Source organism: Cryptomeria japonica, chromosome 4, assembly GCF_030272615.1.
Source record: "Cryptomeria japonica chromosome 4, Sugi_1.0, whole genome shotgun sequence".
In the NCBI taxonomy this organism is placed as follows: Eukaryota; Viridiplantae; Streptophyta; class Pinopsida; order Cupressales; family Cupressaceae; genus Cryptomeria; species Cryptomeria japonica.
Window position 1 is genome coordinate 552,885,149 of NC_081408.1, and position 72,089 is coordinate 552,957,237.

Below are 72,089 nucleotides of genomic sequence, written 5' to 3' on the forward strand. Positions count from 1 at the left end.
AATAAGGGAGTGAGAGAGAAGAGAGAGGGAGAGAGACAAGGATAAAGAAGCGAGAGAGAGAAGAGAGGGAGAGAGATAGGTCTAGAGTTTGGGGAAGATAAAGAGAGTGAGATACATAGCTAAAGAATTCTAATGGGATCATGTAGATTATTGAAAATTGACATGTCAATTATTGAAATTTGACTAAGTCTAAAATTTTATATGATCCTCTAATAACTAGAATCTACATTATATGTCCTATAGAGCTATATACTTAAATTTTATATTTCATGTATATGTTCTCCTTCGGGGGTGGATTTAACTTGTACCCAGAATGAAAAATCTACACACTCACAAAACCTTCACATTGGACAATGCAAAACATTTGGCGCGCACCAAATTTGGCACTCACCAAATGCAAAAAATTGACTTTTCACATTTGGCGAGCACCAAATTTGGCATGCGCCAAATGTGAAAATTCAAATTTTGCATTTGGCGCGCGCCAAATGTGAAAATTCAAAATTTTGCATTTGGCGACCGCCGTATTTGGTGCTCGCCGAATGGTTTGCTTGGGAGAATACCAACCCTTTGGGTTGTATTTGCCTTGGGCATCCAACCCATAGGTTTGGACAACCTTTTCATGCCAATGACGCATTTTTATGAAAAAGTAAGAAGTGGCACCTTTTTGGTACCACAACTTGGTGCACTTACCCAATTGTAAGAAGGTTGTAATTGGAAATTAGGATTATGTCATAAACTGAAAATAAACAATAGAGATGTAATTTGTATTATTGTAAGGATATGATTTATGTATCTTGGTATGAAAATGGATTATGATTGAAATAGAAATATATTTGTGTTGTGGTTCAATTGTGTTATTCTATGGAATGTTTAGCATGTAAGTTAGAATGTAAAGGAACCTTAGAAGAGGTATATTTGTAAAAGTAAGATATGAATATGTTGGAAGATGTTAATTAGGTCTAGTGAAGATGAATGATTCATATAGATGCATTAATAGAAAGGAAGTTATGTGTATCATGTAAAGAGTTGTTAGTAAGAAGATGCATTAAGATTATTGCATTATGCATTTGGAATTAATGATACGGAATATGATCATGCTAGTATTAGTTAGAATTGAACTATGATTAATCAGATTAGTAAGGATGGATTATATCTATGCATTAGGATTGCATTATCATAAAAAATAAAAGAGGATGTAGATAGGAAATGTTGGGTTAAGACACATTTGGATTTGGTGCATAAAATGAATGTAGGATTATGGGGTTGACTTGCATTTTAAAAGAAGGAATGTAACATGCTAGTAGAATGGTAAATGGCATACATATCATGATGGATAGATAATCTAGTAGGTTGCATATCTCTTGGTTAAGAAATTTAATATGATGCATTAAATTAAGATGGAGTATGATTATCCTATGTGTAGGATGTCATTATGGTAGTTAATTAGTAATGATGTTGAAGTACCCTAGGGAAAGGTTAATGATGTTATGTTATTTCCTCTTGCATAAGTTAATGAAATGTGTAATGATGTATGTCCATAATGGTTAAATGGTTAATGAATATAGATGGAGACGTTTTGTGTTACATTAGTTGTTATTAGATGTTAATTAAAAAAAAATCTATATTTGCATGTTAGAAGTTTAGTTTCTCTAGGGTATTTTGGCGGGCATTACAATAGTATGCTCACTACTTCCCATGGTAAAATTTGTGTTGTGATTGATGTTAGTTTAGGTTTTTTATTTTCCATATGTTAGAGGGTATTTATTTTTTCCTACACATACATGTTATTAATCTTTCTTAGGTTATTAGGAGTGGTTAATCTATGGACACATGGCAAATTACTTCAACTACATGTGTCACTCCCACCCACACATGGGTAGTTGAGCTACACAACCTCTTTTGGCTTGTTATTCCACCTCACATAACCACTATTTTTTCATTTCATAAGTGGGTTATGTGGTAGTTGGGTTTCTCAACCTATTTCCGCTTTATGTGCCACCTCTTATAACTCCTTTTTTATTTTCATGTAAGGAGGTTATGCCACATGTTTTGGCATTTATCAAGAAGGTAAAACCTCCCACTTTTAGGGGGAGTGGGAGTTAATGAGCCTCTTGGATGCATATGCTATTATTTTTCTATATAATAAGCACTATACTCTCACCTTCACTAGTTCAGTGATAGCTCGATGAGAGTCTTCTCAAAATTATCTTCTTTGTCTCTATTTTTCTCTCATATTAGATTTATCTTCATTCAGTTATTTTGATCTTCAATCATCTATTGCTTGAAGTTGCATGTGATAGACGACTGACACCAAATCCTGGCTCAATTCTCACTTCTTGTAGAATCTAACAATTGATCACATTGATCTTGGAGCTATTGGAACGATACATGCAATGCTTCAATTTCTACCTAAGATTAGCCATTTATATCCTAGAGAACATCATATGTAGTAGCCCTTCAAAGTATTTCTACCTCTAGGTGATCCATCTAAGCTTTGATAGAAAATGTTAATGTAGGCCATTGTAAACAAAACTAATAAAGGGAATTGATGTCACCCTTTGTATTATTTAGTGTTCTAATATGAGATTCCATGGTGGAATGGGTAGTGACACACTTTTTCCATTTTTTCTTTCTAGAATTCAGCCAAGATTTTATGTCACTTTTTTTTCCTCTACCATTTTTTTTCCTCTATGATCCCATCCACCAATGTTTTTAATTATACCACTAGTGGTTGAGAAGAGTCCCCTTGTAAATGATGAAAGGTACTTTGAATATCCTTCACAATATTCTCTATTTGGTCTGAAGTGTCCACATGTTGCTTCAAATCTCATGTCATGTCACTTGATGTAGTATGTCCCCCAATTCAAACTTGTGTAAGGGTAAATGCTACCTATGTCCACCTAAGAGCCTACCAATGGTAGTTGGAGCAACTATGGTGAGACAACTAGTTGAATTTGTTCATGTCGAGCCAAGAAATATTTGATGGGCTACATTGGTGATGTTAGGGAGGACAAAGGTGTATCCAAGTAAAAAGGAAGAGTAGATGTACTTAGTTTTGTATGGACTAACTACAAAGAAGTAGTTTCATATTTGCTTCTTCCTTCCAAAGTTGCTAGTATGCTTTAATAATAGCTTACCTTATCTTTATCTACATACTTTTGGTTATGTTTGACTTCTTCATCATCAATTTATCCAACCTCTACTTTGATTAGACTTATTTTGTTTGAATCACTATGATATTTTCCTTTTGTGAATGGGTGGAAATGCAGACTATATCCCCAATGGTAAGGTCTCTTATCTTCTCTTCTTCTTTTGACACTTTTTCTCTTCTTGCCTTTAATGTAGTAACTAGGGAGTCATAAAGGCAGTCCATTAGATCCTGCAAGTTTATGTTGGAAGATACCATGTAATTTGGAATTTTTATATTCCATGAACATCAATCAACTTTCTCAAATCCTTCCTTCACTTCTTCATATCAAGATCATACTAGCATAGTATAACTAATACTAAACACTCCATTTTGAAGAGCCAGTAAAAAATAGAACACAATATCATTACTTGCAAACCACAAAACCATCTAATAATTGAACTAAGACATAGCACTGACACTGTAAACATGTCCTCCAAGATATAACACCATAAAAATCAATGCAAATAGATGTGAAGCATTTCTTGGACCACTTCCGACAGAGAACTAGACTATCACCCAACAACAATTACTAACCATATCAGTTGTAACACCAAGGACCTAAAAAGATAGGAGTGTAATGTCCATAGAGCATGAACATTATATCCAAGTATTTAAGACTACTTCTAAACATGCAAAGGAATGTGAAGCATTCTTCTAGACATACATCAATACATACTTCTTTTACCAACTTGCTCCATCAAGCTTCCAGGGACCAAACTATCCTAGCAACAATGCCTTCTCATTTTGTATATCATCTTAATTATATATTCATGCATCTAATCCTCAATACAGTCAACTCAGTGTAGACATCAGACACCAAGGAGGTGGACATTCATAGACAATCTACAACCAATATTCATTTGTTTCTCTCATCAACCTCTTCGTACTGGTTAAGAAAATCATGGAAACATCATACAAATTGTATCCAATGTAGCCTCATCATTGTGCAGCCTCAAATATCTACTTAGCCAAACATACAGATAGTCATATCAATCATAACATTAGTTCCAACACACTTCCTCAATAATTGCAATAATATTCTACTCAACCAGCCAGCAATAACCGTAATAATAAATGACAACATACATTGTTAGACATCATGTTGACGTCAATGACAACACATATTACCAATAATCTACCCCTTTGACATTCATGGAAACACTACATAATTTGTGATGTTCTCTCCCCCTTTCATCAATATCTCTTCCATAGTACCTATCCCCCTTTGACATCAAGGAAAAAGGGTGCATAAATTCACTTGAGTCTAATTTTGATCCTTCTGCACTACTTCTCTTTCAATGATATCTATCCAACCATCTGCTCCCCTTGAGAGCAATAACTAGCATCAATGTAGGGCAAGGGACGTGCCTTTAAATTCTCCCCCTAGATAGATGCATCTTAATTGGAAGGAGGGTAATAACCCCTAGCCTCTATCTAGTATATTCAAAAGTGTCATTTGAGAGAGCTTTAATGAGTCTATGATCTAATCCTTAGTAGGTACATATTCCAATCTATCTTCCTTTCTGAAACTTTTTCCCTTTATAAATGATTTCGGATAGAAATGTTCTTGGTCCTTGAGTGCATCACAAAATTCTTTGAAATGTTTATAGTACTAGTATTATCACACATGATAGGAATAGGTTCATTTCATAAATTACCTTAACATTTTTCAATGTTTGATTCATCCACATCACCTAAGAGCAACAAGTTGTTGCAACAATATTTTTTGTTTTTACAATGGATAGGGAAACTAAATCTTGCTTATTACTAAACTAGGAGACCAACTTGCCTCCCAAGAAAAATGTACTTCTACTAGTACTTCTTTTTTCATTTGCATAGCCAACCCAATCAGCATCAATGTAGGATTTCAGAGATAAATCACTACCCTTTTGTACTATAAACCATAATCCTAAGTTCCCTTCAAGTATCTAAATATCCTTTTTAATAGCTTTAGCATAGGATTTCTTAGGATGAGCTTGATGTTTGGTAATCATACATACTGCATACATAATATTAGGTCTAGAAGTAGTTAAGTATAACAATCTACCAATCATATACCTATATTGAGTCTAATCAACTTCTAAAGATTCATCATCCTTATCAAGTGACAACCAGTAGCCATGAGGGTAGTTAGTAGTTTAGAATTCTCCATACCAAAAATATTCAACATCTCCTTAACATAATTTGGTTTGAGATATAAACATACCATTATCCAATTGAGAAACCTAAAAACCAAGAAATAAAGACAACTCACTAATCATTGACATCTCAAGTTCCTTTTGCATTTCCTTTGCAAACTTCTTGCATACCTTTTTCATCTCCTCCAAAGATAATATCATCAAAATATATTCAATGACTAACAACAATTTATCATTCTTAATTTTGAAATAGAGATTATTATCTGTAGTATCTTTCTTGAAGATTTGTTGCAGTAAATACTTATCCAATCTAGCATATCAAACCCTAGGGGCTTGCTTGATACCATATAATGCCTTTTTCAATCTTCATACTATGTATGGATCTTTTGTCAATTGAAAACCATCAAGTTGTTCTATATAAACTTCTTCTTGTAGTTTTCCATTCAAGAAGGCTAACTTTACATCCATCTGATACACCTTGAAATCAGTGTGAACAACAAAAGCTAAAAACATTATGATTGCCTCCATACTATCCACCAAAGGAAAAGTCTCCTCAAAATAAATTCCTTCAACTTGAGATTATCCCTAACATACCAATCTTGCCTTATTCCTTGTTACTTCTCCTTCTCCATTCAATTTATTCTGAAATACCCACTTGGTTCTAATAAAATTCTTGTATGTAGATCTAGGAACAAGTTCCCATGTCTATTTTTTCTCAATGTGGTAAATTTATTTCATAGAATTTACTCATCCTTCATCCTTGCTTGCATCGGAAAAGGGCTTGGGATCAACTTTTGATGTAAGACAAATATTCACTTGTTCACTTGCCTTGGCAACTCCTTTTCTTGTTTGCATAACCTCATTCTTATCACTAATTATCTATTCTTCAGAGTGATCCATTTGAACATATTTTGTTAGATTTTTAGGAGTCTGGTCAAATTCATTTCCCTCAATTTCTTTTTCTTCCTTTTGTTCCTATATATTGTAGAGGACACTTCCTATTTTGTAATCCATGAGCTCTTCAATGGTTTGGTCCAATTCTTCATCCACTCTGACATTTTAGCTTTCAACTATTTTCCTGAGCCTTTTGTTTTAGCATCTAAAGGCCTTCTTATTAAATATCCCAAGAAGATTCCTTCAATAGATTGTTAGTCAAACTTTCCAAAAGCCTCTTCATCTCTTTTGATATAGCACTTGATCTCAAAGATTCTAATGTAATTAACAATGGTCATCATTCCATACCACAACTCATAGGGGATCTTTGAATAGCCTTTTCTGACTTGCACTTTGTTAAGAATATAAACGGTGGTATGCACAACCTCTCTCCAGTAAACATTTAGTAAGCTAACATCCTTTAACATTGTTATAGTCATTTCTTGAATTGTTTTATTCCTTCTTTTTGCTACCCCATTTTGTTGACAAATCCTAGGGGCAGACAAATGTCTTCTAATACCCTGATCCTTACAAAACTTATTAAACTCATTTGATGTAAATTCACCTCCTCTATCAAACCTCAAACATTTGATCTTCATGTCTATTTCATTCTCAACTAAGGATTTAAAGACCTCAACTTATCTAGTGCTTCAAATTTTTCTCTTAGGAAAGTAACCCATGTCATTCTAGAAACATCAACAAGTATCATAAAGTACCACAGGCGCAACAATTAGAAACACATCTACATGGTAAATTCTGAAGGTAAAATCCTGAATATTGTTTTCTTTAATTTTGTTTCATGTTGGTTTTCAGTTTCCTTTTTTGTGTTACTTGTAGACACCTACAAATGTCTCATTAATCATGTACTAATTATTCCTCTAATTGATTAAATATTTCTTTGATTCTTTAATTAAGTTAATTAATCTTATTCTTCTAAATTCATATTTCTTCATCATCTTACTAATTATCCTATTTCACTTTATATCCTAATCAATTAATCATTTAACCTTTTCTTAATATTAATTAAATATTTATTATTTAATTAATTGTGATTTTAATCCTTTAATTGAATAATCTTTATTATTTAATTAAATTCAATTTCTAAATAATTAAATAGTTTCTTTAAATTATTTAATTAGCTAATTAATTCCTCTAATTCAAATTCAAAACCCAAATCCCCAAATTCTAATTTCATTTAATTTCATTAATTATTCAAATTCAAATTCATGTTCTTCTAATTTCTTCTAATTTCAAATACATGTGCATGATTTCAAAAATCAAATTGAATTCCAAAGTCAAGCTCTAAATATATTCAAAGATTTAACTGAATTTAAAATAAATTCAATATTTGAATCAATTCTCATGCAAAGATTAAATTGAAAATCAAAATCAAAGTTCAAGCACATGGTAATTTAATCAATTCAATTAATTGATTAATTAAATCAATTATCTTTCCAATCTCTATTTCTATCTTCCACTTTGCTTTTTTCCAAAAAACTCTCAATCAGTTAACTATTCAATCTATTTTAATTGATAAATTCAATTAATTGATTAATTGCATCATTTCTTCAATTTCCTCCAATCATTCTTTTTCTATCTTTCAATCAGTTTTTTTCTCAATCAGTTAACTCAATTAACAATTCAATCTATCATGTCCCACCTCCAAATCAGCAGTTTAACTATCAATCAGCATGTGAGCTCACTTGAGTTCCACCTCTTATTCAATCATCTCGAAAAATCTATAAATTCAGGATCAATTCTTCATTTTCAACAATCACGAACTTTGAATCTTTGTGTCAATTGCAGGTTACCAGTGCAATATCTGAGAGCTACCATACCACAAAGAAGAAGAGAACAATGGAAGCCATGATGCTGAATAGGGAGTTTTATATTGTTTAAATTGATTCAATTATGAATCTATTTTATTGGTTTGTGTTTGAATAGTTAAGGAATTCATGATTTTCCTTATTTCCTATTTAGTAATGATGATTTTAAGCATATACATTTTGGTGAACCCGATGTGAACAACAGCTAATCAACCCTTTGTGTTTCTTTTGCATTTTGGAAGGATCGTACAAATTTTCAGAATTTTGCAAGTTTTGTACGGATTTCACAGGCAAACTTAACCATTACGCATTCATTTAGATAGAATAACGCAATCGTATAGACAGATTTATGTATCTATGCAGATAGGGTCACACATTCATGCAAATACCTTAACGCATTCATTTAAGCAGATTTATGCATTCGTAGTTATTATTTTTGCATTTTGTTAATTTTGTTTTTCTGATTTCTTATTCTCTATTCTATCTAAATTCTCCATTCAATTTTACAAATCTAAAGATTTTATCTTTGTATGATGTTTCAAATATAATATCTGATGGCACATAAGGTGAAGTTTAAGACTTCAGGTGCTCGAAGAACAGCTGAATAGAGAAAGCAAGTCAGACATTACTGATGAATTTGAAAGCAAAGAAAAGAATACAAGACTTAGAAGACCAAGAGGCTATTTCCATATTCAACAACCTTGTTCAATCATACATAGTGAAATATGACTTTATTAACATAGACTGGTTGATGAGAGATCTGACTAGGGTCTAATATTCGGTTTCGCAGGTTTCTAGTTTGAGTTTATGATTTTGTTAGGGTTTTTAATTCTCTATTTTTTTGTCACACATTCGTTATGTCTCTTTCATGCATTTGTGTTGACAATATCATGCATTTTTCAGTCAGCATTATGCATTCATCCAGTAAGGTTTACGCATTCGTAGGTTTAATGTACCACATTCATTTGGTAGATAATTTGGATTATTGTTTTCTAGTTTTCTGATGCAGGAGCACTAGAGTAGTTCAAACTGGAAACTTGGATTTGATCTCGGTGAGACATCAATCTCAGTATTGGCCTTGTATTGGTGTGCTCTTATCGGTTGGTTTTGTGGTGTATGGAACGAAGAGGAATCAGGTTGCAGATGGTTTCCATAACTTGCAGATCGTTGAGCGATATTGTTTTGGGCCTTGTCTAATGTTTCCGAAGGACCACGTGATATTTTATGCATTTGAAGATGTTCTTGGTGATTTGGGCTGACATGTTATCGTTTGTATGTTTCATCATGAACCGATTGGGCTTTGGCCAACTTGATCGAGTATTTATTGCTTGCGGATGGTATAAAGGGAAAGTTGAGAGATTCATTTTGGTCAAACAGAGATGGAAGCGGAGATGTAATTTTATAAAGAGATTTTGGTCTAGGGGGGACTGAAGTCTATAGAGAGTGAAGTCTGAATCAGTGCAAAATAGTGCAAACTGTTACCAAAGGCCTATTGTCGAGCAGAAGATCTAGGGATCTAAGATTTGTGTTGCATGGATTTTTTTGTAATCTTTGGCTGCGGTCTAGAATGTGTAGCTACTGAAGGCTTATGTAATTCTTTAAATGATTATAATAATGGATTTATTTGTTACATGTTATATCTTGTCTTCCTTCTACCAGTTAGGGTTGCTTACTAGTTATATCTCATGATCTGTTATCGGTTGTCAGTATCTTGCATGGTGTTTTTGTGTTATAGGCTACAAGGTGGGGATGTCCTTCATTGGATCTCCCTACCTTGACTGCATCATTTTCTGGTTGTTGATTCCCTGTTTGCATCATGTGGAAAAATTACAGAGAAGGCTTGATCATCCTAGACTATTTTGAGACTACTGATAATTCAATTGCAAGATCCTTTAGGGTTAACTTGCTTTTGGATTTTGGGTTTAAAATTGACATGCATGATCTCACACTTCATCTTGTTGCTTAAAATAAATCTTGGATTAAAATTGACGTGCATGATCTCACACATCGCTTCGGTGTTTAAAATAGACATGCACATGTGTATCTCACACCTTAATTTGGGCTTTAAAATTGGTATGAATCTACCTTATGAATAGAATAAATCACACATTATAATATATAAGGGGAAAAGAACTTTTTTTATCTTGGGTCGACCTATTGTTGCATTAAGTACCTTTCCACCCGTCTTCAGGGTCCTAGGAGAAAGGGAAAGGTGATAAAAACACCCACTTTTTCTCTTTAGTAGTGAGGGATATCTTTGAATGGGGATTTCATCATCCCATAGAGGTATTTCGAATTGGGATGCATTGGGGATATCATATCTCCCAGCATACTTTTGAGCGGGCTTTTTGTGCTACTATATAAACATATTGGTCAGGCGACTAGAGTGTTGAGTGAATTCAATGTATGTGGGGGTCTTCCCTCCATCGATAAGCTTAACTAAAGCCTTAAGTGGCTTGCTTTGAGAATATGTCATTGGATCCAGATCTCTCAAAAATTACAATAAGAACCAACTTAGTAGCCCAAATCCCATATTCACTGATTCCAGGAGTGTGGATTGTACCCCATAGATACCCTTCATGTACCTTGCATTATGAGACAAAAATCCCTCAGTGATAAGATCTTTGGACCTTTGGGGTAAGAGAGATTGGCATGCCTGAGAATTGTGTGTCATAGAGTGGAGCCAGTGTTGTCAGACTCTCTAGTCGTTCATCTTGTTTCGGTATTTTGTAAGGGCCTCTTTGAATGGTTTCCAATATCCAACCTAAGATTGTTTTATGTGTTCTTGTATGTATTGTTGTGTTAAACCAGTATTGATACAATATTTTGGTTATCTTAGGCCCTACCTTGCATAGCTCTAAATTCTTAGAGTTTGTCAGAACGCATTTCATCCAGCTATACTTATCTTCAGACACTGTTCTCAGAATTGAAAAAGACTTATCCCACAAATAGAGTTACTTGAAATAGTCTATCTTGAAACATCAAATAGTCCAACGAAGTCCAAAATTTTACATACTTATGACCACAGGTTTTCTTAGAGTCCTTAGGGTTTGCATCATCCTCATTATAGTCCTCATCTACATCCTTACTTTGCATAAGTATTTGCATAGTTATCATCCTCATTATAGTCCTCATTTACATTCTTACTTTGATAAGTCCTTGCATCATCCTCATTATCGTCCTCATTATAGTCCTCATTTACATCCCTACTTTGTATCAATCCTTACATTATAATCCTTGCACAGTCTTCATCGACATCCTCATAAATTTCCCATATACGTCATTGTAATCTTCGCATAAGTCCTTGCGTAAGTTTTACATAGTTCTTAGAAAGTCCTTATTTGTGTCCCATTAGCATCCTCATAGATCTTTTCATAAATATTCATTCTAGTAGCATCATAATCTTCATCTTAGTCCCTATTTAGACTCTATATATGTTTGTCATAGTCCGTCATCATTTGCATAATCATCTTAGAAGGTCATAGCATGTGTCATAATGGGTCTATCTGGTAATGGTTTGCTCCCATTTGAGCAACCTAATCTAGTCTCAAACGATGGTCAATGAGAAATCATTGACGACTTAGATAACTTGGCTTGGCAATTAAAGACAAGTGCACCTCAATATATAGGAGTTGGGTTTGAACTAGATAGAGTATAATATTTCTCGTAGAATTGACAGAGAAATTGTAGCAGAACTCCTTTGACAAGAACTTGAGAGACTTGCATTACAAACACCTCAACAAAGTCCTCAACGAGTTCTACGTCCTAATCCCCAATAGAGAGTTAGGTCTAGTTTTGCATACCTCACTTTTTGGTCTAGGGTCTTGCATTCATACCCAAGGTTTGTCATCGTCTTTCATTAGGTCCTAGTGTCCTCATTTAGCAATCTTAAATTATCATCACAAGGTCACAAAAGGCAAAGAGTAAAATGGATCCAAACAAAGACTAGTCAATTAACCCTATTTGGAACATGGATATCTCAAACAATCAAAACTACCAACAGTCGAATCCTTATGTCATGCCAATAATACAAGAGCTACAACAAAACTTGACACATGAAGAAATTGAGGCTGCTCAACAAGACCCACACATCCTTATGATTCTAAATGCTCTTATAAGCAATGACAGAGATAGGTATCTTTCTTTGTTATTACAAAGTGGTGCCAAGATACCTCAAGGTTTTGATGTCATAACAATCTTACCACAAGGAATTACCTTAGGTCAAAATAGTGGTCAAGTACCAAATGTAACACAAACACAAGCTGTGACTTCAAGTTCCTCCCAAAGTGTATCAACATCATCAACCCAAGCAACTTTGGTGTCAAACACAAATTCTTAAGCAAGCGCATCATCCTCAACTATGAATGTTAGCACATAAACGGAGGCTACCATAACTTCTCAAACTACACCAGACATGTCAAGTACTTCAACATGAAGTCAAACACAAGCCATGCATGTTTCCCATATGACAAATGCAACACAACCCCTCGATATCTCACTCAATAGGTTCCATATATAGCCATCAGAACATAAATCCAAGTTCCGCTAATAAAATGAGTACAACCCAACCAAACATGGGTTCACAATTTGCTTATTTCACAACACCTAGTAGAAGCCATTGTTGGCCATTTGGTGGAATTGATTATGTGTTGCATTGATGTTTTGTCATTGATGCCAACACTAGATGTTTGGATGCTTTACCGGCACCCTTCTGGTCCTGGTAGGTTGAGTGGTTTCTGGTTGATTTGGATCCAACATGATCCGGTAGGCTCTGGTATAGTTTGGTGATGGAATTGGCTTGCTCATGATACTCATGCTCATATTTGGTCAGTTGGATTTGGTTTGGTGATCGGATGCTATCCTACTTTCTTAGAAGCTTGGTTTCTAGTTTCGGTGAGGGTTTCATTGGCAGAGCTTTTGATGAATATCTTTGATGAATTGCATAAGTGGTGTTGGTGTAGCTTCTGGTGGAGTTTCAGGATGTTGTTGGTGATCATGTTCGAGACTTGGCAGATGGAGATGATTGTTGTAGCATGTGGACCTATACTAGCTCCTGGTTGATCTAGGTTATGGATTGGTTTTAATGTAACGTGTGGATTGGACCTCTTGATGTATTTCTGGGATGTCTTATGTGTTAGATATTATTTGTTTGGTCTAAGGCCGACATGGTTTGTAAATATTTAATTGGTTTATTATCTGGTGGCCAACCTAATTGTTTATGGTCAAGGGTTTGTCTATATAGATGTAAGATCTCATTATAAATCATCATGGTTATGTTAGAGGTCATGGTCAAGGAATGTAATGTGCGAATAATGTAATATCATTCAGGAATAGGATTTGGTTGATCATTGAAGATCGAATTGGATTTATGTAAGAGGATTTAGTCCTCCACTATTGAGCTTAACCGGAACTGTACTCAAGCATAGGAGATGTTATCTTTTGCAGTTCAACACTTCTCCAAATTGTAGTTTGGATTTCTATGTAGTTAGTGAGGCTCCTTTTGTGATGAGCAGTGCGCTCTAGTTTATTGGCCTTCCTGCAAGTGCAGGCCCCTCAATTATAATTCGCATACTTATTGCAGAAGTATTATCAAACTGTGGGGAGGCTTCCCACCATGGTTTTTCCCTTTACCGGGTTCTCCACGTACAAATCTTGGTGTCATGTGGATGGTATTTATTCTATGATTATTTTTTATGCTTAATTGGTTTAACTTCTATTCCAGTATTAATGTTTTGGGTTCCGGTATTAAATTCTTAAATTTCTAATAGTTCTAGTAATCTGTGACAACTAATTCACCCCCCCCCCCTCTCAGTTGTCTTCTGATTATTGAACTGTCTAACAGGCACAACGCACAAAATTACAGTTATGGTACATTTCAACAAGCTCCTATTTAAACTACCACAAATCCTTTTGTGGGAAACATACACACACAGAATGCACCATTGACTCAAACGGAAATTCTAACCCAACAAGTATAGAATCTCCAATAAGTGACAACTATGCAAGCTGGTAATGACAAAAAGAGTTATACAATAAAAGACTTATGTTCTTATCCCTTTGATCATAAAATATACATGCTTGCTTTCCCTCCACATTTTGAAACACCAAAATTTGACAGATATCGAGGGAAAGGTGATCCTAGGGATCAAATAAGAGAATTTTTTACAGCATGTATAGAGGTTGCACATGGAGACATCTATTTGATGAGATTGTTCCCGAAGTGTCTCGAAGGTTCTTCTTTGGAATGGTTTTCACACCTTCCACCTAAGATCACATCATGGGGTGAACTGGCCGAACAATTTATTGCAAATTTCTCACTTAATATTGATACCCCAGTTGCATTGATGGATCTATGTGCTACAAAACAAAATCAAAATTAAACCTTCACATCCTTCTTACAATGATGGAGATCTCTCTACTGAAGATGCAAGAGTAATATTCTATAAAATAAGCAAGTTGACATGTTCTCAGAGAATTTAATTCCATAGATTAAATACCCAATACAAGTGTAATGTTTGACCTCATTCAAACAAATCACTGAAAAGGCTTTAAAATGCAAGAAAGGGCTTATAGAGAAAGGTATCATAAAATATGGATCTTCTACAAACAATACAAACAATAATAAACCTAAGTTATAGTTAAGAAACAAGAATGTGACTAATGATGGCATTGTGGACGCCCATATAGTGAACAGGACTCAACCAACTGTATCTTTACAAGGACCAATTCAATCATCCTTTCAAAATAAAAGTCTGTATCCAGAAAACAATACTTTGTCGACAAATGCAAATGTTGCACAAGCTACAAACACAAGATTCCCAAGAATGAATGCTCCAAGAAGGAATCACACACCACTGGGAGAGCCCATTGAATCAACGTTAAAGAAATTAATAAAAACAAATGTGATCACTTTGCCAAAGGTTAGAGTGTATGAGCCAGGCCCTTTCAAACCAAGCTGGTGGAATGATAATGATTTCTATGACTATCATCGCACAAAGGGTCACAAGACTGCAAGTTGCTATAAGTTGAAGAGCCTAATTCAGGATTTGATAGACCAAGCTGATATCACAGTGGACACAAACAAAGCTTCAGAAAAAACAAATCAAACCATATTTAAAGACCCTTTTGTCAAACATGACAAAGGTACAACATCAATATCAAGAACACAGGACAACACTGCTAACTATGCAAAGGTCTCGTATGACTATACCATCCATTCTATTAGCATAGGAGATACAATAAATATTGACCCAAAAGAAGAATTTAATAACGATGAGAAAATACAATGGACCGATAATTGTGATAACCAAGTTTGCATGATATCAGAAGCACCAAGGTATGATAAAGATGAGAATCTTTGTCTTATAGACTAGGGGCAAGAAGAACCACCATTTTCAAGATGGTTTTAAGAAGATGAGGTTATAGAAAAATTCATGGATGTCAAAATTCTACATGATGATTATAAGATGGGATACAAAGTAAACCTTGATAGAACAATATATTTTGAAGGAGTAAAATCCCTCACAAAGCATAATGTAGTGGATACTATCACAATGAATACAAGAGACGGAGATTATGAAGTAATCATGCACAGATCAAAAGTAACCTTACAAGGAGTACCATCAAATCATTCACCAACAGCATGAAATTATAATGTGGTTGAACAATTGAAGAAAACCCCAGCACAAATATCCATTTTTGAGTTGTTGCGCATATCAACAAATCACAAGGCTATCCTAGATAAAGCACTTCAAGACTCAGTGGTAGCCAGAGATATAGACAAAAATACTTTTCAATCCATGGTAGGGAATTTGGTTTCTTCTACCCACATTGCTTTCACAAAATGGGATGTTCCTAATGATAGACCTTTTCACAATGATCCACTACATCTAGAGGCCTATATACATGATAAGAAAAAAGTTAGAAGAGTACTCATAAATGGAGGAGCTCTCTTAACATCTATACACTAAAGTTGGTCAAGGCATTGGGCTATTCTGAACTTCACATTGATCCCACAAAGAGAATAAACATCAAGGCATATGAAGATGAAGAACACCCTTCAAAAGGTGTGGTTACACTACCAGTACAAGTAGGACCTATCACAATAGAAGTTACCTTTCAAGTCTTTGATAGAGAGATGGGATATAACATGCTATTAGGTCACCCATGAATTCATGTCATGCAATTTGTACCTTCGACATTCCACTAATGTGTTAAATTTACATACAATGGTATTGAAATCACCATCCATGGTGATCCGAACCAATTTCAACATTGTGATCACTTAAAGACAAGTGTGGATAACCAAGTACCTATCAATCAAGCATCCTTGCTCACCACACAAATGGACTCATTAAAAATCATACAGACACAGAAAGCTACAACTATGACACCTTCTTTATAGATTAAGGATGTTGGTAGTGGGTAATATTCCATTTTAGGTACATCAAATGTCAGACAATTATCTCTTTCTTCTAGATCTTTTGGGAAACCTCGAACTACTTTGATAAAACAAGATAAAGGAAAAGAGATAGTCAAATACTTAGATTCATGCTCATTCATTATATGGGGAGACTTATAGGAAGAATCCTTGGATGAAGATGTCAATCAATGGTTATATAAATAAGAAGACGACATGGCAATAGCCAGGTTACCCTTAGATCGGTATGGAAATGGTTTCAAAATGCTACAGAAACATGGGTATGATGGTACCATAGGCTTGGGACTACAAAACCAAGGAAGAATAGAACCTATTTTACCTCAGGAGAACCCAAAGAGTCAAGGGTTAGGATATAAACATGTCACAAAGATAACAGAGGCAAGACAATGGACACTTGACATACTGAATAAGCCTAGACTAGCATCACAGTATATACCTCAAAATCAGTTATCAATGCAAGTATTTCCTCCTTCATCTTATAGAAGCGACAAAGTAGCAACATGCCCTAGTATGGAATCAGATGGTGAAGATCTCAAGCACCTTTTACATGAAACTAATGTGGCACTATCCAACAATATGGTACCTGAAAAATCTTCACAAGCAAATGTGGTAACAGAGACTGGGTTAGCATCTACAAATGTGGTAACAGAAATTGGACTAGCACCTACAAATGAGTCTAAAACATGGATTCTACCAATGGATACCATAATTCTATCAAGGGAAACAAACCTAGTTCTACCAAATGAGTCAGATGAAGAAAGGTTGCAACATCTTATACCAAGATTGAGGAAAGTTTCCACCATACAAAGAGGAACCAAAAGTCAAGAACAAATTCCATTATGTATTAATACAGCTGAAATTTCCCTACCACCCATTGAGGAACAAGATGAGATAAGTGACACACCATCATACATTGAAACATATATAGAAAGTGTGACAGATTCTCATGACTATGAATTTATATCTATTCACAACAGTAGCCCATGAATAGCAGACACGGCATATGAAAACCAACCACTCATTGATGATGGCATTGTCTACAAGGATATACCAGTTCACCCAAGATCAGTACAATATGTTTAGAATGACCAGGTGTGCATGATGTTAGAGAATTCTTCAGTAGAGGAAAGCAATGATTTACCCCTTATACATTCACATTTAATTGACTAGGGGCAAGAAGAGTCACCAAGTCTGGACTAGTTTGAAAATAATGAAGCTATCACAAAATTCCTTGGTGTCATAGAAGGGTTTCCCTATGGTGATCATAAGGCATGGTTTTCTATAGACTTGGATAGAAAATCATACCTTGGGGAGGCATGTTCCTCTATGCCAGAAGATGCAGATGAAAGTGATAACAATAGTAAAAGCAAGTTAGACAATCTCCCTATTGAACAAAAAAATTCTACAATGCTTGTAGAAAAAACTGAAGAAATCAATAAAGCAGAAGGAGAGGTTATACACAATATCCACTTAGTTGAGTCATTAAATCATGAGGAAAAGAACAAGTTCATACAGTTCTTCAAACAATGCCTGGTCAATTTTGCTTGGTCATATGCAGATATGCCAGGTCTAGACCCAGAGTTGGTATTGCATCACTTGTCATTGTTACCAGGAATCAAACCATATTGTAGAACACAAGATGCCACTAAAAGGGGGGTGAATCAGTGGTTTCCAAACTTAACCCTTTTTAATCCTAAATGTGTGTACCGGTTAGCAGATCTAACACGCGGTGAATATACCGGTGAGATAGGGAGAAGACTAAAATGCAAGCACACACAAAAGGAACATCACATAACACCAGTTGTACAAAGAAAACCCAACATGGGAAAAACCTCGGTGAGAAATGTTGTTGGAGTCTACTTATCCAATCTAGCTTCACAATAAACATTGTATTACAAAGTTTAGGGAACCAACCCAAGGAGCACCAACCCCTGATTTAGGGCACCAACCCAAGGAGCACCAACCCCTAATTTAGGGCACCAACCCAAGGAAAACCAACCCATGTACCAAGCTCCAACTTAGTGATTACAATGACTGTAAACAATACAATAATAATATTCTGGTTACAAATGAATTTTATAACCTCTCATAACTAATTCACTCTACCAGTTCAACTCTTCTCAACCGGTCTTCCTTTGCTTTGTTTGTTGTCGGTTCTCTGCTCACACATATCCACTATTGCTTATCACCACCGATACTCTTCACTCTATTGGTTATATTTGCTCTGATCTCTACCGGTTCTTTGCCTATCGGTTTGCCTTGTTGGATCTTCACTGACACTCCCACTGCACAGCAACACCTTTTTGTTGCCTTCCTGATGGTTCTAGCACCACTGATTCACTAGACTACAACACACTTTGTATCTTACCAATCACTCTAACCTTACTAATTAAACCTCTACTAAACCCTCTTACATGTTACACCTTTTAAAACTCAATCACTATGATCTTCGATGAACTCTCTGACTGGTTGGCTTTCTGTTGGACTTTCACACTATGCTCTTCAATATCTGACACCTAATCATCTGGAAGCATCATCTTCTATGATCTTTGGTCTACATATTTATAAGTGAGCTTTCCTGCCAAGATGGACATTCAAACTTGGCATGTTAGGGTTGTTAGGTCTCGGAGACAACTGAGAGGGGGGGGTGAATCAGTTGTCTAATAAATTCAAATCAAAAACTTATTAACCAACTTAATACATAATACTGGTAAAGCAGTTTAGTATGTCGGTAGACAGTGTTAACAGTAAATTGCTATACCAGTAAGAATTAATGCATGAAACATAAACACAAAATCATCCACAACACATGACACCAATATTTGTACGTGGAAAACCTGTAAGGGGAAAAACCAAGGTGGGAAACCTTACCCACAATCAGATGATACTACTGTAGATAGTAAGTGTACAAAAAGGGGTCTACACATGCAGAAAGGCCAACAGCCTAGAGCTCACTGCTCAATCACAAATGGGAGTCACACTGACTACAGTTGGATGATTAAATCCAATAAGAATGTACTGCACAAAATCGCATCTTCATATGCTGAATTCAGTACCGGTGTAATGCTAATATGCTTCTACAAAAACCTAACTTCTCCTTCAAATGATGTCTTCATGTATGCCTCTGCTTTATCTCGCATATACCTTCACTCAAATCTTTTTCGCATTCCACACTTGATCTTACAAATAAGATCTTACATTTATACCATACCCTAAGACCAATTTTAGTAGGTCGGCTCTACAAGATATTACAATAAAAACATTTTACAAATAATATAATATCCGATGCAATAACTGATTAATCATGTCGGCTTAATGCATTTACAACAATAATAAATCATCTCCATAGTATGCCATGCTGATCTGGAAAAGATAAACCTGCCGGTGTAACCCTAGATAACCTAGACCTATTTGCTGGTAAAAGCAAATATGCAAATATGAATATACCAATGATTATTTCTTCAAAATAAAGTGTCCACATGATGTCTTCGACATTACCGAGTGTCTTCCATGTCATTCCAGGTACCGATGAACATTATATCCTACTGGTTAATCATATACCAGTAACTTTTGCACAGATTACTACTTGTCAGTGAATGTTGTTGGATCTCCAAAGTAGGTGTATTTAGTAGGTGTTGACATCAATGACAAAACCATACCAAAATACCAACAAGGGTTCCTTCATCAACCACGAGGCATATCAAATTAGATCGGATCTTTCTTGGGGATTGATAACCTACAACAAACCAAATAACATGCCATCTTCTGATCCTTCCTATGCACATTTTCTATACTTAGCAACCTGCAAACTGATCACCGACCCTACATCTATCAATCACAATAAATGAACTCACAGTCCCTTTCTCCAGGTCAGATCACAACTTGATGTCCTACTTCGATCGTTGCATCACTTAGATCTTCAGTCTACATCAATTCACAAAACCCTGCAACTCACCCGTGATTTTGGGGTCTTCATTTAATGTCGACTGAATCTGTAACCACCTTGTTGAAGAACTCTTCACCAACCTCTACATGCTTTCCACTTGGATCCTACATGTCATTTTTGTCAACATCCACCTTAGCTAAGTCCACTATGTCGATTTAGACTTAGTCACTGACTCAACACACAACTAGTATTCCCTTTATACTATCGATCCATCTTACCTTACCGGTGATGCACTTACCGATTAATCCTCAAACCATGCAGTCACCTATTCTATCAATGGGATCACATCACCCTGGTCATAAAATTGCCAATCTACAACAAGCTCATCTTCATCTGATGGGAGCCATTCACTTTTGCATTTCCTTGCATATCGGTATCACTATTTATCGGTTGACACTACTATCTACAATTTTGAACCTTTCCTTCTTCATTAGCCCAGATAGCATCTCAACTGGTTTTGCAAAGTGACAAACTCATCACAACTTACTCTACCTCTTATGTCTCTGTAGTGTTGGTATTTTGGATATGTTGATATGGTTTTTTCGTTGATGTCAACACTTGTCAACACTTGTCAACACTTGTCAACACTTGTCAACCTTATTAGCACTTGGAGATCTTTGGTCATGTTCACCAACAAGTCAGTGACTTATGCACAGTCACCGATATCTGGTTCATCGGAAGGTTATATTGTTCACTGACACTTGGAATGACTTGGAGACTACTTGGTTATGTCGAAAACATTATTTGATCACTTGGTTTTGGCGATTTGGTTATTGATCTATTCAGGTTTGCATATTTGATGTTACCGACAAATAGGTCCAGGTTATGCACCGGCAAGCATATCTATTAGCACGACACCTTATAGAGATGATTTATTATTATTATAAATGCATTGAGTCAACATGATGCATTGCTTATTGATTTATTTTTAATTGATTTTATTGTAATATTCTTAGTGAGCTGACCTATTCGATTGGTCTTAGGTTATGGTATAAATGTAAGATCTCATTTGTGAGATTGATATGCGATTGGAAAAAGGATTGTAATAAGGCATATGCAAAAATAAGCAGAGCTATACATGCAGACATCATTTGAAGATTGAAGGAAGGTATTTGAAGAAGGCATATCAAAGTTAAACTGGTATTGAATCCAGCATATGAAGATGCTATTTTATGTAGTACATTATCATTGGATTTAACCATCCAATTGTAGTCAGTGTGACTCCCATTTTATGATTGAGCAGTGAGCTCCAGGCAGATGGCCTTTCTGAATGTGCAGAATCCATATTATACACACATACTATCTGCAGTAGTATCATTTGATTGTGGGTAAGGCTTCCTACCGTGGTTTTTCCCCTTACAGGGTTTCCACGTACAAATATTTGTGTTATATATTGTGGATGTTATTTTCTTTCTATTTCATGCATTAATCTTTATCAGTACTGCAATTAACTGATAAAACTATCTATCAGCATAAAGTTTGGTTTACCGAAATTAATCATTAAGTTTTGGTTAAGTTAATTTTGATTGAATTTATTGGACAACTAATTCACCCCCCCCCCCCCCTCTTAGTTGTCTCCAGGACCTAACAAGTAGCACATCATACTTTGTCTATCTGATTTGGTGCACATCTCTAGTATCACACACCTGAGGCATCATTATGTTTCACTTTGTTCATTTGGTGTGTGCCTTCAACCACCTGCCTTATATCTCTTGATTGTCTTATCTCAGAGGGTTATGATGCATTCCATGCATATTGTGAGATAAGCTCAGTATTACCACTTACTGGTAGAAGTGGATCTTTGTCACTTGTTGACCACCTTCTAATAAGAACCGGTTGTCAATACATTATGCTCAGTCTGCTTTCTGCATTGCACTAATATAACTTCCTATTAGAGCAAACACAAAATCAACCTGACATATGATTCGGTTGGGCACACTTCTCTGTCATTCTTCTCTTCATCTTGTGACACCATCTTTATTCAGTGGGAGTCTTGTTGTTTCATATCTTGCATACCATTTTTACTGCATATTCTTCATAAGGTCAGCCTTACTTGAATACCAATCCCATGCTTATCGGTTGGAAATACCACACTGCCAACATATTACTCACCAGTTGGCATTTCCATAATGCCAATTGTCTCCAATGTCTACTCATCGGTCAATGTCCCAACTTATGTCTCCAACACAAGCCAACATTAACTTATGTATCGGTGACTCCAATGACCACAATGTTGGTTGACATCCTCTTCTTATTGGTGACAGGATATACCAGTAACATGTTATACTAGTTGACATCAATGACAACACAATGCCAACACATACAAGCAAAAACTTAGAAAGATACATCCACGAATTGCATTACTAGTAAAGGTGGAACTACATAAACTTTTGGATGTGGGCTTCATTAGACCTATTGACTATGTAGAGTGGATACCCAATCTAGTACCTGTGACTAAACCCACTAGGGGTATAAGAATTTGCACATATTTCTGAGATTTAAACAAGGCATGCCCTAAGGATGATTTCCCATTACCTAACATAGACATGATAGTTGATCTAACTATTGGGAATGAAATGCTTTCACTAATGGATGGTTTCTCAAGATAAAACCAGATCAAGATTGAACCAAAAGATCAATACTAGATTGCATTTACCTATCCATAGGGGAACATACTATTGGAATGTCATGTCATTTGGTCTTAAGAAGGCTGAAGCAACATATAAAATGACTATGATGACATTATTTCATGACATGATCCATAATATCATGGAGGATTATGTTGATGACTTACTGGCTAAATCAAAAACAAGAGAAGGTCACTTGGAAGTCCTGCCTAAGATATTTGATTGATTAGAACAATACAATGTCAGATTAAATCCAAAGAAGTGTGTGTTTGGTGTCACAGCTGGCAAACTTCTAGGCTTTATCATTTCTAACAGAAGAATTGAGGTAGATCTGACAAAGGTCAAAGCAATCATTGATATGCAGCCTCCATCAACACTCAAGTGGTTAAGGGGATTACAAGGAATATTAAAGTCAATAAGAAGGTTCATAGCACAACTAGCAGATAAGTTTCACCCATTTCAGCATTTACTCAAGAAAGGAGTCACCTTCAAATGGACAGAGTAGTGCCAAGAATATTTTCAAACTTTAAAGGATTATCTTCTGACTACTCCAGTATTAGTTCCACCCACTCTAGACAAGTCTTTATTACTATATATATCAACAACAAATTCATCTTTGGGAGCCCTTTTGGCACAACATGATGATCAAGGAAAGGAAAGAGCAATCTACTATATAAGTAGAACCCTTATTGGATACAAGTTTAATTACACTCCCATAGAACGAGCATGTCTACCAATGATCTTCGCATCCCAAAAGCTTAGACACTATATGTTGAGTCACAAAGTTAAACTCATAGCACGCTTTGATCCTCTTAATTATATGTTGAGAAGAGAAACATTAACCGGAAGATTAGCCAAGTGGGTCATGATTTTAAGTGAGTTTGACATAGTATACATGGACATAAAGGCAATTAGAGGGAAGATTATAGCAGATCAACTAGCAAAAGCTCCCTTACAAGATAGTGACCCGCTACTAGTGGATTTTCCTGATGAATCTATGTTTACATTAACAGCATCCACCACTTGGAAATTGTACTTTGATGGTTCTTACATAAATCATGGAGCAGGAGTCAAGATTATTTTCATCACCCCTCAAGGGGATTCTATCCCAAAGTCATTTAGAATCAATTTTCCCTGTACAAACAATATAGCTAAATATGAAGCTCTCGTCATAAGACTTCATACCGCTATACAGTGGAGGATAAAAGAACTACAAATGTATGTGTGTGTGTGAAATTTGGAATCTATATCTAAAAATCAAACACTCAATAAATCATTGCATGCATGGTTAGTTGATCAAAATCAATGAATGTAAAACCATAACAAGTCGACCTATTGCCTCCTAAAAGATGTGAGTATATATTTTCTCTCAAATTTATTTGAGCAATACCAATGACTAGACTACACCAAGACAAAGGATTTAATCTATATGAATGCAAGATTAAGCTATATGAAATCTAGATGCAAGCAACAATTATCAAGTTATATGATTCTATCAAGCTAACATGATTAAGCTAAGATGCAATATTCTCAATGATTCTAGAGCAAAACCAACATGATAACAATAAAATCTCTAGCCTTTTTTGATTGAGAGATGAGAGCTTGAATTTATAGAAAATCCAGAGAGAAAGCGATGGTTGAGATTGATTGTTGATGAGCGGTCAAGATTCTCCCAGAAGTAGCACAATCCAGGCGATTTAATGTGATTGGTTGCTTTCTTTAGATTTGAAGGAGATAATATTGAGTTAAAATTGAGATAAAATCAAAAAAATTGATTTATTCCATTTTCCTTTCTTAAAGCGATCTTTCTTTGATTTATTCCTTTTTATTCAATTTTTCTCCTTTTTTGAAATTTCTTTTTCAAATTATCTCAAATTAATTATTGTTTCAAAATAATTCCTTTTTTGTGATTTAAATGGAAAACTAATTTATTAACTAAATATGCTAGGATATTTAATTAAATAAATAGGATAATTGATTAAAGAGATTTTGATGATTTATTTGAAAAGATTAATTTTCCATGTGACATTGATGATATATGAAAATTAATTAGGTGCTCAAGATAGATTTAATTGTCTTTGGTTAGGACCTTGGTGATGTAGTCGAGATTAGGGGCCTGTGATTTAGATGAGCATTTTTAGGGTATTACTTTTGCCCCTCTTTGAATTGATGTGCGAGTAACACATTGATTCAAAGAACAGTTGATGTCGAAGAGATATCGGTTCTGAACTTGATGGATAATAAACAGATGAAGAGCGAGATATTCAACTTGATTTGAAGCAATGAAACTAGATAGATTGGTCAAAGTGATATATATCCCAAACTTTATTGAACTAGGACCGATGAAGAGCAAAGATACTGATCTTGAACTTGATGTATCAAGAAGCGAGTACTGATCTAGAACTTGATTGACCTAGAATCGGTAGTGAAGAGATAATACTGATTCTAAACTTGATTGAACAAGAACCGATTAGCGAAACAGAACGTCCAACTTGATTTGATGTGATGAAACTGAACACCTATTTGGATTGAGTGTGTGATCACTGTTAAAAAGACTCTTTAAAACCTTGATTAGGTTTAGACAAATAACCATCTTGATGAGGTGTGATAAAACAAATTACCATTAAGAGACTGATTCAAATGAAGACAATATCAGCTTGATTTGGTGTGATGAAAATAATATGCCCCTAGAGATTGATTTGATTTGAAGAACCTCAACTTGATATGCTACGATGAAGTTGAGATTCCCCTAGCAATGAGCTCGGATTTTGATGAAGATTTGAATAAAAAATTCTTGACTTTTGATGATTTAATCACTGATAATGATGATTTAATAAGTATGCCCCCTCGGGAGCGAAATTGAAAGCTGGCGAGATACCATATTGACTTTAGGCAATTTGAGTGATAAAAAGATTTAGCAATGATAATTTAAGCACAGAAAATTATTTAAGAATTGATTTGAGATAAATTGAAGGAATTCTGAGTTGATTGGAAAAGATTTGAGCTTAGAGTGATGCAAAGATTGATCTGAAGATGAATGTGCGAAGTGGTCAATGTTGTGAGGATTTGACTAGAAAAGTGATGTCAGATTTCAATTTCAATCCTCAAAATAGACTCAAGATGGCCAATTTAGTTAGGGTTACAAATTTCATGTCAATCAGAGCAAGTTTGAAAATTATGAGACAGATGATTTGACTTTATTGTACTGTGTTGATTGATATAAGATTATTCATGAGATGGTTTTGATATGCGTTATTCTATATGATGTCTTATATGTATGCATTTCCTTTACAGTATGGATGTATGTAACACTGATGATCATGAATTTTTTTATTGTTTTCATATGCAAATGAATGAATTAATGGATAAATATGATGATTCTGATGCAAATGTGAATGCCATGTTATTTTTTTTCTTTTTCAATGTGATAATATGGATGCAAATGAATATGTAATGGATTCGTGGATCTATATGATATGCTCATGTATGCGATTAACATCTCATGTAGTAGTTTTGATGTCAATACACAAGTACTCAATCATGTCAAAGATAATGATATACAATTGACCATATAGCAGAGAAATGATGATCGTGTCAAATTCAAGCTTCATTCAAAGGAAAGAAAAAGTAAAGTTATCATGCTGAAATTTCTTGAAATGCACAAAGCTTAGTATGAATGCAACCTAAGACTTTAGTCACTGGATTTGTTATGATATTTATCATCACTGAGTGTTTTAAAATGTCAAAGATAGACATAAGCACCATGGCACAAAGACCCAAAATGACCTGAATGTCATGTCCTTTTGATTTAGCAAGTGAACATAAGCACCAAGGCATAAAGAGACAGGATGATCTGAATGTTGCTTACGTGCAAACACACCAAACAAAGAAGAGATCCTTTTTTTAGTATGCAATAGGGATTATCTTGTCCGCAATGAACCTTTTATCGTTCATATCCTAGGACAGATTAAGCATGAATTCAGATTGCATAATAAAGAAAGTTACTCAAAACAGACAAGTAAATAGTTCCAACCTCCCTATAGCATACAAATAAACAGAATCGAGGTATGTGTGGAAATTTCACCTTGATGTGAAGGCACTTATCACAGACACCTAGTTTATGAGATGTTTCTAGCTCATTGGAATCATTCCTTCAAGTAGAAAACAAAGAAAAGTATTACGCCCATAGTTGCTCCTCTTAGTCAAGATAGACTTCCTTGAGTTACTCAGAGGGAATAACGAGTGAAACCCAATTTAAAAGACAACATACAAAGAAAATTTCAATCATAGTTCAAACAGTTTTAGTGATTGTTTTCGTTGTTCTTTCTTTGTGTGTTTGATGAGATGTCAGTGGAAAAACCTTGTAGTGGTTAGGAGATAGGTAACTAACTTGGATTGGATGACCCGGTACTACTGACATAAATATGACTTGGTTAAACTGCTTAGGACATATAGATTGATCAGTCGATTACCCTAATACTACGAAGTTGATCGGTTTCAAGCCATGAGGGTTCCAAGAAGAACCAAGGTGTCACAAAAAGTGACTGAAGGATATGTACAAGCTAAAGAAAAGATGTAAGAAAGTGGAAATAACGCAGGAAATGCCAAATTTGCATTGATAGATGGAGCACTTCAGTACAAGAGGCGCTTGTTTACCAGGTTTTCACCTTCTTGGCAAATAAAAATAAAAATTTAAGGACTCTTTAGGATTTTTTTAGGACATTTTAGCTATATAGGTTGTTGGAGCAGAGAATGCTAAGTGTAGACTTTATTCAAGTGGATGGTGTTGATCATTTCATGGAACTGTTCTCCTTCCAGTGTTGAGAGTTGGTAAGCACCAGAGCCAAAGACTGCAGTAACAATGTAGGGACCCAACCAGTTGGATTCAAACTTTCCTTTTTGTTCCTGATGTTATTGATTTTTAGGATTCTCTCACAAAACAAGGTCACCAATCTAAAATTCTCTAAGTCGAAATTTCTTGTTATAGCCTCTAGACATTATCTTCTGGTAAGCTCTTAGATGATCGAACTATTGGCATTATAATAGACAATAAGAGATTGTTGGCATTTCAATTAGGATATTGAGAAGGTTGTTGATAATTATGGATATAACTGATTAAGGATGTTTACTGTCTTAATATTATTATTTTGTCATTGATGTCAAGAAATTGATTTTCTAATTCAGTATGATGTTGCCATATCTTAAGAAGTATGATTTGATGAGTATAAAGATGTCGGTAAAAGACACAGAAAGAATGTGATGAATAAGGGGAGGAATAAGTTATTCAATGGGCAACTAATACCGAGTTAGACAATGATGAGATCATAATGTTTAGATTGTTTTAATATCCTACATATGTTGTTGATTGTAAGGTTAATACTATACTATGTTACCGAGCAAAGAACCTAGTCAGTAAACCCTAAGGTTATCACTATCGGTTAATGAAGGCGGAAGGTTTACCGAGTGAAGTTTAGTATTTACTGAGTTGCAGCTAAGCTATAATAGAATGCATTAAATGATTAAAAGTGTTATTTAATGAATGAAACTAATGAGCTAGAACTGATTAAATGATTGGTATGTCGTGCATGAAGTTTGTTAAAGAATCTATGGCAATAGAAGATCGGCAGGAAGATCTACAGCGCAGATTGAACCGCAATACCTTAGCACAAGTTCCAAGAAATGTATGCAAGTTCCAACGTGAGGTAAAATGTTTTCAGATCGAAAGATACATTGAACCTAGTCAAGTTTGAAGATCTAATGGCTATGATTGATCATGGGATATGTGATCAAGGAGATTAAGCGGTTAGAAAATTGTTTATAAATAAGGAACTGTTGATAAACAATGTATGCAGGCAAGTGTAAGCATAGGGATTCTACATAGTGATTACCGAGCACAGAAGCTTGAAGACCTATTTGATTAACAGAGTATAGAGCCCAGCAAAGGGACAAGATAAGTCCTATGACTAGATTGTATAGAGCAAATAAGAATCTGCTTTAGCATTTTAGATGTGAAGTTGCAGATAGATTTTTATTACTGTTATTTTGTAAAGTGACAGAAAATCTCTTAACCGAGTGGACTTAACAGTCTTATTTGTAAAACCCTCTAGCAAGGTGACATTCCGATTGAGTGTTTGAAATCCTTTAACAAGGTCACTTCTAACAAGGTGAAAATCCTAACAGGTCTGAGGGAACTCCCTTAACCGGGTCACATCTAGCAATGTGTTTGTAATCTTTAACAGGATTTGCTTTTAACCAAGCATACTCTAGAAGAGTATATTTCTTAGTGGGTCTAAAATCCCACAGTGGTTTTTCCCTATTTGGGTTTCCACGTTAAATCTAGTGTTATGCGTGTTATGATGTTTATATGCTTATGAGTTTGCATGTTTAGCAGTTTTGGTTATATTGTTGAAGTATATGTTACCGAGGTTGAATCTGTTGTTTTTATGGAAGATTAAGTTTGTATGATTCACCCCCCCCTCTCATCTTGTTAGCTTGGAATCTATACTTACATTAAGTATCAGAACTATCAATTGGTATCAAAGCATTGGACTCCGGAAGAAAAAGTTTAAAGGTACTTGAGGAAAAGATCCAAAGATGTATAAGAGGGATGCACCGAAGCTGAACAAGTCAAGTTTCTCTACATGGCAGAAAAGGATGAAGCTGCACCTATCAGGAGTTGGAGAATATGATGTATATTATCTGGAGAATGATTTCATTACACCTAGCACCTATCCATTGACAATGGAAGAGATAAAGGAAAAGCAAGAACATATTCAAGCAATGATTGAAATAACATCTGCATTGATCGACTCAGAATTTAATGATCTAGAAGGCTGCAATGATGCCAAGGCAATGTGGGACAAGCTCATATCTGTGTATGGCGGTGATGAACATGTTCAAAGAGCAAAAGTGGATAGTCTAAGAGGACAACTTGAATCTATGAGGATGAATGAAGGTGAGAATATAACCCAGTACAGTACAAGACTAAAGGAGATTATCAATCAAATCAAAGGAGCAGGAGGAACCATTGAAGAAAAGGATGTCACAAGTAAGTTATTAAGAACCCTTATACCTCCTTATGCAATCCGAGTCTCTGCAATCAATGAATTGAGGTCTGTACCCAATATGCCAATTTCTTTGGATGCTACTATTGGTAAGCTACATGCATTTGAGTTAAGTAATTTTGATAACAGTGGGTCTTCGGTAAATAAAGTTGAATCTGCATTTAGTTCTTTTCATCTTGATGAATCTGATGATTACAATGATAGAAAGTATAAGTATTATGAAGGGAATCATAGTAGAACAAGTGAAAGATTTCGTAAGAACATGGAAGAGGTACACAAACTGTATGAGGAAATCAGAAAGCAAGAAGAGTTTGAAGCACTATTAGCCAGAAGGTTACCGAGAGGCAAAGGTAAGTATAAAGGAAAACTACCTTTGAAATGTTTCAATTGTGATAAGATAGGACATATGGCTTCTAATTGTCCTAACAAATATTCTACTGAAAAGAGAGATTACCGAGATGACTGACAGAAAAATAATCAATATAGAGGATACCGAGACTTTAGAAGAAGAGATAGAAAGTCATGCCTAATAGCTGATGAGGAATCCAATGATGATAAATCAGATGAAACTGATCTAGAGGAAGTAGTTTATGTGGCTATCAAAGATGGATCAGATGAAGAAAGGTATGAAGAAAAAGCCCTAATATCTCACATAAATACTAATGATTTGTGGATCATAGATAGTGGATGCTCACATCACATGACAGGTGATAAACACAAGTTTGTTACATTAGAAGATTATGATGGAGGTTATGTAAGATTTGGTAATGATGCACCATGTCCGGTAAAAGGTAAGGGATCCATAACACTTCTTGACAATGCTAAATGTAATAATGTTTATTGGGTTGAAGGTTTGAAATATAATTTGTTAAGTGTAGCACAGCTAAACAACACAGGTTACCGAACAGAATTTCAGAAAGGAATTGTCAAAGTTCATGACAAGCATGGAAAGTTAGCTGCTACTGGGACACGAACAAAAGGTAACACATTTCACCTTGACTCAATTCGGAACAAGTGTCTATATGCAAAGATAGATGATACCTGGTTATGGCATAAAAGGTTTTGTCATGTAAATTTTGATAATCTAATCAAAATAAGTAAGAAGCACCAAGTAAGAGGTCTATCGAGTTTGGACAAACCTGAGAATGCTATGTGCCGAGGATGTTAGATGGGTAAGATGACAAGATCAAGCTTTACAAGTAAGTCCTACACTTCTAAGGGAATTTTAGATCTTGTGCACATTGATCTTTGTGGTCCTATGAAAGTTCAAAGTTATTATGGTGATAAATATTTCATATTATTTGTGGATGATTATTCAAGGATGATGTCAGTTATGTTTTTAAAATAAAAATCAGAAGCTTTTCAAATGTTTAAATGGTACAAGGAAAGAGTTGAAAATGAAACAGGAAGACAACTGAAATGTCTTAGATCAGATAGAGGAGGAGAGTTTACCTCTGATGAATTTAACTTATTTTGCAATGATCATGGTATAAAAAGACAAGTCTCTGCACCGAGAACTCCACAGCAAAATGGGATAGCTGAGAGAAGAAACGGATCTATTGTGGATTGTGCCAAAACCCTGATGATTGAAAAGAAAGTGCCACAAACATTTTGGAGAGAAGCAATAAGCACAGCAGTTTACACCCTGAACCGATTACAACTGAAGAAAGGAACTTTAAAGACACCATATGAAATCTAGTATGACAAGAAACCTAAAGTAAGTTACTTCAAAATCTTTGGAAGTAGATGTTATGTACACAAAGATGATAGAAATGGAAAGTTAGATCAGAAAAGTGAAGAAGGAACATTTCTTGGTTATTCTTCTAGAAGTAAAGCATTTAAATGTCTGATCAAATCATCTAACAAAATAGTAGAAAGTGCAAATGTGAAAATTAATGAATTTGTAGAAAGAAATGATGAAGGAAACTCTATCAAACTAGAAGATTATGAAGAATTTATCTATGTTCAACCGACAAGTCCTACCGAGAAAGTTACTGAAGAAAATGAAGATAATGTCCAATTACCGAGTGATGAAGAAGATCATATAGAGCCTACCGAGCCTGTATTAGCCAAGTATGTCAGAAGGAATCATGCATCAAGTCAAATTATAGGAGATAAAGATGATCCAGTGATGACAAGGAACAAACTGAGACAGAACACATGTCTGATATCTAAATTTGAACCGAGAATAGTGAAAGAGGCATTTAACAGTGAAGATTGGATAAATGCTATGATAGAAGAGATTGATCAAATCTAGAAGAATGACACATGGACACTAGTCCCAAGACCGAAGGACAAAAATGTAATCGGTACAAAGTGGATTTTGAGAAACAAGCTGAATGAAAAAGGTGAGGTCATTCGAAATAAAGCAAGACTAGTTTGCAAAGGATATACTCAAGAAGAGGGAATTGATTATGGTGAGACTTTTGCACCTGTGGCAAGACCTGAAGGAGTAAGAACATTGTTGGCATACGCTGCTTACAAAAATTTCAAAGTATATCAAATAGATGTCAAATCTGCATTTCTAAATGGTATATTAGAAGAAGAATTTTTTATTGAACAACCTGAAGGATTTGTTGAAGACAAGAATAAAGATCAGGAATGTAAATTGAACAAAGCTTTATATGGTCTGAAACAAGCACCTAGAGCATGGTATGAAAGATTGCACTCTTATTTAATCAAGATTGGTTTTATAAGGACAAGTGAAAATAGCAATATTTACATGAAGAATGATGAAAATGGAATACTGATCTCAGCCATATTTGTTGATGATATTATCTTTTGTGGAAATGACTCTTTATGCAAGAACTTTGGAAATGAAATGAGCAAAGAATTTGAGATGTCATTAATTGATGAGATAAAGTATTTTATAGGTTTACAGATACTACAAATGAAAGATGAGATTTTCATTACTCAATCCAAGTACATAAAGGAAATCTTGAAGAAATTTGGAATGGAGGATTCAAAACCAGTAAGTACTCCTATGGCTACCAACTGTAAATTATCAAAGAATGATGAATCTGCATCTGTTGATGAGACACTTTACCGATCGATGATTGGAAAGCTACAATATGTTGTTCATAGTAGACCAAACATAGCACATGCAGTAGGTATAGTTGCAAGATTTTCTGCAGATCCCAAGGAAACACACATGACAGCAATCAAGAGAATTTTCAGATACTTGAAAGGCACTAAAGAGTATGGCTTAGTATATAACAAGAGAAATGACTTTGATTTAAAAGTTTATACTAGTGTTGATTGGGTAGGCAACATTGATGACAGAAAAAGCACAAGTGGAGGAGCTTTCTTTTTAGGAGAAAGACTAGTGAGTTGGCTTAGCAAGAAATAAGGATGTGTTTCACAGTCAACAGTAGAAGCTGAATATGTTGCTGCAGCATTGAATTGTACCAATATAGCATGGATCAAACAACTATTGGAAGGTATAAATGAGAAAGTTACTGAGCTAGTAACTATATTCTGTGACAATACTAGTGCCATTAACATTTCAAATAATCATGTTATGCACTCTAAGACAAAGCACATCTCTATCAAATATCATTATCTTACAGAAGAAGCTCAAGAGAAGAAAGTGGTGTTGGAGTATGTTAGCACAAAGGAACAAATAGCAGATATCTTCACCAGGCCACTGCCTAGGGACACTTTTGAGTATCTCGGAAGTAAGTTAGGGTCCTACCCCTATCTTCTACTCACTGACTGAGTTCAGTGAGAGCATCAATTTGATGAATCTATAGAATATTATGTGTGGATTGATGCTTATTTACACACTTTAGGATGTTTTCTAAAGGTGTGCAAGAAAAAAATACAGGGAACAGGAATTGAAGACATAATGCTCTGACCGAGACTAAGTTGACACATAACAGCAAGGAATTCACTTCTCAGCGGAAGAAATCATGTTTTAGTTCTTTACTTTTTGGCATTGTTGTCAAAGGGGGAGAAGACTATTGTATGGGGGAGAAGTCTGATGATAGGGGGAGAGCATCTCAGAATCTCACAGCAATCCAAATCAATTAGGTCAAATCAATTGGTTTTGCCATCAATGCCAAAGGGGGAGATTGTTGGCATTATAACAGACAATAAGAGATTGTTGGCATTTCAATTAGGATATTGAGAAGGTTGTTGATGATTATAGATATAACTGATTAAGGATGTTTACTGTCTTAATATTATTATTTTGTCATTGATGTCAAGAAATTGATTTTCTAATTCAGTATGATGTTGCCATATCTTAAGAAGTATGATTTGATGAGTATAAAGATGTCGATAAAAGACACAGAAAGAATGTGATGAATAAGGGGAGGAATAAGTTATTCAATGGGCAACTATTACCGAGTTAGACAATGATGAGATCATGATGTTTAGATTGTTTTGATATCCTACATATGTTGTTGATTGTAAGGTTAATACTATACTATGTTACCAATCAAAGAACCTAGTCGGTAAACCCTAAGGTTATCGCTATCGGTTAATGAAGGTGGAAGGTCTACCGAGTGAAGTTTAGTATTTATCGAGTTGCAACCAAGCTGTAACAGAATGCATTAAATTATTAAAAGTGTTATTTAATGAATGAAGCTGATGAGCTGGAACTGATTAAATGATTGGTATGTCGTGCATGAAGTTTGTTAAAGAATCTATGGCAATAGAAGATCAGTAGGAAGATCTACAACATAGATTGAACCACAATACCTTAGCACAAGTTCCAAGAAATATATGCAAGTTCCAAGGCGAGGTAAAACATTTTCAGATTGAAGGATACATTGAACCTAGTCAAGTTTGAAGATCTGATGGCTATGATTGATCATGGGATATGTGATCAAGGAGATTAAGTGGTTAGCAAATTGTTTATAAATAAGGAACTATTGATAAACAATGTATGCAGGCAAGTGTAAGCACAGGGATGCTACCTAGTGATTACCAAGCACAGAAGCTGGAAGACCTGTTTGATTAACAGAGTATAGAGCCTAGCAAAGAAACAAGATAAGTCCTATGACTAGATTGTATTGAGCAAATAAGAATCTGCTTTAGCATTTTAGATGTGAAGTTGCAGATAGATTTTTATTACTATTATTTTGTAAAGTGATAGAAAATATCTTAACCGAGTGGACTTAACAGTCTTATTTGTAAAACCCTCTAGCAAGGTGACATTCTGATTGAGTGTTTGAAATCCTTTAACAAGGTCACTTCTAACAAGGTGAAGATCCTAACAGATCTTATGGAAATCCCTTAACTGGGTCACATCTAGCAATGTGTTTGTAATCTTTAACAAGATTTTCTTTTAACCGAGCATACTCTAGAAGAGTGTATTTCTTAGTGGGTCCAAAATCCCACAATGGTTTTTCCCTATTTGGGTTTCCACGTTAAATCTGGTGTTATGAGTGTTATGATGTTTATATGCTTATGAGTTTGCATGTTTAGCAGTTTTGGTTATATTGCTGAAGTATATGTTACCGAGGTTGAATCTGTTGTTTTTATGGAAGATTAATTTTGTATGATTCACCCCCCCCCCCCCTTCTCATCTTGTTAGCTTGGCATCTATACTTACATTAAGTATCAGAACTATCACGAACACCACTTGTTGACATTCATCCAGCAACTTGATTTCTTGCAATCTAGATATTCTATGATCTTCATCAGTGATAAGACCTTTCAAAGAAACTCTCAAAGAAACTCTCAAAGAAGGAATTTCAACCTCAATAGGCAAGAATTCTTTGGCCCTATACACCAAAGAAAAAGGTGTATCCCCAATAGGTGTTCTAATGCTTATTCTATAAGCCCATATTGTCAGATTGAGTTGCAAATGCCAATCCTTTCCATATTTGTTGATTGTTCTATGCAGGATGGTCAGCAGAGTTTTGTTAGACACTTTAGCCTGTCCATTACCTTGAGGGTAGTCTATGGAAGACCAATGTTGTTTGATTTTGAACTTGTCATGAAGCTCATCTACATCCTTGTTTTTTAATTGCCCCCCATTGTCAGTTACAACTAAGGAGGGGATTACATACTTGCAGATGATGTAGTTAAGAATGAACATAGCCACTTGTTTATCGGTTGCTTTGATTAGTGGAACTGCTTCAACCCACTTAGTGAAATATTTGGTGGCAGTTATGATAAACTTATGTCCATTGGATGATGAAGGATAGATTTGGCCAATGAGGTCAAACACCCATTGTTAAAAAGGCCAATGTGTGATAGAACGTATGAGCTCCCTTGCTGGAGCATGTATAAGATTGCCATGTAGCTGGCATTTTTGACAAGTTTTAGCAAATTTTACAGCAAGTTTTTACATTGGCCAATAGTAGCCAGCCCTTAGCAATTTCTGAGATAGAGCTAGACCATTTGAGTAAGATCCATAAATACCTTCATGGACTCTAGATAATGCATGTTGAGACTCTTCAAGTTCTAGACACCTAAGAAAAGTACCATCTAAACCTCGTTTATATAGATCATTAGTGATGATGACATACCATGAAGCATTACGGATCAGGTTTCTTTTCTCATTGCGAGTAAGGTTATTAGGGATGATTTGGTCATGTAAGTAGGAATAGATATGGTTATAGCAAGATGAGTCATGCCCAGTGATAGAACAGACCATCTGGGAATCAGGGGAATCATAAGCAGGATAGCAAAGCTCTTCCACTAGTAACTCATAGCGGAACTATGTTTCTTGTAGTTGAGGTATATATTCCAATGTAGCCATAGCATCTATTGCTTTGTTCACTGATCTAGGAATCTGTTGAAATGAAATAAAGACAAATTATTTCTTAAAGTCATCAACCATTCTTTTATAGGGCATCAATTTTTCATCCCAAGTTTGATACACATCATTGATCTGGTTGATTATCAGCTGAGAGTCACCATAGATACATATAGCTCAGTAACTTTCCATTCAATAGCCAGTTTAATTCCATTCGCCAAGGCTTCATATTCTATAATATTGTTGGTACAAGGAACAAGGATCTTGTACACCTTTGGAATTGAGTATCTCTGAGGAGTGATAAAAATGAACCCAGCACCAGAACCTTGTTCAGTAAAAGATCCGTCAAAGAACATTTTCCAAGATCACTGAGTAAGATGCATTATGGATTCATCTGAAAATTCTATGTTCAGAGGTTGATTATCTTCAAGCAAAGCACCAACAAGTTGATCTGCAATGACTTATCCTTTTATATCTTTGTGTTCTACATACTCAATGCCAAATTTTGTGAGTATCTAACCCATTTAGCCAATCTCCCTATGAGTGTTAATTTGCTTAGAAGATATTTCAGAGGATCAATCTTAGCAACGATTTTGATGGAATGTGTTAGCATGTAATGTCTCAATTTTTGTGAAGTGAAGACCACTGCCAAACAAGCTTTCTTAATCATATTGTAGTTTATCTCATAGGACACCAACATCCTTCTTATATAGTATATAGCTCATTCCTTGTTGTTCTCATCCTATTGAGCCAAAATTGCCCCAGCTGATGTGTCGGTAGTTGATATATAGAGAACCAAAGGTTTGCCTTGAATCGGTGGCATCAAAATCGGTGGATTGGAAAGATATTCCTTGATCTGTTTCAGGTGTTGTTCACATTCTTCATCCCAGTTGTATGTAACTCCTTTCCATAATGCTTTCATGAGTGGTTGAGCCTTATCTAATGGCTAAGAAATGAAGTGTCTTATTGATTGGAGCTGCCCTTGTAGAGTTCTCATTTGACTTACATTCTTTGGAGGTGGCATTTCCATTATAGCTTTAACTTTTTTCGGATCAACTCCAATCCCTTTTGCTGAAATAATGTATCCTAGCAGTTTACCAGATGTAACTATGAATGCACATTTCTTAGGATTTAGTTTGAGTTTAAACTTTTCCATTATGTCTAAGATTAGACCCAATTCTGAGAGATGTTTCGATCTTTTCATAGATTTGACCAGGGTATCATCGATATAGTCTTCCATATTTGTGTGCATCATGCCATGAAAGATTGTAGTTACAACTCTTTGATAGGTAGAATTTGCATTCTTTAGGCCAAAGGGCATGACATTCCAATGAAAAATTCCCTGGGCACATGTGAACGTTGTTTTCTCTTGATCTTCAGGTGCGACTTTGATTTGGTTGTAGTTGGAAAAGCCATCCATTAGAGAGTACATTTCATAACTAGCAGTCATATCCACAATTATGTCAATGTTAGGTAGTGGAAAATTATCTTTTGGACATGCCTTGTTTAAGTCTCTAAAGTCTGTGGAGACGCAGATTGATTTATCAAGTTTTAAAATAGGGAAAATGTTGGAAATCCACTCAGCATAATCAATTGCTCAGATGAATCTTGTTTTGATTAATTTCTCTATCTCCTCTTTCACAAGCAATGCAACATGAGGATGCATTTTTAGGAGTTTTTGTTTGACAGTTTTGACTCTAGGAGCAATAGAAAGATGGTGAATTATAATGTTAGGATCTAAGCCTAACATATCAGAATATGTCCATGTGAAGTTGATCTTTTTTTCTATGAAGAAATTAGTAAACTCTTTCATTTGTTTTGTTGATAGGGATTGAGCCACATGTATTATATGTTGACTTTCCTTTGTTCCAATGTGTAGGTTCAATTAGTATTGATAATTTCTCTTGAAAGTGATTAGGCAGAATATCCAGCATCTCACCTTCAGGTGCTTGAGGGAGGTTTTCACTGTCAAATACGTCTTTTATTTTTACTTTTTTTGGTTATGATACCACCACAGTGTGGTTTTCACCATCGGGACACTTGTTTTTCTTCTTTTGATATTTGAGACTAAGATACCTGGCATCCACTTCTATCATATTCACACTCTGTTTGTTGATGGAAGAGTTAATGGGTTCAAATGCATTAAGGTAACATGTTAAGGCATAGTCATTGGAAAAAGTAGGGATATCCATGGGTTGGTCTTGTAGAGTACGGTCAATAAGCTCAAGGTATACTAGGGATAAAGATTCGATGGGTTCAAGGGAATTCACAATATTGTCATCACAACCTTGTATCGTCAAGTTGAGTTCTAGAAGACTACCTTGTGTTAGCGTCTTGAGACCGGGAAGAGTCATAACATGATTATCGAAGCCTACGTTAGCGTTTAGAGAATCTAACCCAATAGACCTACCGCTACACCCTTCTCCTACTTCAGACTGGACTACGTATTGTGGTTCCACAGCAATAGCTTCTTCAAACAAATTTTTAACATTCATGACAAAATAGTCATAGTTTGGTGTTGAATAGGTAATATCATCGATGAAGCTCATTTAAGGCTGATCAAAGTTAGAAGATGAAGCATCTGACTCCTCTTCAAGTGACTTGGTAAAAGCATGTATGGTATCAATATGAACATCTTTTAAGCTACAAGTTCCTTCTTGTTCTGGTTCAATGATAACCTATAGTTGATATATTTGTTCACATTGCCTTGATGACTCTGCCAGTTTTGGTCTTCTTTCCCATTCAGCTTCTTCTGGATTTATGACCGGTCCTTCTTGACTAGCCTCCAGTTCTTCAGTTGTATTCCCATACCTGATTTGTTTTGTCTCATTAGATGGAGATACAATAGGTGAGTGATTTTCCTGTGCTTTCTCTTTTCTTAGTTGTTGCTCATAAGCTTATTGTCCTTTTAGTCTAACTTCCTCTAGCTCTCGTTGTAGCTTCATGTGTGTTATTTCTTGTGCTTCATCTATAGTATCATTAGACTCTTTAGGATTTTCTTTAGTAGATGCATCTGATAGAGGTTCTAAAACCCATTCATACTCATTTGAGTCTATTTCTAAATCTTCTTCTGGCATCATTCTCATATATGTTACAGGAATGTTTAATGGTGCAAACATTTCTTTGATTCTTTCCACCTGTTCTCTCATTTCTTCTAGAATTTCTACTTCTGGTCTTTTTCCTGCTAGTACCTTTGGAACTTGGTTATAAGCTTCTTCTTCTCTTTTGATCACCAGCTCTTCTTGTTCTTTCTCAGATTCTTCATGTGTTTGTTGTCTGTTTACTTCCTCTGGTGTTTGATGTGGCTAATAAGATTGTCCTTTTTGACTTGATGGTTTATCTAGATGGTACCCAAGTCCGGTTTTGTCTGTTTTAGACTTGGTTTGCAGCTTGATGGGTTTAGTAATTCCTTATTGACATTTTCCCAGAGGACCTGTACCTGAATACCCCATGCATTGAATTATCTAATGGCCTTTACCATATTGTTCAGGGGAAATTTCACAACGTTGCACTTCTCTATCTTCATTTTCCCCTCTGTAAAGCCATTCGAGAACAAATGCATCTTTTGTTTCATTTGCAAAGGAAGCAGAGGATTGCACTACCATAATAGATGATGTTTGCAAGTGAAATTTGTGGTTTCATAGCTTCACATGGTTTTCCAAACTGTCTAGGTGATGGGGGAAGAGACATTAGTGAAAGTACAGACCACAAGTGAGTTCACCAAGGTTCTATCTTGTATCTGTCCATGTCAGCATCCATGATTTTTTAGTTTCTTTTCTAATTCCTTCATCATAGCTTCTAAAATCTCAACTATAGAGGCTACTATGTTGTGAGGAATAAAGAGTATCAGCACATTGTTTTAATGCATTTCAAGTGTAGCTGGTATCAGTAGGAACACTGACCTCACTCTATTATAGGGAAACTTCAAGCACTAATGGTATGTAGATGGCACTGCTTGCATATCATGAATCCATAGTCTGCCTAGCAAAATGTTGTAAGATAGAGGAAGGTCAAGCACCTGACAGATAACATCTCTTTCCATGGGTCCTATCTTGATGGGTAATAGCACCAGACCCTAAGAGGTTCTCTCTTCTTCATCATAAGCTTTTATTGTTATCTTCTTTCTTGGATCTATAACATTCTCAGAAAATCCCAATTGTATGAGTAGATTGTAAGTACAAATGTTCAACCCAGTGCCTCCATCTATCAAAACATGTTTGACTCGGTGTTTATGGATCATGGCTTCAATGTGTAATGGTTGATTATGTGGATGGTTCAAGGAATTATCGTCTTCTTCAGAGAAGGATAAGTAGTGGGGTGATGTTAGGTGACCCACCATATATTGAAACCAATCCAGATCTAAGTCTTTAGGGATGTTGGTAGCAAGAAAAGCTTTGTCTAGGATCTCTCTATGAGCAGGAGAGATCTTAAGCAGTTTGAGAATAGAGATTTGAGCAATAGTTTATTCTAGTTGTTCACAATGTTGTAACCAAAAGAAGATGGTGAATCCAGTTGTTTAGATGGAGAAGGCTTAGCAGTGATTGTAGTTGGTTGTTTGTTTGACGATGTCGATAGTTTTGATGATGTTGATGGATTTGATGATGACATTTGATCAGAAGATGAGGAACCAACTCCTTTGAGAGTAACTTTTCCTTGAGCACGGGTCACAACATTTGCAGCTCTCAGTTTGTTTCATTCTTCTTTGACTATAACTACATTGCAATGCTCTGATTGAGAAGGTTCAAGCATGTTCATGATGTTATCATTGTTGTTATAGGTATAATTTATCTTGGCACCGCCATTGGATTTAGAGGAATCTCCTTGCTCATAAGTAGGCAAGGGATCTTTGAAAGATTTGTTATCAAAGTTGGTTGCATGATTCCCAACAACAATTTTTCCATTATCGATAAAGGCCTTGAATCTCATGTTTGAGTTTCATGCAGTTATTATTTGTGTGACCCTTGTTTTAGTGATATTCATAGTAGTCATTTTCCCTCCACCATTTGGGTTTGACTTCAAGATCATATGGTTTGGATTTTTCAGGAAATGTGATCAGATCATTTGCTAACAAAGTCTTAAGAGTTGTGTCATAGGATTCTCCCAAAGGAGTGAAATCACATTTAGGCTTTGAAATCCAAGGCTTATCTTTAAACCACTCTTTCGATTTCTTAGGAGGGTTTTCTGTAGCACTTTCAGTAGCTTTGAGGGTCTGTGTGCCACTAGTAAGATTAAATACTATTGGTTTTAGTTTGGTTTAACAGTATCAACTACTCCATCGTTCACAACATTTCTATTATTATCTTTGCCATGTTTCCAGTATTTATTTTTCTCTTTAGAGCTAGAGCCATGTTGTGTTTCCTTATAAAGTAAGATTTCTCCTTTCTTCACAAGAACGTCTTCTATTTTGAGAGCACTATCCACCATCTTATTTAATGAAGGATGTACTTGCATTTGAACATTATATTGTAACTCAAGAATCAGATTGTTGACAAAGATATCCATATTTTCAAAATCAGGAATGGGTCATGAATATCTAGAGAAAATCTTTCTCCAACGTTGAAGGAAAGTGAGGAAAGGTTCTCCCATTCTTTGCTTTGTATTGCATAGGTCAATCATGGTGATTGGATGATGGATGTTGTAGGAGTATTGTTGGAGAAATGGTTCGAACAATTCCTCAAAATATTTAATTCACATAGGCAGTTTTGAAAACTACTTCATAGCTTGTCCTCCTAGACTTCTTGGGAAGAGATACGTAAGATATGTTTGTTCATGCATAAATTCCATACATAGAGCACAGAATTCTCAGGCATGGTCTTGAGGATCCGAGTTGCCATCATATTTTTCAAAGTTAGGAATTTTAGTTCTTAAAGGAAATGGAGGTATGTGGAGATTCTTGTCGAATGGGAACGAACAGATTGTGTCCAAGGAATACTATATAGAAGATTTATCTTTGCCTTTCATTTCTTTGATCTCAGTTTGAATTGCTTGAAATTGTTTGGTTACCAATGATAGTGATGTCTCTTCTTCTTTAATTGGTAATATATTCAATGCTATAGTCAACAGGAAGTCTGGCTCCTTGTTTAGCTAATTCTAGAAAATGTTCTTCTTTTTCCTGGGCCATGATAATTTTCATCATTTTTTCTGAAATCCTTGTCCTTTTGACATTTAAATATAGTATCTTCTCCATATTCAAAAGGTTCAAAATCACTAGATGAGGTGTCACTATCAATATAATGTGTGCTAATGATATCATGAGCACTATGTTTAGAAGCCTCTCTTTCTTGTCTTTCCCCCGACATATTGGAAGATAAAGGTTGATCAAAAAATGGTTGGCTTGAGGATGAAGGTTTGTCAAATATTGGTTGTTCTTGAAAGAATGGATTAGTTTGCAATGAGAAAGACTGCCTCTTACTTTCATCATATTTCTTATAAGAGCTCTTGGTTTGAACAAGCATTTACAATTGATATGACCGAGAGCTAGAAGTGATACAGGATGTCAAGATCAAATCGAAGCTAGATGTTTGTTTGAGTTGATGATTGGATGAAGGGATTGAGACCAAGTTTGTTTTCAAGAACAATATATCTTGTATAAGACATTATCTAAGTGGATCAGATTGATGGATGATTGATTGAACCGACTAGGATATAATCAACAAAATCATGTAACACAATGGCTAGGGCATACTATCAAGATGCTATGCTCGGGATGAAAAAGACCAGGTATATGTTGTCTTGTGATGTATCATGACTGACCAGGAAAGTATGACAGAGGTCTGTAAAAGATATCAGAATCATGCAAACAAAGCTTCTGGACTCAGGTAGACATATTTGTGTACGACAAAATACCTAAGACTATACGACAAACTAAAGGTAACTAGATAAAAAACTAGGTTACTCATATGACAATTCTCAAATAGCAGTGTGACAAACTGGTCGATTGAGGTCTTGACTCGTATAGAATAGGATCAGACAGGAAACAGGGTTTTGACCACTGAGTTTGATGCTTTAGATGACTATTCAAGTTTTCTAGTTTTAGTTTGTTCAATGATAGTTTCAGATAGTTCAAGGATAAAGACACAATAGACACGCAAGATGTAAAACAAATTCAAGCACAACACGATAATCCTAAGGAAGTTAGCTGAGAGGGAAAACATTTTCTTACAAACTTAGGTACACACCCAATAGCTAATCAGAATACGGTCATTGAGTCTTATACAATGGATTCTCAATGCCATATTAGCCAACTCCAAATGATAATGGAGGCACAATATGGCAAGTATCTTGGGAGAGTTACTATCTCTCTTGCACAAATATTATCCCCCTTTCGGATGTGAATCGGGTAGCTTCTATTTTAGAGTTATTAGTAAGGGTTTTCGTTCAAAGTTATCCCTTAAAGTTATGCAAGCATGATTGAGGCCTATAGCCCAACAAGGTACCAAGAAAGATTAGTCATGCAAGCGTGATTGAGACCGTGAGGCCCTACAAAATGCCCAAAATGAGAAATCTCAAAGAGAAAACTCAAATAACTCCATCCTCCGAGACTTTAATCTCAAAGAGGCCTATTTATTATAGTGAGTCAAAATTCTTGGATGTAGTTGTACTCACTTGGGTCGTTCTCAAAGGGTGATTACTTTTTCCCACTGCGATATGCCCACTAAAGGAATACAAATCTCAAACTAGAAAAGCTTCAAGGGTCTGGATTTCTAATGTCTGTGTAGACAAGAGCATACTCTCCTACCTTTTAGACTTTTCTCAAACATGAAAAGTAGATTTGTTTATTTACCACACCACAATTTAAGTTCCTAGAAAATAATTAATAATACACAAAGTTTGCTTGAATCTCCTTAAGCAACCTGCAAAAACAACGAATCAATAATCATATTGTTTTTTAGTGATACAAGCGTATTCTTGGACAAATGTTTTGAAAAAAAATTATCAGGATGTGAAAATCACTTAGATAGATAGAAAACAGATCAAGGTAAGCATTAGTGCCAGAAAAATCAAATCAGAAAAACCCCTAAAAGTACTTTGTTTTTCATGTGAGAAAGAAGAAATCGTACGAACTTTCTCACCTGACCATATGAGAATTCTCACATACCCATACGATAGAAGATAGAATATCGTACAATAATTAATAGAATGTCATACGAGATTTTGCAGAGAATGTACAGATAAAATCTGAAAGATGAGAATTTGATGATCTACAAGGCCGAAAAATTGAGTTTCAAGCCCCACGGTGGGTGCCAAAAATGTGTGTGTGAAATTTGGAATCTGTATCTAAAACACAAACACTCAATAAATCATTACATGTATGGTTAGTTGATCAATATCAATGAATGTAAAACCATAAAAAGTTGACCTATTGCCTCCTAAAATATGCGAGTATAGATTTGCTCTTAGATTTATCTCAGCAATACCAATGACTAGACTACACCAAGATGGAGGATTTAATCTATATGAATGCAAGATTAAGTTATATGAAATCTAGATGCAAGCAATAATTATCAAGTTATATGATTCTATCAAGCTAACATGATTAAGATAATATGATTAAGCTAATATGCAATAAGCTAAGATGCAATATTCTCAATGATTCTAGAGCAAAACCAGCATGATAACAATAAAATCTCTTGCCTTTTTTGATTGAGAGATGAGAGACTGAATTTATTGAAAATCTAGAGAGAAAGCGATAGTCAAGATTTATTATTAATGAGTGGTCAAGATTCTCCCAGAAGTAGCACAATCCAGGTGATTTGATGTGACTGGCTGCTTTCTTCATATTTGAAGGAGATAAGATTGAGCTAAGATTGAGATAAAATCATAAAAACTGATTTATTCCATTTTCCTTTCTTAAAGCAAATTTTCTTTGATTTATTCCTTATTCAATTTTTCTCCTTTTTTAAAATTTCTTTTTCAAATTATCTCAAATTAATTCTATAACTAGGAATTTAGGCATAAGGTTCATAACACATAAAAGCCAACCACAAAGCTAAAATATTATGAAATAAATCCTGATACATTCAATAGAAGTATAGAAACAAAACACTTAAAATAGATGCAAACCAACACAAGTGCTTCTTCCATTCCCTTCCATTGTTCTTCTTTCACCTTCAAATTATGTGGACGTCACCCACAAATGCAAGTGCAAATGAAAGCAAGTTCATGACAAAATAATAGAAAATTAGACAACATAAGGATACTCGAAGTGTAGTTGATTCCAAATGATTGAGAAAAGGCATCCAATTTATAGAGAATTGGAGAGAGGACAAAATTAGCATGAAATTGATATTAGAGGCAAATGATTTCGAAAATGGAAAAATTGAGTTGAAGGAAGAAGGTTATGGCACCTTCTATGTCATAAACTATGAAATATTGTTAATGAGAAGGTTAGAGGACTAAAAGCCTATGACATCTTGCTATGTCAAAGGTATGACGCATGAGAAATTCATGCTTCCATCAAAGCACAAAAATAGGGATAGACTAGAGAGGACTTCATTAGGTGGAAATTGAATTTAGCAAATTAGAAAAATGAGGTAGAAATTAGGAATTAGGAAATAGGAATTAGATGACATTAATTAATAAATTCTCATTTATTAATTAATTCATAAAAGACTAATTAGCCAATTAAATGAAGTATTTAATTGTGACAAAAGGAGAGTTAGGATTAAATAACTAAATTTATTTAACCTAGAAGAGAAATGATGAATAGGATTAAATGAATAAATCATAAAACCATAGAAGATGAAATAGAAATGAAAGGACTATCAATTAGGTCATGACAATAAGCAATTAATGTAGGTTCGATCATGATTTTGGTTGATAAAGGACCAATGTTGATAAATGACTAATATTGGTTGACAAAGATCAATTGACAAATTGACCAAGATTGAGAAGGAAATTAAATTGATAGGCGCCAATTAACGAGGACAAATGACTAATTGATCCAAATTGATGAGAGATGATGATTGATAACAAATTCAACATGATCTAGAATGACTAATAATTGATCCAAGATGATAGGAGATGATAAAGACCAAGGATAAAACCCTAATTTGACATCAAGAAGGATTAACAATGTCCAAATGACATGATACGATTGATTACAACCAAAGATTGCAATTCAAAGATGATTTCGACAAGACCTAATTGAAAATGCGAGAAACATAGTTGAAGGGGGAAGAAATGTAGAAGAATGACAAGATTTCAACAAATGATAAAGATAGAATGCATGACATAGAAGAAGTGTTAATAATATGTGAAAAACCCTAAAAGAAGGTTACACAGACATGTTAAAGTATGGCACCTTAAGTGTTAACCATTTTTAGATTCCTATATTTTGCCCCTCTTTAAGACAATGCGATTATGAGCGTTGTTCCAAAGAATAAAGAAGACATATGCCCCAGACAATGACAGCATATATGCATGCCCCCTCAAGGAATTGGTCGGAAAAATACTAAAAAGAGGCCAATTTTTCGAAAATAATGCCAGGACTAGACCAAGATGACTTCAAGGACTAAAGGAAGAAATGTTAGTAAGCATAAATTAGATGAAGAACTGTTAGTGTTGAAGAAAACTTGCTTTCACAAATGCAAAAATGTAGGTGAGAGCCTTTATTTAATATAACAAAATGGATGTAGCGCACCATGACAATGAAGGCCTGGGTGATAATGCAATCCCTTTGCGTAAAACATGTTAGCATGATTGGCATAACTGATACAGATGAGGTGATGCAGTTAAATACTGATGAATGAACCGGTAGAGGATAGAAGACTATTTGTGATGAAGAGATTGAGATTTTGTGATTAGATAACTTGATCAGTTATTTGTGTTGTCATTGATGGCAACTAATGTTAAATGATGTTAACTGATGTTTCCTGATATTTGGTTTGTCATCTAAGTGATTTAGTCTACCAAAGATAGGGTTTACCGACAATATACAGAAGACTATGTAATAGGACTTTAATCGGTATATGTAGAGATGTTTTACTTGAAGTGGATGATTGGTGATGATTGGTGATTTGCAGTTTGGAATGTAAGCTTTTATCATGGAAATGAGTATCTGACTGGAATTTCATCTTGTGATGACTATTGAAAGACATGTTTCTAATTTTTTATGAAGTTTTGCCAAGGTTTTAGTAGGGTTTTAGAACTGATGATGAAATCATCAAACCGGTAATGATATTTGGTATGGCGGTGATCGACATCAAGTTCACATGTTGATGATAATGCGGTAGAAACCGTGTGAAATGTTTGAAATATGTTTTGGCGCTTTTGGAGAGCGAATTTCTTGGGAATGTGGAAAGTGCTTAGCGGAGTGAGCTAAGGGTTTGACTTTGTACCAGATCGACTTGTCGTGATGACTTATGATCATTCAACGACTGATATTCTTTTGTAATTGATTGTAATGAACTATATGATGATCTGTAATGAGTTGTAAAGATCTGTGATGATCTATGATGTAAATTTAGGGTTTAGTGGCCAACCTAGTGGAAAGCATTATTTATTTTAGCTTAGTTGATGCTTATTATGTCAGTGATCTTAGAGAAGAGTGTGATTTCGTACCAGAGAAGAGTGAGATCTTCCTGAGAGTTGTAGATAGTGAAGCTTAACTGGATCTGATTTAGCAAGCTGAGAAGTGCAAGTAACAAATCACTTTTTCATTGTTGTTCTCTAACAATTACATCAAATTAAATCCCTTAATCGGGTAGGTCCTGACAGGCCTTAATCTTGTAAATCCTCTAACAGGGTAGCTCTCAAAAAGAGTGGTAAATCCTCTCACGAGGTTGATCCTAATAGGTTATTAAGCTCCTAACCGGGCTACACATCCAAATCCCTTAACCAAGTGACTCTTCACAGGGTCTGATCCTAATAGGGTGTATTGTAAGCTCCTAACATGGCTAAGCTCCTAACAGGGCATACTTCAAAAGAGTACAAATATTTATGGGTACTAACTCCCACCGTGGTTTTTCCCTAGTTGGGTTTCCACATCAAAAATATGGTGTTCATGTGTAGAATTATTTTCATGTGATGTTATTGATTATCTTTAGTTTATTCATTATTTCTGAATACACCGGTTATAGCAGTTTATCAGAGATATATCAATGGTTTCCGGTATTGTTTAATGAATTGATATATGTGGTAAATGAAGTTAGATTTTTTGTAAGTTTTATTTGGGTTTAAATTTTCAAATTGGTCTTAATACTGATTCACCTCTCCTCCCTCTCAGTATTAACTGGAACCTCATAGAATTAACAATTGGTATTAGAGCTTTGGTCCTCTGTGTGCAGAAAGCCTAACCACTTGAGGGAAAGATTCTAAGGAAGTCAATATGATGAAGAAAGAGGGTCCTAAGTTCAACAAGGATAACTACAAGATATAGAAAGATGGAAAGAAGATCTACATCAAAGGTCTTGGTGTACAATATTGGAAGCAAGTTGAAACAAAATATGTTGCTCCTACTACTACTCCCTAGACACCAGATGAACTCAAAGAGAAACAAGAGAACATGCAAGCCTTAGAAGCTATTTTTAGTACTTTATCTGATTCAAAATATATTGATGTTCAAGGATTGGAAACTATAGGTGAGATTTGGGAAAAGTTAGATATAATCTATGGAGGATATTAACATGTACAAAGATCCAAAGAGGAAAGCTTGAGAGGAAAGTTCTATGACATGAGAATGCTTAAAGGAGAAAATATTGCACAGTATGGTCAAAGAATCAAAGAAGTTGTTGGTGGCATAAAGAGTACTAGAGGTAAAATGGATGATGATGTAATAGTAAGTAAAATGCTTAGAACTCTTCAACCTCGATATGCTATAAGAGTATCTGTAATCCAAGAACTTAGATCTATTTCAAAAGATAAGGTAATTGTTGATTCATTGATTGGTAAGCTTACAACTTTTGAGTTAAATAGTTTTGACAATAGTATGACAAAATCTATTGAATCTGCCTTTAAATATTTTGTTACCGATTCATCTGCTAGAAAAGGAAAAGATATATGTCAAAATCATGAGTGCAGGTCAATTCATGGAAGTAATTGGGGAAATGAAGATAAATGAAGATCAGGTGATGGAACTTGAGGCAATGTTAGCAAAAATATTTCCAAGAGGGACTGGTAAGTATAAAGGAAAGCTACCTTTGAAGTGTTTCTCTTGTAGTAAAATTGGTCATATTGATGCTAATTGTCCTAATGCTGACAAGAAAGAGAGATTTAGAAAATATAGAGGAAAAGGCAAAAAGCAATGTTATGTTGCAGTAGATGAAGGTGTGACCGATGAGGAGTCTAAAGATGAAGATGAAAATGAGGAAATTATGTTTGTAGCCGTGAAGGAGGAACTGATAGATGAAAAGGTACTAGTATCGCATATGGAGAATGGTGATGAATGGATTATAGACAGTGGCTACTTACACCACATGACCGGAGACAAAAGTAAGTTCATAACCCTTGATGAATTTGATGGTGGTGCTGTTAGATTTGGAAATAACTCTCCCTGCATGGTGAAAGGTAAAGGTTAAATTTCTCTAAATGGGAAGAGTAATGTTGATGATGTGTTTTGGGTTGATGGTCTAAAGCACAATCTTTTAAGTGTCGATCAGCTCAATGATAAAGGTTATTTGCTTGAGTTTAAAAGTGGAGTCTGCAGAATTCTTGGAGATAATGGTGAACTGATTGCTACCAAGAAGCAAACTAGAGGTAACTTAATCCATTTGAATAGTAATGTTAATAATTGTCTGGTTGCAAGAATAGAAGACAGTTGGTTGTGGCATAAAAGATGTTATCATGTTAATTTTGATAATTTGGTTTAAGGCAAGCAAGTCAAGTGTTATAAGAGGATTGCCCCAACTTGTTAAACTAGATAACGTGATATGCAAAGATTGTCAAATTGGTTAGATGACCTCTATTTCTTTCAAGAGCAGGAATTGTACTTCTGAGAATATTTTAGATTTGGTACATACTGATCTTTGTGGCCATGTGAGAATAAAGAGTTATTACAGTGATAGGTATTTCATGATTTTCACTGACGATTATTCTAAAACGATGTGGGTGACATTTTTGAAGGAGAAATCAGAAGCATTTAGTAAATTTAAATCATTTAAAGCTCTGGTGAAACTGGTAAGAACTTGAAATGTTTAAGATCAGACCAAGGAGGAGGATTCACATCTGATAAATTTGTTAAGTATTGTGCTGAATAGGGTATCAAGAGACAGATGTCAGCTCCGAGGACACCACAATAGAATGGCATAGCAGAAAGGATGAACATAACAATAGTTGAAGCTACTAGAACCATGCTATTACAGAGTAATGTACCTAAAATGTTTTGTAGAGAAGCAATCAGCACTGTTGTATACACTTTAAATAAGGTACTAGTAAAAAGAGGGAACAACAAAACACCCTATGAGCTATGGTATGAAAAAAATCCTTGTGTAAGTTATTTCAAAAAATTTGGGAGTCAATGTTTTATTAAGAAAGATATTCACACTGAGAAATTTGATGCAAAATCTGATGAGGGAAAAAATCTGATGAGGGAATCTTTCTTGGTTACTCTACTAAGAGTAAGGCATATAAATGTTACAATAAGAAAACTAAGAAGATTATTGAAAGTGCTAATGTGAAGGTAGATGATATCTCTGCAAAGTCAAAAGGTACCAGCAAATCTAAGCCTGAAAAAGATGATGAGAAACTTGTGATTATTGAACCGGAAGCATAGAACAATGAAGAATCGGCAAATGGAGAATTAGGTGCTCAAATGGTAAGTGATGACAGCGATGAAGAAAATGAAGAACAAGAAGCAGAAGATGCATAACCAGTACTAGTATTGCCCATGTATGTTAGATTAAACCATTCACAAGAGCAAATAATTGGTGATAAGAATGTTGGTGTGCAAACAAGGAGGAAAATAAGAGAATACTCTTGTTTGATATCTGCAATAGTGTTGGCATTTTTTATTTTTTATGTTGTGGTTGTCATTGATGGACACACACTTGCATTGAGATCCTCTTTATATGTATGAGTTAGAGAACAACCGGTATTTGGTTGTATTATAGTCTTTAGACTATTGATGTTTTGCAGAATGTGTTTCCCGGTTTGAAGCGGCATGTTAACCTCAAAGCGGTACGAGGGATTAAAGCGGCATAACACATTTCTACCAGTCTTCATTTTTGTCAAACCGGCAACCGACACTTTATATGAACTGGTATACTCTGTGATGAGTTACCAACTAGCATTGTGTGATGAGTTACCATCCACCGATTGTTTGACGGTGCCGACACTGTACGGTGCTTTTTGTGACATATTACCAAGTATGTCCAGGTTCATTGAAGCTAGGAAATTGTAATGTAATCCTATTGGACCAACATGAAATCAGTTTCCTTTATAAGGACATCATGTCTAGGGTTTTAGGTTGTTGAAGTTGTTGTTGTTGTTGCGATAGTTGCTATTGTCGCTAGGGTTTAAGGTGGTTGAGGAGTTGGAGAGAATATGAATGTGTAGAAGACTGAATTAATGTTGGAGTACATTAAGAATGAGCTATCAAGGATATAACCGAGCAATCTATGCTATTAGATAGATCAAACACTTGTTGATTACTCACATCTTTGACAAGTATATAGCCTTTAGCTGGGTAGGCCCAAAAGCCTTTTGTAAATCCTCTAACAAGGTGGTTCACATCTGTGGATCTAAAATCCTCTAGCAAGCTAGTCTTTAATCGAACTTATCTCCTAATAGAGATTGAGATTCCTAACAGGATTTGTTCTGGTAAAGAACATTGTAAGACCTTAACCAGTTTGACCTTAACCGGTCTGGTTCCTATTCTATAGATAGTTGCTTGTGAGTTCCATGTCACCGTGGTTTTTCCCATTTGGGTTTCCACGTCAAAATATCTTGTGTTATGGTGTTTGTGCTTCTGTGGGTGAATGCATTATTAGCTATTTGGTACTAGTTTGTCTATCAAACTGTTTTACCGGTTTATTGCTAGTCTTGCAAAGTGTTTAAGTACAAAGATTTTTGGCATACTAATTCACCCCCCCTCTTAGTATTCATCAAATAGAACCCAAAATAGTAAAGGAAGCACTAAAAGATGATGATTGGTTTAATGCAATGAATGAATAATTAGATCAAATTGAGAAGAATCAGACATGGTCACTTGTTCCTAGACTAAGAATGTAATTGGAACAAAATGGGTCTTTAGGAATAAGTTGGATGAAGAAGGAAAAATTGTAAGAAACAAGGCAAGGTTAGTATGCAAAGGATATGCATAGGAAGAAGGTGAGGATTATGGAGAAACCTTTGCACTAGTTGCTAGATTAGAAGGAGTGAGGATGTTGCTAGCATTTGCTACATATAAGGGATTCAAAGTTTATCAAATGGATGTCAAATCGGCCTTTCTAAATAGGATTCTAGAAGAAAAAGTGTACATTGAACAACCAGATGGATTTTCTCTATCTGATGATAAATACATGGTATGTAAATTGCATAAAGCTATATATGGTCTAAAGCAGGCACCAAGAGCATGGTATGAGAGATTACATGCACATCTAATCAAAATTGGATTCCAACATACCAGTAAAGACAACAACATTTATTTGAAGACTGATGGAGACAAGATGTTGATAGCATAAGTGATTGCAGATGACATAATTTTTTGAGGAAATGATGATATGTGTATGGATTTTGTTGATATAATGAAAAAGGAATTTGAAATGTCTCTAATTGGTGAAATAAAGTTCTTTATTGAGTTACAAGTCCAACAACTAGATGGTGGTATCTTTATTTGTCAGAGCAAATATGTCAAAGAGGTATTGAATACATTCGGCATGGAAGACTACAAACTGATAAGAACATCGATGGTGACAGGCTGCAAGTTGTCCAAACAAGATGATTCTCTTGTTGTTTGTGAAAAAGAGTACATGTCTATGATTGATTGGGCAGGTAATGTGGATGATCGGAAAACAACAGCCAATGGAGCCTTTCTTCTTGGTGGAAGATTATTGGTATGGACAAGAAAGAAACAAACATGTGTTTCTCAATCTACAACTGAAGCAGAATATGATACCGCATCCATGAATTGCACACAGGCAATATGGATGAGACATGTGCTAGAAGGATTAAAAATAGATATGTCTAAATTGGTGACTATCTATTGTGATATTACAAGTGCAATAAATATTTCTAAGAATCTTGTACTTCATGCTAGAACCAAGCACATTGAATTGAAGTATCATTTTCTAAGGGAAAGAGTTCAAGAAAAACAGATCAAGATGGAATATGTGAAGAGTAAAGAACAAATAGCCGATATCTTTACCAAGCCCTTATCGAAGATTACCTTTGAGTTTCTTAGAGGTGAATTAGGGGTTAGACCCCTACAATGGAAGAACTAGAATGATGGAGATGCATCAATCTTGTGGATCTAATGTTTATTCTTCATTAAGGATTGATGAGGTGCAAGCTACTCCGTAGGGGGAGCAGCTCAAATATAATGTTTTGATTTGGTTAGCAGAGATGATGATGACAGAAGAAGTAGTAAAGAAGATTGGTGATGCATATACACCTTTGGAATTGTTTTCAAAGGGGGAGAAGAACAAGATCAGATTTGAGAGAAGAAAAGGATCAGAGAAGTTGGAGAAGACAAAAGGAGGAGACTGGCAGATGATATGATATTGATAGCAAGTAATAGTGATGGTGTTGCAATCTTATTGGTATATCTGATTGGTGTTTCCATCAATGCCAAAGGGGGGTATTGTTGGCATGAATGGCATAACTAATATAGATGAGGTGATGCGCTTAAAGACTGATGACTAAACTGGTAGAGGATAGAAGACTATTTGTGATGAAGAGATTGAGATTTTGTGATTAGATCACTTGATCACTTATTTGTGTTGTCATTGATGGAAACTGATGTTAAATGATGATAACTGATGTTTCATGATGTTTGGTTTGTCATCTAAGTGATTTATTCTACCAAAGACAGGGTTTATCGACAATATACAAAAGACTATGTAATAGGACTTTAACCGGTATAGGCAAAGATGTTTTACTTCAAGCGGATAATTGGTGATGATTAGTGATTTGCGGTTTGGAATGTAAGATTTTATCATGGAAATGAGTATCTGACCAAAACCACATCTTGTGACAACTATTGGAAGGCATGTTTCTAATTTTTGATGAAGTTTTGCCAGGGTTTTAGTAGGGTTTTAGAACCGGTGATGAAATCATCAAACCGGTAATGATTTTTGGCATGATGATGATCGACATCAAATTCACATGTTGATGATAACACGGCACAAACCACGTGAAATGTTTGAAAGATGTTTTGGCACATTTGGAGAGCGAATTTCTTGGGAATGTGCAAAGTGCTTAGCAGAGTGAGCTAAGGGTTTGACTTTGTACCAAATCAACTTGTCGTGATGACTTATTATCATTCAAAGACTGATATTGATTTGTAAGTAATTGTAATGATCCATATGATAATTTGTAATGAGTTTTAAAGATCTATGATGATCTATGATGTAATTTAGGGTTTAGTGGTTGACCTAGTGGAAAGCATTATTTATGTTGTCTTAGTTGATGCTTATTGTGTCGATGATCTTAGAGAAGAGTGTGAAGTCATACCAGAGAAGAGTGAGATCTGCCTGAGAGTTGCAGATAGTGAAGCTTAACTAGATCTGATTTAGCAAGCTAAGAAGTGCAAGTAACGTATAACTTTTTCATTGTTGTTCTCTAACAATTACAACAGATTAAATCCCTTAACCAGGTAGGTCCTGATAGGCCTTAATCTTGTAAATCCCCTAACAGGGTAGCTCTCAAAAAGAGTGGCAAATCCTCTCATGAGGTTGATCCTAATAGGTCATTAAGCTCCTAACCGGGCTGCACATCCAAATCCCTTAGTTGGGTGACTCCTCACAGGGTCTGCTCCTAACAGGGTGTATTGTAAGCTCCTAACAGGGCATACTTCAAAAGAGTACAAATCTTTATGGATACTAACTCCCACCATGGTTTTTCCCTATTTGGTTTTTTACATCAAAAATACGGTGTTCATGCATGGAATGATTTTCATGTGATGTTATTGATTATCTTTAGTTTATTCATTATTTTTCAATACACCGGTTATAGCACTTTATCAGAGATTTATCAGTGGTTACCGATACTGTTTAATGAATTGGCATATATGGTAAATGAAGTTAGATTTGTTATAAGTTTGATTTGGGTTTAAAGTTTCAAATTGGTCTTAATACCAATTCACCCCCCCTCTCAGTATTAACCGAATCCTCACAGAATTAACAAAACAAACACATGATAGACAAGGAATGAGTCAAAACATCCTAAGAAATTACATGTCAAGGGTCGAGGTATGTGCGGAATTCACAAAGAAAACATACTTATCATAGACACCCAAGACATGCATGCCCCAGAATTCTATGAAACACTCTGCAAATAGAAAATAAAAACCAATAAAAAGGACCATGAGCCATCCCGGTCACTCCAAATCACTCGGTGACATCATCAAGCAACATAGGAACATGGTCGAAGCCAAAGATAATTCAATAAAAATATAAGACTTGTAGATTCAAACAAGTCAAACAAACATTCTAATCTTCATTTCCAAAAGTTGAAAATGTTGATAGGATGATCATGTTGTTTGGTTTCAGGGAATGTAGCACCCCATCTAAGACAAGACATAGCCTGGTTTGGAGTATACTACACCCTCTATATGACCCATAATAATATTGACAAGAGGACTGATAATGTTGATATTGTTGATTAATATGACAACTTTGATCAGTCTGCCAAGAGGGGGGGTGAATTAGTATGCCAAAAATCTTTGCACTAAAACACTTACACAGTCTAGAGATAAACCGGTAAAGTAGTCTGACAATCAAACTAGATATCACACATACAAACCAAAATGCGAATAAACCATTCACCCACAAAAGAAATACAACCATAACACAAGATATTTGATGTGGAAACCCAACTGGGAAAAAACCACGGTGAGATGGAACTCACAAGTCACTATCTGCAAAATAGTAACTAGACCGGTTAAGGTCTTACAATGTTCTTCACCAGAACAGATCCTATTAAGAATCTCAATCTCTATTAGGAGATAAGTCTGATTAAACACTACCTTGTTAGAGGATTTTAGATTCACATGTGTGAACAACCTTGTTAGAGGATTTTACAAAGGATTTGAGGCCTACCCGGTTAAGGGCTACAAACTTGTCAAAGATGTGAGTAATCAACAAGTGTTTGATCTATATACTAGCACAAACTGCTTGGTTAGATCCAGTATGCTCACAGCTAATGCATTCCAGCATTACTTCAGTCTTCTCTATCTCACTCTGAGTTACAACTCGATCTCCTCTCATAAGATCGCTCTACTCTTTCACCTTAAACCCTAGCTCAACATAAACCCTATTCATAGCTCTTTCAACAACTTCTAAAACCCTAGACATGATGTCCTTTTAAAGGAATCTGATTTCATGTCGGTCCAATAGGATTACATTACAATTTTCTAGGTTCAGTGAATCTAGACATACTCAGTAACATGACACAAGAATCACCATCAATGTGTCAGCATCATCAAACAATCGATGGATTGGTAACTCATCACAAAGTGTTACCGGTTCATACAAAATGTTGGTTGCCGGTTTGACAAAGATGTCGGTTGCCGATTTGACAAAAATGAAGACTAGTAAGAATGTGTTGTGCCGCTTGGCTTCCTTGTACCGCTTGTGATCTACAAACCACTTGGGGTCGACATGCCGCTTCAGACCGGGAAAACACATTCTGCAAAATCACTACTAGTCTAAAGACTAGAGTACAACATACCGGTTGGAACAAATACCGGTTGAGCATGAGCTCATACATATAAAGGGGATCTCAATACAAGTGTGTGTCCATCAATGACAATCACAACATAAACATCAAAAATGCCAACAATCTCCCCCTTTGGCATTGATGGCAACACTTAGGAAAATAAAATTTTGACATCTAAGTGTTTTACAACAAAAACTTGCCACTAACAAAATTGCTCCCCCTAAGCATATACACTATCCCTTAATCAACAAAGTGTATAGCAATTTTGCATTCAGAGCATAATCATCAGAGCATATACCATATATCACAGCATATATCAAAATTTCAAAAAAAAGATACTTCTCCCTCGGATATACTTCTCCATCTGATATATCAAAATTTCCAAATTTAAGACCATCAAAATTTTAATTAAAACCATGTACTTCTCCCCCTTTGCCAACAATGACAAAGTACCGCTACAAAAACCTGTTTCCATATATATAAAAGAGTTTATGACAATTATGAATAATACTTGTCAAAAACCACTTTGTAGTCCTGCAAAAATTGTTTCATGGAGAGAGACCATGACTCAAGTAGGGAGGTCGCCACTTCCTTCTCTGTCTGCATTTGTGATACCTGTTCCTCCATTGCCTCTATTATGCTCAGTTCTTGGGTGACTGTCAGTGCTTCTAGGTTCAGATAGCATTTCTAAAGAATTTGTAGTCGTGGAAGTAATACCAGTTGAAGCTCCTGCAAATCCCTAGATCTTGTGCTGATCTCTTGCTCTATCTTGGCTGACTGGATCTGGAACCGGTGAATGGTTTGCCCATATGCCGCAAAGGAGTCGTAAGGAGTCTTGAATGTGCTTAAGTAGGACTGTAAGTCCATTTGAAGCTATTGCTTCTTAGCTAGCACATCATCACAAAACAGATGAGGTTGATAGATTTTGCTAAGTAGCAAGTTTCCCTCATCCAAGGCACTCCTTATGTCCTTTTGATCCTTTGACGGTTCAGTCCTAAGCTCATTCAGTTTCTTCACCAGAGTAACATTAAGAGCCTTTTGGTGCTCTTTCTTTACATTGGCCTTAGCTACTTCTTCTAGGCTCTGCACCTGATCATCCACAGAAGTTTGAGTTGTGCTAGTGATGAATCAGTGTCAGGAAGATTAGTACCGGGGATTAAACCGGTGAGCGTGTCTACAGCTGCTTGAATGATGTCTTGTTCCTTTTTCCTATGGATGATCTCAAGGCACTCTTGAGCAACCTTGATGTTCTGCAAAAGTTTTGACTCGCTTGCAGATTGGAGATCGATAGGACTAGAGAGATCAACCGGTGAGGGTTGACTTCGGGTTGCCTTCACAGTCTCCACCTAAGAGTTTTTTGCTGCTTCACATTCGTTGGCTTCTTCAACTTTCTTCTTTTCTACTTCTCTTCTCTTCTCTTCTTCCTTGTCTTCTTCTGCCTTTTTCTTCTCCTTTGCTCTCCTCTTCTACTCTTCCTTTTCTTCTTCTTCCCTCTTCTTCTTCTCTTCCTCTTCCTTTTTCTTCTTTTCTTCCTCTTCCTTCTTCTTTTCTTCCTCTTCCTTCTTCCTCTGCTCCTCTTCTTTCTTCTTCTTTTCTTCTTCTTCCTTCTTCCTCTTTTCTTCCTTGTCCTCTTCTTCTTTCTTTTTCCTTTCTTCTTCTTGCTTCTTTTTCTCTTCATCTTTTCTTTTCTCCTCTTCCTCTTTCTTTTTCTCTTCCTCCTTTCTCTGTTTCTCATTTTCATCCTTCTTCTTTTTCTCTTCTTCTTTGTCTTTTGCCACTTGCTGTGTGTCCATAGCTTGTTCACTACCCTGATTAGCCTGTTGCCCCTGTTCAGTTCCCTGAGTGACATCTTCTATTTCCAGGGCATCGACATCTATGGTGTCGATTGGTTCCTCCACCAGGTTTCCTTCCTCATCAAAAACTTCATCCGGTTTGGAAATAACCGGTTCCTTTTCCGCTTGGAGGTTGGCCATTCGAGCTTTGTGTGAACTGATAGCATGGGCCATGTGTTGATGTGTATCCTTTTCTACATCATCAACTCTCCCTTCCAACAACCAAAGTCTTCTTCTCCTTGTGAAGAAGAGACCTTTATTTTGATCTAATACATCAAATAATTCTAAGTTTGAGAGTTCGGGGAAGTAATGTGCAAAAACTTTCTCCCTAATTTCTTGTTCCTTTTCAATGGCAATGCGCCATCTGTTATCCAATGCTTTATACAATGAATCCAGTGTCTGAGATTTAATCTTTGATGGTGACCGATCATTTCTACATAAATAAAGAATAATCTCCTACAGTACTTCATCTTTTTCCTCACTATTGAAATCATCATAATAACCAATTAAATCATGAAGTAACTTTCTCCTAATATTCTTTATTATTCTTTGACAATGAGTCAAAGGTTTGTAAGAGGAGATATCTATATTTATCGGTGCAGATGTTGCCGGTTCATTCTTCTTCACCTTCTTGGTCTGTCTAGCCTTCTTTGGCTGTTCATCAGACTCAATTTCTTCGGAGTTCGGTTCATTTGCCATAGTCTTCCTCTTTCTTTCGAAGACTTTTGCCGGTGTTGCCTCTAATTTCTTCTTTGCCGGTGATCGCTTGGTCACTTTTGGAGTCTCAGTGGTAGCTGGTGCTATTGTCGCAGGCACTGCCTTAGCTTTCTTGGCTGCCAGTTCTTTTCCCTTCTTCACCGATGGTTCTTCAACCAGTGCGATCCTCTCCAAGTAGGTTCTGGTTCACTTCACCTTTGGATCAAGAGGCGATGCAATAAGGGTTGAAGCATACCCTTCCAGCATGTCATACATGACTTCATAGCCCATAGGCTCCAGTTCCTCCATTCTAGGCTCAACAGCCTCCATTAGACATTTGTCCACCTGAATAGTGAAACAGATGTCGTCTTCATACTTCTTCACTATGTCACCTGAGATTCGCATCCTCTGACTCATTTTTCTTTTGAACTCATCAAAGTATTTGTTTAGGATCTCAGGGTAGCTGGTTCCAATAGCTTGCACACTTTCCTTTATCTGCTTGGTTACCGGTTGGTCAGGGGACCACTGGACATCTCCTACACCCAGAAAGTAGCCTTGGAAATAGAAAAACAGTCCTACCAGTAGTTGTCCAAAATTAAATCTCAGTGAATTGTCCTTTTTGATTGCCTTGAGATTTGATAGGAGTTGCCTTTGCATACCGGTGCATAAGTCAAATGATTTATCCTCTATAATCATCTGGTAAGTGGCATTTACTGCTACAGCAGATACAGAATTAATCCTACTGGCTGAGAATGTCTTGTAGCCTACCACCATGCAGGCGTATTTTACCAATTCATCCTTGATAGAATTAACTGTCATACCTCGTGAATTACTTGTCGAACCAGTGAGCTTGGTCATTTCCATTTTGCTTACCGTTCTCAGGGCTGGTACTTCCCCTGTGTTGTAGAAATCGGTGACTTCATGAATTTCCTCAAGCGTGATATCATGTGTTCTCTCCAGGTACATCTTGTCACCATGGACTCTTCTCAGGATGATTCTGATGTGATCCTCTATGAAATCTTCCAAAAAATACACCGCATTATGGATTTTCTTCTTCTCTAAGATACTGAACTCCAATTTGATCCTTTTATTCTTTTCGCAAAATAGACCTAATTGAGTGTGAATGGCCAAGGACCCTATGTCTTCTATCTTGCAATCAATATAGTCAGAAATTCCTTCTTTGACTATGACTCCAGCTAGGACTTGTGACAAAGCATTATACTTGGACTTCCTCTGAATGAAATTTTCTGACTCAATGGATGTGCTTGAACTGGTATGAGATGCAGAAGCCATTGAAGAGTATTTCAAGAATATGAAAAATACCTTTCAAACACGAATTTAGGGCTTCCTGATTCTACTTTGCTTCGCTCTCCGTCGGATGCCAAATCACCGCTTTGAGTTCTCCACTGCCGATTGCAAACTATATTTGAATCTCCTTCAAATCTCTCCAATTCCTCAAAATCTAAGCTCAAATCGCCTTCTCTTTTCTCTGCACTTGAAAACTTTTCTTTGCTAGAAAAACAGATAGTGAGAAATGATTTGAAAATTGCATTTATACATGTCTCTCACCTACCATCTTTAATGCTCCTATATTAGGGCATAAACCCTAATTTGCCTCTTTACCATTTATGGTCTTCTACCAAGTGACAGGTGTAGCATACCGGTTAAGGTCTTTTACCGGTGTTAACTAGGGGTTCGAAAGCATTTTGTCGTTTGCTCCCCCTAAGCCTTTGAGGCTTAGTTTGTCGGTTCAGATATTTCCACACTGGGTGCAAAAACCGGTTCCTCCTCGAATAATACTGGTTTCTTCTTCCATACTTTCTTCATGTCTTCTTGAACTATTTCAACATCTATTTCTCCTTCCTGAGTGACCAGTATATCATCATATATACTTTTTCTGATTCTGCAGAATCTTGTAATGTGACCTAGTTTATTGCAGTGATAGCAAACAAGTCCAGGTGTTCTCCAAGGTCCATTGTACATGTTTCCATTCTTCCTTCTACATGTTGCAGCAGTGTGACCATGACCATGATAGATCATACAACTTTCTCTCCATCTGGTTGCCGCTTGATGACCACCGCTTCTTGATTGATGATTGAGGACATTAAATCGATTGTGGTTCCGGTTCATAAAAGATTCAGGACCAGTTCCTTTGGTCCTCTGAGGATATCTTCTGGTGTTGTCCATTACAGACCTGCATTCAAATGCTCTATGCCCAAACTTGTTGCATGCATAACAATGACCATTGAACTTATTGGATATAGGTATATTGTTGATAAAATAAGGAAAATTATTGTAGGCTTTGCTCTTACACACATTGGCAATGTGTCCTTCTTTAAGACAGTTAAAGCAAATAGGTTTGAATTTTTGCTTACCTTTTCCTTTGAGTGTCAGTTGCTTCTTTGATGCTTCAACATTTGTCCTTCAGGATTCTCCTTCCTCATGTTCAGAAAAACCAAGACCATTGGTATTCTTTGCCAGTCTAGATGATTCAAGCTTTTGCTCTAGCCTGACTGTACTTTTGCCAAACTTAGTTAGTATTTCCTTTGATTCAAAGAGTTCTTTGGAAATAGCAGTGTTTGTCTCCATAAGACTTGCATTTTCTGAGATGGAAATGTTCAGTTCTCCTTACATGTCTTCTTTCTCCATTCTACTCTCATGAAGGTGAGCAGTTAGTGCACTAATCTCTTGTTTCAACTTGGAGATCTCATGATCTCTATCTTTTACTAGATCTTCAGCCTTTCTCCAGTTCTCAAGCTCTTGACTAAACCGAATAGTCAGTCCTTCCAACTCCTTTCTCAGATTAGAGTTTGAATCATTCAGCTTATTCACTTCAGCAATCATAGCTTCCATGTTAGCTTCATCTTCAGAACTACTTTCAGATAGTTCCATTAGCCTCTCTGCATGTTCTCTTCTTTTTGCTTGAGATGCCTTGTATTTGACCATAAGATCATCATAGGCTTGCTCAGACTTAGTGAGCCATTGAGTAAGTTCCCTCAATGTGTATTCTCCCATATCTCTTTCCAAGTGGTTAAACTTATAGAAAGGTTGGCTCTGATACCAATTGATGAATACTAAGAGGGGGGGTGAATTAGTATGCCAAAAATCTTTGCACTAAAACACTTACACAATCTAGAGATAAACCGGTAAAGCAGTCTGACAATCAAACCCGATATCACACATACAAACCAAAATGTGAATAAACCATTCACCCACAAAAGCAATACAACCATAACACAAGATATTTGACGTGGAAACCCAACTGGGAAAAAACAACGGTGAGATGGAACTCACAAGTCACTATTTGCAGAATAGAAACCAGACCGGTTAAGGTCTTACAATGTTCTTCACCAGAACAGATCCTATTAAGAATCTCAATCTTTGTTAGGAGATAAGTCCGATTAAAGACTACCTTGTTAGAGGATTTTACAAAGGCTTTGAGGCCTACCCGGTTAAGGGCTACGAACTTGTCAAAGATGTGAGTAATCAACAAGTGTTTGATCTATCTACTAGCACAAACTGCTTGGTTAGATCCAGTATGCTCACAGCTAATGCATTCCAGCATTACTTCAGTCTTCTCTATCTCACTCTGAGTTACAACTCGATCTCCTCTCATAAGATCGCTCTACTCTTTCACCTTAAACCCTAGCTCAACATAAACCCTATTCACAGCTCTTTCAACAACTTCTAAAACCCTAGACATGATGTCCTTTTAAAGGAATCTGATTTCATGTCGGTCCAATAGGATTACATTACAATTTTCTAGGTTCAGTGAATCTAGACATACTCAGTAACACGACACAAGAATCATCGTCAATGTGTCGGCACCGTCAAACAATCGGTGGATTGGTAACTCATCACAAAGTGTTACTAATTCATACAAAATGTCGGTTGTCGGTTTGACAAAGATGTCGGTTGCCGGTTTGACAAAAATGAAGACTGGTAAGAATGTGTTGTGCCGCTTTGCTTCCTTGTACCGCTTGTGATCTGTGAACCGCTTGGGGTCGACATGCCACTTCAGACCGGGAAAACACATTCTGCAAAATCACTACTAGTCTAAAGACTAGAGTACAACATACCGGTTGGAACAAATACCGATTGAGCATGAGCTCATACATATAAAGGGGATCTCAATACAAGTGTGTGTCCATCAATGACAATCACAACATAAACATCAAAAATGCCAACAGTTGTTTGGTTTCAGGGAATGTAGCACCCCATCTAAGACAAGACACAGCCTGGTTTGGAGTATACTACACCCTCTATATGACCCATAATAATATTGACAAGAGGACTGATAATGTTGATATTGTTGATTAATATGACAACTTTGATCAGTCTGAATAATTGCTTGGTTGAACAGTTCATCTATTAATGCGTGATTAAGCGCAGTGTTTATCGTGTTTTTGTTTGGCGCCTGCTCAAATGTCTATCTATGTACAAAAGGGACAGTTTATTGGCAAAATTAAATGCAAGTGATTGTTTTTGGATTTTGAATTTTTTTTAAATTTTAGGGTTTTTTGAAGTTTTTAAATTTTTTTGTGCTTTTTTCATGACATTTTGTAATTTTTTTCAGGACGTTTTTTTAATGTTTTTAACTTTTTATTTGATTTTTAGTTGTTTTTTCAAGACTTTATTTGATTTTTAGGGATTTTTTCAAGACTTTATTTGATTTTTTATGATTTTGCCCCCAATGTCTAGCAAGGCAAGGAATATGATGGATGGATAAACAAGATTTCTGAAATGTTGCTGGATAGAAGGAAAACAAAGACCATTTATTATGGAAAAGGTAAAGCGAATTCACTTCCCAAGGGCTACTATGTGATGGGATAAGGGACTAGATATGACAATGTAAAGAAATGGCATGGACTGAGGGACATGTCAAGAGGCTTTTGAAACCATGTTTGCATTTCACGTCCTTATGTCAAATAAAGATCAAGGGACAAAAAGAGTGTATGGATGATGATAGGATATGGACAAGATAAGCAAGATCAAAAATGGATAAAGGATATGAATAGGATAAGGATGTGATAGGCTAAGGGATCATGATGAAAGGTTGAAATAAGCCAAGGAATATGGATGAAGGGTTGTAATAAGCCAATGGATAAAGACCAAAAGCTATGATGGACTGAAAGTTGTGAATAGGATGCATGACGCTCATGAAGATCCTCGGCCTTGTCAAGATCAAAGGTCAAAAAGGGAATTTGGACAAGATAGGATAATGGAAGGTTGTTGGAATCCAAGAACACTAAGAGGGGGGGTGAATCAGTGTTCTACCAGAATTTCTAATTTTAACCTTATTAAAACATGGATACACCAACCGGTATACTGGTACATATAGAATTGAAAGAAGTAAAGCAACCAATAAGCCTATCACACAAATGAATATCATAACACATAAAATTATATGTGGAAAACCTCAAAGAGGAAAAACCATGATGGGATTTATGACCCACAATATCAATTCACTGGCCATATGAAAAGAAATTAAAAAATATAGGGGCTTGCACTTGCAGGAAGGCTTACAACCTAGAGCACACTGCTCAATCACAAAGGAAGCCTTACTGACTACATACAAATCTAGACTACAATCCAGAGAAATGATTGAACCACAAAGATAGCATCTTTTATGCCTGAATACAGTTCCAGTTAAGCTCTGTTTGTTCTGATCTGAAACCCTAAACCCTTTACCGGAATACCCCTTTACATAAATATCCTCACATACATGATCTCTATCATATGTTTCACATTACATAACATTATCATATTCTCCTATCAATCCATTACACAAAATGATCTAGCAAAATGACCTATATACCCTTTACAATTCACCATGCCTTATGTCGGCTTACAAAGATATTTACAATATGAATATATACATATATACAGATGTCGGCTCGATAACATATATACATAAATATCAAAATCAATTGCTGATGCTAGATCTCCCAAATTATGTCTACCTCCAATACTGATAACCTGATTATAAATCATGTCAGCCTATATTGCCTGTAACCAAATAAATCTATTCAACCTGTCGGTGTTGGTCTTGGTGCTGGTGAAGTGTTTGTGAAGTGCCTGTCGGTACACAGCTGAACTAAAATATGAAGTCAGAACAAGTTGCCATGTTGCCATCAATGACAAAATATTGAAACCAACCAATTAAGTGTCAATTGCCAACAATCTCCTCCTTTGGCATTGATGGCAACACTCATGTGAAAAATGATCACAGTTTCCAACTGTCGGTTCCATCTCAAGCTTGCTCCCCTTGAGCTGAATATCCTGAATATTTTCCACCTATACTCCCCCTAATGTATACAAATCCCTATTTTTCTTTTTCACATCAATAGCTCTCCCCCTTTTACATCAATGCCATCAAAAATTCCAAAAAGAATACCAAAAACTGGGACAAAGAATGAAAAATACTGTACAATGAATATCCCAAAAATACCTTACCGGAGTTGAATATATTTAAAAATTTCTGGATAGGCTTTCTCCAAAAGCTCTAGATAGGTATCCCAACCTGATTTGAGTGTGTCGGAAATAGATACAATCCCATTAAGCATATGGGCATATGACTCTTTATCCTTAAGCTCTGTCGGTGGGGGCTTACCAACCATATCTATACACTCCTTATGTACACTTAATGAATCCAACTGGGGACTCACCAAACCTCTAAGACTTCTAGATCTTCTTATGATTTTATCTTTTTCCCTCTCAAGAGAAAAAACTTGGGCTTCCAAAACTAAAATCTGACCATCAATGGATGTAGTCAATGAATTCAATCCATCAAAAGAATTGGCTATACCTGTAATCTCCTCTTGAATGTCCTTAATCTTTTTATCTGACTCAGTTGTGAGGAGACTTGTATTACAACATACTCTATAGATATTTGTACACTTCCTCAAATAATTATCTATTAATTTCAACTTATCATTGATTTCCTTCCTTTTAGACTCAATCATTTGATCAAATTTAGCTCTCTTTGCCTATGTGAATCTCTCAAGTGCTTGTCAGTTCGATATCTGCTACAAGGATTGAAAATCCTTTGAAATGTGTTTGGTGATTATCTTAAGCTCGTTGGATGGGCTCGCTTCATTGCCAAATTTACACTCCGAGACAAGTCTATGCAAAATAGGAATAGACTGATCAATAACTCCTTTGTCCATAGATCCTTCCTTCAACATTTTATGTGCAGCCATCATCATGAGCTCGGTAGAACTCATCTCGATTATGCTTTTCTTTTCAACTTGTGAGGTGTCAATTGACAACAATGATGGGCTCACTACCAGTTCCCTGTTGGATTCCTCTTTCTTCTCCTCTGATGATTTAACCTTTATAGCTTCCTCACTTGAACCAGTGGCTTCGCCACTTAGTAAAGTCTTAGTAACTGTCGGTTCCTCCATAGGAACTTTATCCTCATCCTGTACAATCCAATATGGAGGACTGTTGTCCTCAACATTAGTAACCTTCTCATTATCAACCTTTACAATCTATATTTTCTGATATCTCAACATTTGTTTGTACATTTGTATCTACCGGGGGCTCAATTTCCACTATCTTAATGTTTTTCAAAATTGAGGGTGAAGTACCCATAATACCTTTACCCTTCCCTTCAATTGGGATGTTTGCAGTATCTATCTTAGATTCCGGTGAAGTATAAAAACCACGGTTCTCTTCAAAGAACTTAACCCATGCCTTGTGGGTCTCCTTGATTATCTCATTGACCCTTCCTAACATAAGATTGATTATTTTATGCTTGTTGTTAAAGATTTTCCTATCTCCAACTTCAAGTGTCTTATCCATCTCCTCTGGAGCAATAGAAACACAAATAGATAACAACTCTTGAATCTTTATATTCTTGTCCTCTTACATTGATGATAGTCTTCTAGAATCTAACATATCATACAATTTTGATGGTATTTGGTCTTCAATTTCTAACAGGGCTTCTTATAAATATCCAAATATAACAAAATTGCTTCCTCTACTTATCTTTGTTCATCATTATCTAAATGTTCATAATAAAACTGTACATTCTTTAACATACCATCTTTAGTAATTTCATCAACTAACTCTGCACAAGTCTTTGGTGGAATAATAGCTACATTACCAGATTCAATTGCAAGATCAATGTCATCCTTCTTCTTCCTTCTTCCATACCGGATGGGGTTGAAGGTGTTTCTTTTGGTGCTTTCATCTATGATGGTACCTTCATAGTAACTTTCCTAACCAATTGCTTCTTAGCCTCTACCTTAGTTTCTTCGGTTTTCTTCCTTATTACCCTTTTGAATGCTAGGGGTGTGTCATCATTAGATGCAGACTCTGCTACAATAGGCTCAATGAATATTTTTTGTTCTTTCCTCTTCTTGCCTTTCTTCAGAACAACATCAATTAATGCTTTAATGTCATGTGAAACTTTTTCAACAAATTTACTTGCCTTTCCTTCCTGCTTCTCTCTCTTCTTCTAGTTGAACTCAGTTTCAACCTCTTGCTTCTTCTGTTTAGCAGTGCCAAAGGTTTTTGACAATTTCATCAATAGGTGCCTCAATTAGCATTTGTGCATAATCATCAAGGATATGTGCATCAACTTCATAACCCATTTCCTCAATCCAAATCTTCCATGGTTTTATAGCTTCCATCAAAGTTTCATCTTTCTTGACCATGAAGTATATGTCGGTTGAGTACTTCTCGACAATGTGCTTAGGAACCCTCATCCTAGAATCATAGCCTTTTGAAATACTTTAAAGTAACCCCATACTTTGTCATCTCCATGTTGTATAAGCATCTCTAATGTCTGGAACATCTTTCAAAACCTCTTCTCGGGGCATATGCAACATCTTCATGCATTTTGCCTACCCCTAAGGTATCTTCCTTAGTTACCAGATGAGCTTCCTGCCAGTACAGGAGAAACCTCCTCTATCAGTTGAGTAATTGATGCATCTACTGATTGTTCTTATGACTTCCTGACCCATCTCTGGGTATGATCTTGCCAGATTTCATTAACCTTTTCTTTCCCTTTCTCATTTGATCCTCCATTACCAACCAGTAGATTTCTACTTCTACAAAACTTAGCTATGTGTCCAGCCTTATTGCATGCATAACATGTAACATTGTTCTTTTGAATTTCTTTGCTAAATCCAATATAATTGCTTGATCTGCACTGATTAGCCATATGTCCAAATTTTAACATGCATAACATTTAACATTCATTCTGCAATCTTCTATCTTATCTCCATACTTATTACATTTAGAACATTGACCAAGAGCAAAATCAAGGTTCTGATTTGCTCTATTTATACATTGCCTAGCCACGTAACCAAATTTATTACAAACAAAGCATCTACCATTAAATTTATAAGCATTAAACTGCCTTACCAGTGCCTTATGGTTTTGATCTTCATTTGTAGTATCGGAACTCTGTCCTTGTTCAAATCCAAGTCCACTGGAATCTCCATTCTACCTTTATCTCTTCAATAACTCATCTAGTTGTGCTGAACTAATCTTGAATTTTTCTTTATAATCACTTGCAATAGTCAGATCATCTCTTAGGAATTATCATTTGTCTCTCAAGCTCTTGTTCATTACTCTGGGATTGTACTAAATCAGTTCTCAGCATATCATTCTCATGAACCAACCTACCACATTCTTCGAATTTGTTCTTCAGAGATACAGCAAGATTTTCTTCCTTTTTCTTTCGGTCTTCAATCTCCTTAGACATTATCATAGCTATAGCTTACATTTCATTTCTCATGACCATGTTCTCTTGACTTGGATTCTGACACTGTTCCTTAAGTGCATTTTTCTCTTCATCATCCTGATTTTGCAAAAGTTCCTTCCTCCTAGCTTGAATAGATGACAACCTCTCCTGTAGGACAAGAATGAATTCCTAAGCATAATTAAATTCATCTTGTAGCTTCAACTTCTTCATCCTTTTAGCACCATAATATTCAAGTGCCACCTCAAGTTGCTTTTCCAAACTCATATCCATGGATTCCGGATTCAGGATCTTCCTCAAGCTGTTAAACTTCCTCCAAGGTAGAAGGCTCTGATACCAATTGTTGAAATCCAAGAACACTGAGAGGGGGGGTTAATTAGTGTTCCACCAGAATATCTAATTTTAAACTTATTAAAACATGCATAAACCAACCAATATACCGATACATATAGAATTGAAAGAAGTAAAGCAACCAATAAGCCAATCACACAAATGAATATCATAACACACAAAATTATACGTGGAAAATGTCAAAGAGGAAAAAACACGATGGGATTTGTGACCCATAATATCAATTCACTGGCCATATGAAGAGGTATTACAAAATATAGGGGTCTACACTTGCAAGAAAGCATACAACCTAGAGCACACTGCTCAATCATAAAAGGAGTCTTACTGACTAGATACAAATCCAGGCTACAATCTGGAGAAATGATTGAACTGCAAAGATAGTATCTTTTATGCCTAAATACAGTTCCGGTCAAGCTCTGTATGTTCTAGTCTAAAACCCTAAACCCTTTACCAGAATACCCCTTTACATAAATATCCTCACATACATGATCTCTATCATATATTTCACATTACATAACATTATCATATTCTCCTATCAATCCATTACACAAAATGATCTAACCAACTGACCTATATACCCTTTACAATTCATCATGCCTTATGTCGGCTTACAAAGATATTTACAATATAAATATACATGTCGGCTAAATAACATATATACATAAATATCAAAATCAATTGTTGATGTCGGATCTCCCAAATGATGTTGGCCTCCAATACCGATAACCTGATTCTAAACCATGTTGGCCTATATTATCTGTAACCAAAGAAATCTATCCAACCTGTCGGTGCCAGTGTCGGTGTCGGTGAAGTGTTTGTGATGTGCCTGCTGGTACACAACTGAACTAAAATATGAAGCCAAAACAATTTGCCATGTTTCCATCAATGACAACATATTGAAACCAACCAATTGAGTGTCAATTTCTAGCAAAGGCATGATAGGGATACGCTAGGATATCACAAATGATAGGATGATAGGATAATGAAGGGCAATAGGATATGATAGGATAGCATAAATGAAACCTGCCCCCAAGTATGGTATGCAAGATGTTCATATATTACAAATGACGCTTGTTTGCCAGGTTTTCATCATGGCACTTGCCCAAGGCGCCTATTTGCCAAGTTTTCACCAGGGACAAATGATTTTTCTTTACTATTTTTTTCTTTTGAATTTTTTTTTCTACTTTTGAATTTTTTTGGCTTTTTTCATTTTGCATTTTGACTTTTTGGAAGAAAATGGGCATATGATAGGGGATGGAAGGAATCAAGCATCTTGTTATTTGGATAGTAGCCTTGAATTTGTGCTACAATGGACCATGGATATGAAAGGTATTCTCAAAGATGTTGGCATGATAATGACATGAAAATGAGATGGGACTAAGGATTTAGGCCAAGGATTGGATAGGATGGATGAAAGGATAGAAAAGAGGTGTTGGATAATGGATAGCATATTGGAAGAATTGGGATTGAGGGGATGCAAATGAGGGGTGGTTGACTGATGGAGGAAAAATAGATTTTGGATATTGAGATTTTGATGGAGGAAAGGATAGGGATTTTGGGGCATAAGGACCCAAAATGGATAAAGGAGGTGATGGAGGAATAGAAATTTTGGATGCTAATTTGGATGCTCCTTTAGGCTGTTGTTCTTCAAGGAGCTTCTTGGGAATCCACATAGTTTTTGATTTTTCATTCTTTTGTGGTTCCTTGGAACACATTGCTTCCACAAGGGATTTAGGAACCCATATAAATTTAGACTTCACTTGCTTTTTCTCAGTGGGCCTTTGTGGCCTTTTGAATTTTTCTTG